General features: G+C 37.2%; 1 protein-coding gene, 1 long non-coding RNA gene and 1 pseudogene across 2 annotated transcripts; 1 reads left to right on the plus strand and 2 right to left on the minus strand.

Moving 5' to 3' along the window:
- Positions 1-7,697: 7,697 nt before the first annotated feature.
- LOC113317650 lies at positions 7,698-10,628 on the minus strand. The gene is made up of 2 exons (XR_003343811.1): positions 8,825-10,628; positions 7,698-8,721 (listed from the first exon to the last, which is right to left on the minus strand). It is a non-coding gene; the product is annotated as an uncharacterized LOC113317650 (long non-coding RNA).
- A 21,095-nt stretch (positions 10,629-31,723) lies between these two features.
- LOC113317872 lies at positions 31,724-35,222 on the plus strand (annotated as a pseudogene).
- Positions 35,223-49,985: 14,763 nt separating this feature from the next.
- Positions 49,986-54,522, minus strand: LOC113318061 (pentatricopeptide repeat-containing protein At1g74850, chloroplastic-like). Its single transcript, XM_026566189.1, has 4 exons — positions 52,396-54,522; positions 51,169-51,483; positions 50,968-51,075; positions 49,986-50,756 (listed from the first exon to the last, which is right to left on the minus strand). The coding sequence occupies exons 1-4, from the start codon at positions 54,240-54,242 to the stop codon at positions 50,417-50,419; spliced, it is 2,610 nt and encodes an 869-aa protein (XP_026421974.1). The 5' UTR covers positions 54,243-54,522; the 3' UTR covers positions 49,986-50,416.
- Between the last annotated feature and the right edge of the window lie 17,567 nt (positions 54,523-72,089).

A 72,089-nucleotide genomic window follows, 5' to 3' on the forward strand; every position in this document is an offset into this window, starting at 1 on the left:
TTTGATGTCGATCCGCTTGTTGATGATGATAAGTTTCTACTGAGAGAGAGTCGTAATCCAGTAACTAAGACTACATTGTGAGGTTGCTTTGTCTTTCTGGCATTTCCTTCTGGCCTACTTGTATTTCTATCATGGATGGTTAGGTCCATCACGGTTACCCTCTAAAAGAAACAAGTTCTCTCCTGAATTTTCAAAGATCTCAATGTCTTTTTCTCTAATGTCTCAATAGGTTGCTATCCCTAGCATTCCAGTTTCTATCTTTTCGGTGAGAACCAGTATGTAAACTTAACTAACCGGATACTATGTGACGCTAGAAGTTTCAAAGTGCAACTAAAAAGTTATTCCCCACCCCCAAACTTAAATCTAACATTGTCCTCAATGTTTCTAATGAAAGAACAATACCAAAAATAAAATAACACGAGGAGAAGTTGGAAGGATAGTACCTAGGTGAAGAGAGAGAAAATCAAAAACTAATATACAACATAAAAATTCCTCAATGGTCAATCAAGGGTAAACAGGGTCCTCCAGAGGGACCTCCTCAATATCACCTGTAGGAAAGGGCTCTAAAAAGGGTTTCAATCTCTGACCGTTAACCTTCGAAGAACTACTACCATCCGGTGTCTCGATCTCAACATCTCCATGAGGAAAGACAGTGCGAACAATAAAAGGACCCGTCCGCCGAGAACGTAACTTCCCAGGGAAAAGATGCAAGCGGATATCATACAGAATAACTTTTTGACCTGGACAAAATGACTTCCTTAAAATATTTCTATCATGCACAAGTTTCATTTTGTTCTTATACTCCTTAGCACTATCGTAAGCATCTATACGAATATCGTCCAACTCATTGAGCTGGAGTTTCCTATGGGCTTCTGCCTTGTCAAGTGAAAAGTTTAGCTGCTTAACAGACCAATAAGCTCTATGTTCTAACTCAACAGGTAAATGACATGCATTTCCATACACAAGCCGATAAGGCGACATTCCAATGGGAGTTTTAAACGCAGTACGGTAAGCCCATAAGGCATCAGTAAGCCCAGACGACCAGTCTTTCCGATTAGGATTAACTGTTTTTTCTAATATGTGTTTTATCTACCTATTGGAAGCCTCTACCTGACCACTAGTCTGCGGATGATACGGGATAGCTACCTTATGTGTAATACCATATTTCTTCATCAAAAGCCTAAAAGGTCCATTACAAAAGTGCGACCCTCCATCACTAATTATAGCTCGCGGTGTACCAAAACGTGTAAGTATATTATTTTTCAAAAACTCAATCACAACCCTATGGTCATTGGTTCTACACGCAACCGCCTCAATCCACTTAGAGACATAGTCTACAGCGACAAGGATGTATAGGTTACCAAAAGAATTAGGAAACGGGCCCATAAAGTCAATACCCCACACATCAAAGACCTCAACAACTAAAATAGGGTTCAAGGGCATCATGTTCCTACGGAAAATGGTTCATAATTTCTGGAAACGTTCACAAGTAACACAGTAACTATGGGAGTCTTTAAACAACGAAGGACAATAGAATCCACACTGCAATATCTTAGCAGCAGTTTTCTTAGCACTAAAGTGACCCCCACAAGCATGATCATGACAAAAGGAAATAATACTGGACTGGTCACTCTCAGGTATACATCTCCTAATAATCTGGTCTGGACAATACTTAAATAAATAAGGATCATCCCAAAAGAAGTCCTCAGCTAAAAACCTAGAACGATCTTGTTTACCCCAATGTTGGGGCATTCGACCAATAACAAGATAGTTCATTATATTCGCATACCAAGGTAATTGGGTAACAAAGAATAGTTGTTCATCAGGAAAGTTATCCCTTATAGGAAGGGAATCATCATGGGAATCAACAACTAGCCTAGACAAGTGGTCTGCTGCTACATTTTCGGCACCCTTTTTGTCTCTAATGTCTGGAGAAAATTCTTGCAACAAAAGGATCCACCTAATCAATCTAGGTTTCGTATCCTTCTTAGACAGAAGATATTTCAAAGCAGCATGATCAGTATATATGACGATCTTAGAACCTAAGAGATAGGGTCTAAACTTGTCTAAGGCAAACACAATGGATAACAGTTCCTTCTCGGTAATGGTATAGTTCAACTGGGCATCATTAAGAGTTTTTCTAGCATAGTAAATTACATTAAGTAATTTGTTTTATCGATGACCTAGCACAACACCAATAGCATAATCTGAAGCATCACACATGATCTCAAAGGGTAGGCTCCAGTTGGGTGCCTGGACTATGGGGACGGTAGTGAGTAAAGTCTTAATCTTCTCAAAAGCCTCTAAACAAGTATCATCAAAGACAAACTTAACATCTTTTGCAAGCAAATTGCAAAGAGGTCTAGAAATCAAGCTAAAATCCTTAATGAATCGACGATAAAAACCAGCATGCCCTAAGAATGACCTAATATCTCTTACAGTTTTTGGGACCGGTAAAGTTCTAATAAGGTCAACTTTGGATCTGTATACCTCTATACCCTTCGAAGATACGATATGCCCTAGGATAATTCCTGAACGAACCATGAAGTGACATTTCTCCCAATTAAGCACTAAATTCTTTTCCTTACACCTAGTCAAAACTAATGACAAATGATGCAAGCACTCGTCGAAAGACGAACCAAACTCTGAAAAATCATCCATAAAGACCTCTAAAAACTTTTCTACCATATCTGAAAATATGTTCATCATGCAACGCTGAAAAAGTCACAGGGCCGTTGCATAGCCCGAAAGACATGCCTCTATACGTAAAGGTACCAAAGGGACAGGTAAAAGTAGTTTTTTCTTGGTCTTCTGGGGAAATAACGATCTGATTATAGCCAGAGTATCCATCTAAGAAGCAATAATGACTATGTCCATCTAATCTCTCTAGCATTTGGTCTATAAAGGGAAGGGGAAAGTGGTCCTTCCTAGTGACCTTGTTCAATTTTCTATAGTCAATACAGACACGCTAACCCGTGGTCACCCGGGTTCGGATTAATTCATTGTTATCATTCTGGACTACAGTGATACCGGATTTCTTGGGAACAACCTGAACGGGGCTGACCCACTTACTGTCTGAAATAGGTAGATAATGCCTGCATCTAACAACTTAAGGACCTCGGTTCGAACTACTTCTTTCATATTAGGGTTTAGTCGACGTTGCATCTCCCTAGAAGGTTTGGTATCTTCCTCTAAATAAATATGATGCATACAAACAGTAGGACTTATACCCTTAATGTCTGCTATGGTCCACCCTAAAGCTTCCTTGTTGTTTTGAAGGACAGTTACTAGCCTACTTTCCTGATCACTATCCAAGTCGGAAGCAACAATCACAGGTAAAGTCTCAGACGGGCCTAAAAACACATACTTCAGGGTATCTGGAAATGGTTTTAGGTCCAACTTAGAAGGCTCTTCTAAAGAAGGAACTAGGGTAGACTTAGAAACTGGTAGTGGTTCGAAATTAGGTTTCCATCCATTACTAGTGTCTAACAAAGGGGTTGAATCTAACAAAGCATTCACCTCATTAATCACATTATCATCATAAAAATCAATCCCAAAGTGATCTAGGCATTTCTCTAATGGATATTCTAACAAAGTATTTGGTAATGACTCCTCGACTAATGTTCCTATCATGTTCACCTCTTCTATGCTCGAGTCATCTAGTTCAGAGGGTAGCTTACTAATATTAAAGATGTTCAGCTCAATAGTCATATTACCAAAAGAAAAATTCATAATACCATTTCGATAATTAATGATCGCATTGGATGTAGCTAAAAACGGGCGACCTAAAATTACTGGTATTTGGTTTTTTGGGTCAGGGACAGGTTGGGTATCTAGGATAACAAAATCCACTGGATAAATAAACTTGTCGACCTCAATAAGAACGTCCTCGATCACACCACGAGGAATTGTAACGAACCTATCAGCTAACTGAAGTGTCATCTAGGTAGGTTTCATCCAACCAAGTCATAGCTTCAAGTACACATGGTATGGAAGTAAGTTCACACTGGATCCTAAGACAAGCAATGCTTTCTCAACACGGTATTTACCTATTGTGCAAGAAATAGTAGGGAACCCTGGGTCTTTATACTTAGGAGTAGTGGTATTCTGAATAGTGGAACTCACTTGACTAGCTAGGAAGGCTTTCTTCTGAACACTAAGTTTTCTCTTTTGCGTACACAAATCCTTCAGAAACTTAGCATAAGCGGGAATCTTCTTAATCGCATCCAACAATGGTAGGTTGATAGTGACCTGCTTAAAAACCTCTAATATATCATTAAACTTCGACTCGCTCTTAGTTGGAACTAACAGCTGGGGAAACGGGGCTCTGGGAACAAAGCCGGGCTCAACAAGACCCTCAATGGTCTCTTTAGAGACTCTATCAGCCTCCTCATTTTCTGGCTCAGAAGGGTGAACTACAGCATGTTCACTTTCAGGCATGGCGACCTTATTGTCAACTTTCTTTCCACTCCTAAGGGTTATAACAGAATTCACATGATTGTACGATTTTTCTCCTTTAGGGTTAGGATCAGTATGACTAGGGAACCTTCCATCTTCTCTCTCACTAAGAAACTTAGCTATTTGGACGACTTGAAGTTCTAAATTAACAAGAGACTGGGAATTATTCTTAAAATTCTGCCTGGTTTCTTCTTGAAAACTATAGTGGTTCTTTGATATATATCATGGTTCTTTGCTAACATAGTAAGAGTTTCTTCTAAGGTAGAGATCTTTTTATCATTCTGAAACTGTGGTTGACCTGAAGAGTTCTTAGTATAACCAAAACCTGTGGGAGGCTGATAATTACTAGATTGGCCTTGATTCTGGCCCTTAGACCAAGAAAAATTAAGGTGGTTTCTCCAACCAAGGTTGTAGGTCTCTGAGTATGGGTCAAAATTCTGACGGTTCTCAAACCTAGAGTTGTTATAGACAGCATGGGCTTGCTCTTCACTAACCTGTCCTTCCCAAAATGAGATATTAGGTTCTACTCCACAACTAGAGACTTGAGAGGCTCTAATCCTATCATCGGATTCAACAAGAGACCTATGTTTAGGCTGATTCAATTCCAAAGCTTCTAACCTTCTAGACAAATAAGCAAACTTAGTATCTGAACCAAAATTTGTATCTACCACATTGGTGCTACTTCTATTGACCAAGAGTCTTTTAGGGGGTTCAACACAAGACTCCCACTGTTGGGATTTTTCAGAGACAACTCCTAAGAAGGTAAAGGCATCCTCAACACTTTTGCTAGTGAACTCACCAGCGCACATAGACTCGACCATGGATTTGGTCGAATAGTCTAAACCATCATAAATAATCTCTACTAGTTTCATCTTATCAAATCCATGGTGAGGACACTGGGATAGGAGATCATTGAATCTCTTTAAAAACCTATAAAGAGACTCTCCCTCTTATTGCACACTAGCACTAATTTTCTCCCTGACAGCTGCAGTTTTATGCTTAGGGTAGAATTTCATATAGAAAACAGCAATAAGTTCCTGCCATGTTTCAACGGATTCAGATGGTAGGTTGTTCAGCCAAGTCTTGGATTTATCTCTCATTGAAAAGAGAAACATCTTAAGTTTCAAGACTTCATCAGGAAGGTCTTTTATTCTAATTGTCCCACAAATTTCCTCAAAGTCCCTAATATGGAAATAAGGGTTCTCATCATCTTTTCCTAAGAATATAGGGATCATCTGAAGAATACTAGGTTTTATCTCGAAATTAGCCGTAGCGGCTGGCAATTTAATACATGAGGCTCGGGTGGACCTAGTTGGGAACATGTAATCTTTCAAAGTTGCCATTGTTGGCACTACAGAAGTACTAGGGGTACTTTCGTCACGAAGAGACAGATTATCAAAACTGAAGTTTCCAAAAACAAGGCTCTCAAAAGAAGAGTCTTCGAGCTCCCTGCTTCCACAAAAGGAACTACTAGGTTTGTCACTAATCAGACGCCCTAGATTGTTTCTTTTCCAAGCTCGTTCTCTAACGACCTCGGGCATACACTAAAAAAAAATAAAAAAAAAAAAAAAAAAAATTCTAAAGGAAAGGAGGTTCTAAGCAAACACACAGCAGGCCGACTCCACCAAAGAAAACCTAAATATTTCTAGCAAACAAAAAGCATGATGGCTCCACTTAGATTGTTTCTAGACCATCTTCTATTCTTTCAAAAAGGAATTCGTTACAATCTGAGCAAACCTCTCTGGAATCAATCCGAGTTAAAGTAAGTTGAACAGAGACGAGGGAAGCTGCGTGGATCTTGGGTTCCCAAGGCCTCACCGGCGTTACAAGACGGCGTATTCAAATCATAGAAACCATCATGAACTTCAAAGCATGCTCAAAAGAGTAACCAATATTCTTTGAATGACTTTCCTATTAAGCTCGTTACCCTATCGGTCTCGTTCTATTCCAAATTTTAAGCTTAGGTTCGCGTTTGGTATCGTTTTCCTAAAGCGGGCAAGAAGAGAAAGGTGATGAAATCCGAACCCTTATCTTGTATGGCAAGTCCTTGCCCTTTACTAGGAAATTAAAGCAGGCGTTTTCAGTTCCTCAGCATATATGCAAACGAAGGAATACAGTAACTCGCTAGCAGGAGATTCGCGAGTGTTTCGACAATCTTACCTCCCGTTCCAGACGGGGGATGAACCGTTGTAGTCGACTCGGGCCACGCCTCCTATGTCATGTACGAACCCGAGGGGCCGAGACGATATCGTAATCGTCGTCCTTCTCTGCACACAGTTTATACTTAAACTACCCTTCCGTAGGGTTTAAAAATAATGTCCCAAAGTTTAAAGTCCAAAGTCCAAAAATAAAGTGCAAAAGAAAAGGAAAGTATAAAAAAATAAAATTAAAAATAAAATAAAAATGTCACTCTTTTTTTTCTCCTCTCTTTTTTTCTTATAAAATAAAAAAAAATCTTCTTCTTTCGCTCCTTTCGCTTTGCCTTTTATTCCAAGTCTTTAAGTATTCACCAAAAGCTTTGGCAAATTTTTCTTTCGCTCCAAATTCCAAAATCTGTAAGGAAAAGACAAAAACCCAAAAACGTAAAGAAGAACAAATAAAATAAAAACAAAACCTAAAAAAATAAATCTAAAAACTCTAGCCTAAAGAAAAATCCGCGTCGGCGGCGCCAAAAATTGATGTGATTTCTCAATTGAGTTGTAGTAAAAGTTCGTTCAAGACTTGTAGAGACTTTGATTTTAGACTTGATTTTTATGGCAAAGAAAATAAAGCAAATAAATGTTGTGAAAATTATGGAGAGGATGGAGCTAGGATTTCACCACTCATCAATACTTATGTGGTTCTAAATTAATTTATATCATGCAACTTAAACAATTGATTCGATTCTAAAGTATTTCCAAAATCATATTTCCAAAATATCAAATGTTAGTGGCAAGTATAACGCATCAAGAGTCTAAAACTAAGCATGCATCATCAAGAGGAAACACATTTGATTAATAAAAATCATTTAATTCATTTTTTATCAGTGCAATTAATCGTATAAACATATTGCATAAATTTATAAAATAAATATTACCACATAATTCTTGAAAGAATGGCTTCCTCGGTCTCCCTAGAGGATGGGTTTAGCTCATCATGTTGGAAACACGCTCAAAAGTGGATTTCATTTCTCAAAGTGTTTACAAATGATGAAAATTGGGAGAAAATGATTAAAATCGGGTTTGTAACAGTTATATTTGTTACAAACCGAGCTGTTACAAAGAACGATAAAAGCAAACTGCCGTTGTTACTATAGCTTCTACGACCAACGTATCTGTGTCGTTATCGCTGTTGATAAACGACTGTCATGGTTGGTCTATTCTTCGTGTTCTTCAGGTATGCAGCAGCAGAAAATGGCAGCTCTGCAACTTAATTTTTCTCGACTCTCTAATGTTCTAAACTCTCCCAAACTCTCCTTCCCTGGTCTATTACTCCACCACACCTTATATACTCCTTCATGCACCGAAATCATGCGTCATAACTCCATATATTCTTTCATTGCTCGATAGTATTCTTCGCAGCCAGTCAAGGATTTTATTCCCTGATTTATCAACCCACGCGTTACTCCTTAGCTGTCATGATACAAACACGTTCCAAAAGTCACCAAAAACCTAGTTTCCACACGCAAGCCTCCAGTTAAAGCACACACTTCCCAGAAATAAACCCGAGAAGATATATCCTCCCTGTTTTGCTCAAATATGATTCTGCAACCCCATTTATTCGAATTTGATGTAATTACCTGTCATGTTTAGTTGCAACAGGCCCAGTCCAACTGATTTTAGCGCTTTAATCTCACTAGAAGTCGTCCAAATCCAAAACAACAATATCGGGTTTATCAAAACACGTAACTCCCTGATTTATTCCATCTGATGCTCCAGCCAATTCTAACCTAAACCATTGATCATACCATGCCTGCTAATCTTAATCAAGTCGTCCCGTGAAATTTCAGCCATTGAGTCACACTATAACCCCTCCAAATCACGAACTGAAAATCTGTGAATATTTTCCCGCCATTTTCTTAATTCAAACGAAGAAGGAGGAGGTTAGCCCTTATCCAGCATCTTGGGTACCAAATAACCAGTAGGTGCTATAGACAAATGGGCTGCATGTAGTCGTGGGTGCCCCTTAGCAAAAGTGGGGGTCCGTATAGCAATTGTCCTCCCGGGATACTCCGAGCAACTTTTCGAGCCAAATTTTCCAACAATATTTATTTTCCAAAAATACCTGAAAATACATAAAAAACACAATATTAGTACAAAAATCGAGTTCCAACAATACAGACATTGAGGGCAATTTAGACACAAAAATGTGTATATCATTTCTTCACCATCATTGTGCATTACTTCCCCTGCAACCTGAAGTTCATTGCAGCACACTACTCCTGAAATGCAATTCTGAGCCAGCTCTTTGCATCTTCTTACTCTCTTGACCACAACCACCATTCATTACCACCTGTAACTTAATTCCGAGCCATTGCTTCACTGGCTCACGCCAACAACTCACAGTACCACCATTCAGTCCCGAGCATTTCAACTCCATAATCTCAAAGCAAGAGCACCAGCCATGGCTAGCTAACTAACATCATCACCTGCTGCTCAGTCCCTTGTTCTTCTGTAACTTCACACAATCCATTTCAGCCTTACAAACTTCCTTGGTTTCACCGCAACAAAATTCCACCAGTCTCGAACCATTCTGCAACCGCAACTCCATTGCCTGCTCAGCTTAAGCCATTCAATCCACTTTGTAGTAGCAATTAACTCCGCCAGAACCTTTGCCATCTCAGCTCAAATTCAACCAATTTCAGTCCAATTCTGCAGCTTTAACTCAAGTTCAAGATGTCCATCTAATCCAGGCATCAGATCCACATTCTGTTTTTCTAACTCAGCTATCGGGCTCCATCTTCCCTGTAATTCATACACACTGCTTGCTTTGAGTTTCTAGCTGCAACTCCATATCCAGCAGCACCAGTTCTTAAATCCACTTGCACCACCAAATACTTGCAGACCAGCCATCAGTCACCAAATACAGCATTAAAGGTAGCTCCCCTGCACAGCAACCACTTCATCTGAGCTACAGATTCCATAGCTCCACAACCAACACCATCTTCCACCTATTCCATTTTTTCCTGCAATCTCATCTCTATGGCAATCATCAAAACCACCTGCTCAAATTCACCACCAACTTCACCATCAGTTCCATTTCAATACTACCTTCAGCTCAGTTACACAACCAGACCCATCTCATGTTACTTCTCTTATTGAAATTCATCATTCCCTTCACTTCATTGCAGCTTCAATTACCAGTTCCAAAACCTGCACCTAACATTCATCTACCAAATCACTCCGCTGATGCACCAAGCTACCATCATCATCTCTATCTCAATCTCAAGGACACCAACACAACCAGCACAATTCAAGTACCCATTTCTGAGATTCATCACCACTAACTCCATTCCAGCTGAGTTTTCTCTTCACTGTCTCATAATCATCTCCCTGAAACCAATGCCATCAACTACCTCAAGCACCAACATTACCATTGCAGAAGCACCATTTCAGAAGCTCAAGCCTGCTCCTTCCATCTCAACAGAGCCTCAATCACAAGTATAAACATGTCTAACATATTCTTCTTCTCATCTTCTGGAAACCCATCTCTAAAATCCCCTCAGCTTTAGTTAACTCCATGTCAGATCTTCAAATCACTAGGTACCCCATGATCTTCTCTGCTTTTCCATTTCGATCTCAAATTCCCATTCAATGAAACCCTAATTCATCGCAGATGCACATCAACAGACTCAAAATTCCCATATTCTAATTCATAACCAACCCATCTGATCTTGACTGAACCCTCGACTGGAAAACCCATCTCCCAGATTTACTTTCTTAAAACCCCAATTTCTGCTTCAAACCCTCAATTCGTCACCAACATCTTGAGATACTTCTTGATTCAGTAAAACCCATTTGTTCTTCTCATTCCTTGTAAATCTTCTGTGCTACCAATTCTTCCATTAGAACTATAAACTTTTCCTTGTTCTTCTCAGCATCAGCAAACCCTAACTTCTTCATTTCTCGATCTCTCTGAATCTCCATCAATTTCTCACAGAAGCTGCGCCTATGTTTCCTCACATGTCTAACTTTCAGACAAACACCATAATGATAAGAGAAGATATTTCTCTAGGTTTTAGATTCGTGTAGGAAATGAAGTGGATACAACCACCTAGGTGAGGAAGATAAGGGGTACCCTGAATAACAAATAAGGGCCAACAAAGATGTCCGCTCCTCGCTTCTCTAGACTAAGCTACAGTAGTTGTCTCCTATCACTGGCTTGGCTTGGATCCGCTCCGCTCCCCATAGCAATTGCACATGATAATTGACGCTTTAGCTCTTTTTTGAATCCTTCCACCAACATCAGCTGCCTCTTACATCTCATACCCACTTCTTCTCTACAATTTCTCTTCATCACTAAAGTAGTCGTGCTTTTCATACATATATTTGCATCACTAAAGACGACATGGTTTTTAGACAGAAATTAAGAAATAGAAGCAAATAATGAGAAATAATTCGCCTCCAACAACATTTGCACCTTTTTTACTTTTAAGTGACGTTTCTTCTTCTTTTGTTCCACATGACTCCAAAGTACCTAACACTCAAAAGCAAACATAAGATACATATTTTACTAGAAAACTCGCAAAGAAAGTATAAATACTGATATAAAATTAGGTGTTTTAGACACCTATCAATCATTCAATTATGTGGCTTTTTCAGCATGCACTGCTGCGGTCATCCAATATTTAATAGCTTTGCAGAAAGTCACCCATATATTTTAGGATTATTCCCACCCAAATATGCAACCGCAAGTTAATTACAAAAATCAGGAACTAATTTTGCCAGAAAACCTAGTTGTGAATTTAATATATATTATTAGTTATATCTGATTTGACCAACACCTGTGAACTAGGTGTGTTAGAGTAAACGTAATGTGATGATGAGAATATAATTATGGGATATCTTGGCATTGGGTCCAAACTTTGTGACCAGGGATGCATTTGGATACTAGAAAGTTAAAAAATAAAGTTTGGGGTCCCAAGGCCATATTTGACCGTTACCAAAATAATTTTGATTTTTAAATGATTTTATTTATTTAACCCCTGAGTTGCCATTAAGCCCTCGCGTGCGAGATAACTCTGACTTTTAATTGACCACGAAAATCCATAAATTTGACCTGTTTATATCATCTTCTTACTCGCCGGTAGCACTACTTTTTCATCTTTGTCTTGCACCAAAATATTTATCGAGATCGAATTGATTAAATTCTACACTCGAACAATTAAAATTTTTCCTTCAGTTTAAATTGAAGAGTTGGAAGGCGTACTTCTCAGATTGTGTCAATTTTATGGATATATATAGAAAACTGATTTATTTTTACTTTTTCTAGTGTTTTGATTTTTAACACAATTAATGTGATTTCATAATGAATGTGAGTCTTTCCTGAAAGTGATTCGATTATTTCGAAAGAGATTTTTAAAGATATACGACGTCTAATTCTTAGAAAATGATGATGCAATAAGAAATGAGAAAATTGATGATCATGAAGAGTATACTAGTTCACAGAAATATAATAAGGTGATGATTTGATTATTGATAGTAATAATTTTATTCTTCTAGATAATTGGTATGCCGAGAGATCTATTGAATCCGAGAGCGAGAAATGATACCAAGTTTTCCTTTTAATCAAAGTCAATCAAATCAGTAAAAACTGAACTCATCAAACAACTGTTTTCTTGAATCTATAACTCGTGACCACAATGATCCGTAACACATGCCATTTTCATTTTTTTCTTTCAATCTCTGATACTAATTATACTCGGATTTTAATTTAAAACAAGAATTATTGTCATCTTCACCTGAATCTCAGTCGTTCTTTCATGGACCACAATTTTTTTTTGGTGAATCAACAATTTAAATTTATTCAAATCAAAATGTGATTACATGATCGCTTACAAGAATAACAAAAACATCAAAATACAAGATAATAAGAACCTAATACAAATGAAGATATCAATTACAGGTAAATCGCGAAGAGAAAGAGCCATACACCGTAAAGATACCCAATTTTTGTAAATGTAATAGGGAAGGATGGTGGCATAATCCGGAATCGATTCCGACCATTTAATCTGATTTTCTTCTTCTTCAATAAGAGATACTCCTATAAGAAAGGAGTTATTTTCCAAAAATCTTGTAAATCCAAACGAACCCGGATGCCCTAAATCCCTTGGATTGAATAAGGATTCTAAGCAATACCATGTTGGATTGTCGATGTTCTTGAATCGAGAATAACAAATCACGAACCAACGATCAAGGTTTGAATAAATCGTTCTCAAAGAGAAAAGAAACTCGCCCCAAATGGCGAAGAAAAATCGCTCCAAATAGCGAAGAAACATGTCAAATGACATCAAAAACAAAACAAAAATAATTTTATTCAATTAAAACTTAAAAAAGAAATGAAATCTTGCTCAGATCTGATCCAAAAAGGATCACATCTGAGCAAGAGATTAATGGAGGCTAAAGTTTTTTTTTTCAAAAAGAAAAGGAAAGGAGAAGAGAGAGAAAGAAAGAATTTTATTCGAAAATGATATATGGCGCCCAAGTTTCTGCACCCAATGCACCCAGTGTTACGTGGCATGCCAACTGTTAGTATTTCTTTTTTTTCCCGATCGACTAGATCTTGTTTACGAGTTATTCTTCTTTGTTCATCTTCGATCTACTGTTTTACTATTATTTTTGCTCAGTTATTCTAGTCTCTTCATTGATCTTTTGTGCTATGAAGACGATGCGGAAATTGATGTTGATAGTCACGCTGACCTATTCAGACGACAACAATTGATTAACACGATTGGAAAAGCTGTGATCAAAACTCAAATGATAAAAATGGGAATTAAAACTAAGAGCTGAACTTTAATTATGTGGTGGTTTGGCGGACACTTCACGTGTAAAGTATGAACTCCGGCTTCAAACCCTCTCTCAAACCAAAACTAATAGACAATTACTTTGATAATTATCACCAATTCAGAAAATTCAATTGGGTACTTTATTCAATTAAGAAATAACGAGTCCCTGTTTCTACAAATCTTTAATGTGAATTGATGGTGACAAATTATTTTCACAGGTAGTACTTTGTATAGTTCTTCTTTCTAAGATTTACTATACCAGTAATACTATCCGTAAAATGCAAAATCAAATCCAGTTTTTTCTTTTAGGGTTTTCGATGAATTAACAGGAAGAGGTTAGAACTTAGAAATTAATGGAGACTTCCCTTCCAATCAGAAAAAAAAAAAAAAAAAATCCAAGTGAACGCCATGTAGGATTGGGTGCATTGGGTGCACTGAAATTGGGTGCCATATATCATGGTTGAATTTTATTAGCTATAGAACCTACATGGGTACAGTGAGTAAATAAGTAGAAAACTTAATTTTAGTTGGTTTTTTCCTTATTTAACTAGTTTTCTTACTGTCAAGACGGTGAACATGAGTCTCCAAACCAAACTCTAATTTCAAATTTTCTGCGATCCAAATAAAATTTTGGTCACAAAATTGGGACCAAAAATCAAAATATCCCTATAATTATAAGCTGTAATTATATTTTCTTGCTTGTACTTTAGAGCATGGGCTATGAAGACTACCGCTTTCATATGAAGGACTACTAGTTCATATGAAAGAGTGAAACTGCTGTGGGCAAAATGAAACGGAACACAAGACGTGTAATCATCCCCGTTTATAGATTGTTTTTCAAAATCTAATGATAAAATAATAAATGGAGGGAAAAGTTATTGTTTAAAAAATAGAACTTAAGCATATACGGGGACAGTCCCCCGTGAGATAGTAAAAATCAGTATAGACGGGGAATCGTCCCCCGCCCAACGCAAGTTTTCTTTAATATACGGGGGACTGTCCCCTATAGCTTTATTTTCTCAAACGGGGAACAATCCCCCATCTAGTATTACACTACCAACCACTCGTTCACATGAACGAGTATATGAACGCATTGAGGGTGGAAATGGGATAAAAACTAACCACAATAGCCTCTAATTAAAGAAAATTGGTAGTTGACTCCTTCAAACAAAAGAGTGACACCATCCATAACCCTTGCTCTTACATGATTTTTATGGTTGTTTAAACTACTTTCATGTAACGCACGATATAATGAAGTTAGTAGAAACCAAGTTGACCAAAACAAATAGGTCCCTCCAATTTGTATTGGTCAAACCCATAAATATGAAGTAGATACAGGAATTATTCGTATTTCATCATCAAAAATACTAACTAATCCAAAAAAGAAAATAAATCAAAATACTAACTAGCATCATAGGAAACAAAAGTCCTTCTTTAATTAATCGGTCCGCGAGTTATAACCCCAAAGGTGTCACTATCCATCTATAAAAAACTCATCAAAACAAAAGTAACACAAAAACCCCATCAAAACAAAAATAACACAAAAACCTCAAAGAATTTTGATGAAACCAATTTTGAAATTTGGGGTTTTTGTATCACTTTTTACAAATTTGGGAGTTTTTGTATCAATTTTGTTTAATATGGAGTTTTAATTGATCCCAACATTTGAATGAGGTTTTTGTACCACAAGTTTGGTCACCGTTTTTATGACTAGTTCTGTTAATTAATTCATCTAATAACTAAGCTTAATTTTAAAATCACATTAACGTGTTTTAGCTGGATAAAGTCAACATGAACTTATTTAACTAACATCATCATCTACTTGTACATTATATCGACAAAGAAAAAGAGGGAATCATTTCGATTCTCAGAAGATTTTTCTACTTCTTGTCCAATTAAGAGTCAATATGTCTTGAGTTTAGGAGCTGCTATTTATAAATACAAAAATGTCACAATTATTGCTGTTTGTCAACTAATTTCAATTATTAACCCTCTATTTTGTATTTTTGTCTTAATTTATTTCATCTCGTTTTTCTTTATTCAAAATTTTAAACTCATTCTTATCAACATCTACTTCAATCTCCTCCTAATCCAGAGTTGGTAGTTTCTGTATCTCTTAATAGACCCCCCCTGATTAATTGGGTCAGAAATTTTAATAAGCGTTTTTAGGGGCCACCCGAAAGGATTTAGGGGCCATCAATTTATACCCAGCCAAAGACTCTAGTTAAGGAGTACCCTATATGATATTGAAGTTACATAAATGCTCTTCTGGTAAAACTGTATAAAAACCAAATCAAAAAAAAATCTACTCATTTCAACTCTTCTTCTTCCAGTTTCATATCATCTTCCGATTGTGGAAGAAAAAAAACTTTCCCTCGTTCTTGTGTTCAAACGAAACATCGCCGCGAATCGTAAAATCAAAACATCTTCGATTCGTTTATAAAACAATGGATAAGGGAAATGAAACCCACAGACCTAGAACCAAAAATGTTGCTCGGGGTATCGATCCAAAGATTGGGATTTTAGCAAGAAATAAAGAAATTGTTGCTGCAAATGAAGAAGAGCGCGAAGAACGCGAAGAAGAAGTACCCGGCGATGTAGTCGGTGGTGGCGATTCCGATAGTCAAACACTTCGTCAACTTCAAATGGCCTCAATTAGGTAAGAATCTATCATTTTTGGGGTTTATTTTGCTTTAATTCGACGAATCGAGAAAAAAAAATTCTAGGGTTTTCGGTTATTTATCCAGATTCGGGCGATATTCATGCTTATTTACTTCCGAATGTAGTCGTGTTCTTCATTTCTCAAGAACATTGACAGTATTCGGGAGAAATATTTGTTGGTTATCTGCCGAATATTGTTGGCCATATCTTCCTGGATACAAACTGGTAATAATCGGTAGTTTATTGAAATTTTTGGCTTCCGAATATATTTAAGTAGACACACAGTATTCGGAAGTACACTCACTACCGAATATATATATATATATATATATTCAAAAAATCTCAATATTTCTGATATAGGAAAAATCCCATTTTGGGGCAAGTATTTATTCGGACGACAATATAATGTTTTATACCTCCGATTGTGTAGGATAAAATTTTAGAGTTTGTGAACTCCAGTTGATGAATATTCGGTTGTAAACATGTTTAGTTATATTCCGATTGTTCTGCATTCGGAAAAAATATGTGTCTTCATACTTCCGAATTTGTTCATTCGGGTTATAGTTTTGTAATTTTTCTTCCGATTGTGTAGGATGAAAAATTTAGAGCTTCTGAACTCCAATTGATGCATATTCGGTTGTAAATATGTTTAGTTAGCTTTCGATTGTTTTGTGTTCGGGAACAATATGTGTCTTCTTACGTCCGAATGTGTACATTCAGGTTATATTTCCATACTTTGTCTTCCGATTGTATAGTTTTTAAATATTGTTCCTTTATTTGTTATTTAGACAAAGTCGAGAAAGGAGGAAGAAAGTGACAACTAGTGCTAGGAGGGAAAGGAGTGCCAAAGAAAGCAGTCAACAAGGAGTGCAACCAAGTGCTGAACAAAGTGTAGAACAACAAGGTAGTGAACAACGGGTGCAACCAAGTGTTGAACAAGCCGCTCAACAAAGTGCAGAACCAAGTGTTGAACCAGTTGATCCAGTGCCAAGAGTAGAAGAAGAAGGACAACCAAGTGGTACCCAAAAAGCCAAAAAAGGAAAAGATGGTGTAAGTAAGGATATTGCTAAGAAAGCATCACATCTTGTCCCTCAGCACTTGAAGAAGAAGGGTATTCCAGCAGGCACAATCCTTGGGCTACCGGCGGATGGAGGAAAATTGCTATTTGGATACAAAGACTCATGGGACAGAGAAATATACGAAACCGAGGTAATAAAATTACTATTTTTTATTAATGTATTGTCTATGTGTTATATCGTAATATTTGTATTAAGGATTTTTTTTATGTACTTTAATAGGATCATCAAGATGCGGTCCGTCTACTCAAACCTACCGCCGCACCAACAAAAATGCTTGCGTGGCCTTTATCCGGTGAATGTGAAAGGTTCAAGTCAATTGTTTCCAACTCGGGGTTAGCTAATTCCGCCGAGAATTCATTGTTGGAACATGATCGTGTGGCCATATCGGCGTTCGTGGAGAGAATGTATCCTGAGACCGATACTTTCCATATGCCGTTTGAGGAGATGACGATTACTCCGGATGATGTTGTGCAGATTCTTAACCTTCCCGACCAAGGCACAGCTGTGAAGTTTAACTACACAAAGCAGTTAAGTTGGGCACAACTTTATGCTCTAACTAAAAAGTGCTTAGGTTGGGATGAAGAGACAACAACAGCAGAGTTTAGGAGGCATGCAAGTTACAGAACAAGACAGATCAACATTACAGCTTTGATGAATATGTTCCGAGGCACCTTGGAGAAGGAAAAGAATGGAACGTTAACTGATGAGCAAGTGAACCACGCTGCCACCGCATATCTCCTTTGTGTATTGGGATGTGTCATATTCCCCAATACTTCTGGCAACCGAATCGACGCCAACCTTATACAACTTTTGGATCCTCTCCATGAAGTCGGTGACTATTCTTGGGGCACGGCATGCCTAGCATTCTTGATGGAAGAGTTGAGAAAGGCTTCGAGGCTAGGAACCTTCCAAGTTGCCGGGAACGTGGCTCTATTGCAGGTTTTTTCTTTAACTCTATAAATCACTCTATAGTTATTCAGTAGAAAATACATATGATGCATATTCATAACTCCAAATGACGCATATTCGGCAGAAAATGATCCATCTCTTTTTCCGAATGTTGGTTATTCGGTGGCTAGGTACTTATTTTGTTTTCCGATTATATATAATCAGAAATATTCTTTTGATATTAGAACCGAATATACAGGTCAAAGAAACTATAGGTTACTGAACTCCAAATGACACATATTCGATAGGAAATGATCCATCTCTTTTTCCGAATGTTGGTTATTCGGTGGCTAGGTACTCAATTTTATTTCCGATTATATATAATCAGAAATATTCTTTTGATATTAGAACCGAATATACAGACCAGAAAAACTATAGGTTACTGAACTCCAAATGACGCATATTCGGTAGGAAATGATCCATCTCTTTTTCCGAATGTTGGTTATTCGGTGGCTAGGTACTCAGTTTTTTTCCGATTATATATAATCGGAAATATTCTTTTGATATTACTACCGAATATACAGGCCAGAAAAACTATAGGTTACTGAACTCCAAATGACGCATATTCGTTAGGAAATGATCCATATCTATTTTCGAATGTTTGGTATTCGGTGGATAGGTACTCAGTTTTATTTCCGATTATATATAATCGGAAATAATGTTTGGAAATTACTACCGAATATACACAATCTATTTACTAAAACTTGGTGTCTTATGTATATAGGCATGGATCTATGACCACTTCCCTATCCTGAATTTGGCCGGAGAGAACCCGGGGTGGTGCAAAGGTACTCCTAGAGGAACAAATTATATATTTGAAGACAACCGTTCTAGGACAAAAGAGCAGCAGTTGATTCGCATGAGGGAGATTTTGGACCAATTGAAGGCCTCGGACGTATGCTTTGATCCATACAAGGAAAATCGAGCCAGTGGGTATATAAATGTTCGGTCGTACTTGTCCCTTTATTTTGGACCATTGTGGCACCCCACAGGATATGTGATGTATTACCCCTCTAGGGTGATGCGACAACACGGGTATATACAACATCAACCTGTGGAGAAAATGGGGGATTACTACAAATCGGAGTTGGAGTTGTGCTCTTCTAGTGGTGATAATCTCACGATTTTTCACACAGGCCCACCTACTGTTCTTGATAACTAGGATAAGAGGAATGACTTCATTATCGACACTGGTAGACGAACCACCCGAGGTGATGAAAATTCTCCAGACTATATGAGTTGGTATAACAAGGTATCACATCCTTTGGTTATCCGTGAAATCAAATCCAACACTACTGCGGCGGGTTCAAGTTATAATTGTATCATCAAAGACAAACCAGCTGGTTATGATAGACTGGTGCGTGTTCTTATATTTTTGTTCATTTTATATTATTCCTATAAATCTTAGGTAATTACCGTTTGATGTTATGTCATTACGTATAAAAAACAGGTGAATAGGTTCAAGCGTGTTTCCAAAATGTTAACTGCATGCCTGAAGAGCGGAGATCCCATGCCAGCTGAGAAGATCAAAGAGGCTAGAGTTCTAGTTGATAATATGGATAACGAAGATTATGCTTCCCAGTTTGGGGAGAAAGTCACGAAGAGGCATCCACCCAAGGTGTCAGTATCAAAGACGGGTAAAAGAGCTCGAGCTTCATCGAGCGCTGAAGGTGCTCCAACTGAAGATGCTCCAACTGAAGGTGCTCAAACCCGTGGTCGTGCAGGACTGGGAGGTAGTCACGGTCGTAAAGTAAAGAAGAGCAGATAAATGAAAATGATTTGTGTTGTACAATCGGAAGTTTGGGTAACTAAGTTAGAAAAGTTCAAATGACAATGATTTGTGTTGTTAGACAACCCATATTCGGATGTTTGGGTAACTAAGTTAATTTCCGATTATTTTGAAAAGTATCAGTTTTTCCCAAATTCTGATTTTTGGGCCATCGTACATTCGGGACTTTAAAAAAAATTATCCTCCGAATATTACAAGTTCAAAACAAACCATGCCATGGCTCTAGGTGGTTCCAAGGGACAATACAGAAGGATAGACAACCCATATTCGGAAGTTTGGGTAACTAAGTTAACATCCGATTATTTCAAGTTCAAAATTTGAAAAGTATCAGTTTATCCCAAATTCTGATTTTTGGGCCATCGTACATTCAGGACTTTAAAAAAAAATTATCCTCCGAATATTACAAGTTCAAAACAAACCATGCCATGGCTCTAGGTGGTTTCAAGGGCCAATACAGAAGGTTAGACAACCCATATTCGGAAGTTTGGGTAACTAAGTTAGCTTCCGATTATTTCAAGTTCAAAATTTGAAAAGTATCAGTTTTTCCCAAATTCTGATTTTTGGGCCATCGTACATTCGGGACTTTAAAAAAAAATTATCCTCTGAATATTACAAGTTCAAAACAAACCATGCCATGGCTCTAGGTGGTTCCAAGGGCCAATACAGAAGGTTAGAAAACTCATATTCGGAAGTTTGGGTAACTAACTTAACTTACGATTATTTCAAGTTCAAAATTTGAAAAGTATCAGTTTTTCCCAAATTCTGATTTTTGGGCCACCGTACATTCGGGACTTTAAAAAAAAATTATCCTCTGAATATTACAAGTTCAAAACAAACCATGCCATGGCTCTAGGTGGTTCCAAGGGCCAATACAGAAGGTTAGACAACCCATATTCGAAAGTTTGGGTAACTAAGTTAACTTCCGATTATTTCAAGTTCAAAACTTGAAAAGTATCAGTTTTTCCCAAATTCTGATTTTTTGGGCCATCGTACATTCAGGACTTTAAAAAAAAATTATCCTCCGAATATTACAAGTTCAAAACAACCCATGCCATGGCTATAGGTGGTTCCAAGGGACAATACAGAAGGTTAGAAAACCCATATTCGGAAGTTTGGGTAACTAAGTTAACTTCCGATTATTTGAAGTTCAAAATTTGAAAAGTATCAGTTTTTCCCAAATTCTGATTTTTGGACCATCGTACATTCGGGACTTTAAAAAAAAATTATCCTCCGAATAATACAAGTTCAAAACAAACCATGCCATGGCTCTAGGTGGTTCCAAGGGACAATACAGAAGGTTAGACAACCCATATTCGGAAGTTTGGGTAACTAAGTTAACATCCGATTATTTCAAGTTCAAAATTTGAAAAGTATCAGTTTATCCCAAATTCTGATTTTTGGGCCATCGTACATTCAGGACTTTAAAAAAAAATTATCCTCCGAATATTACAAGTTCAAAACAACCCATGCCATGGCTATAGGTGGTTCCAAGGGACAATACAGAAGGTTAGAAAACCCATATTCGGAAGTTTGGGTAACTAAGTTAACTTCCGATTATTTGAAGTTCAAAATTTGAAAAGTATCAGTTTTTCCCAAATTCTGATTTTTGGACCATCGTACATTCGGGACTTTAAAAAAAAATTATCCTCCGAATAATACAAGTTCAAAACAAACCATGCCATGGCTCTAGGTGGTTCCAAGCCAATACAGAAGGTTAGACAACCCATATTCGGAAGTTTGGGTAACTAAGTTAACTTCCGATTATTTCAAGTTCAAAATTTGAAAAGTATCAGTTTTTCCCAAATTCTGATTTTTGGGCCATCGTACATTCGGGACTTTAAAAAAAATTATCCTCCGAATATTACAAGTTCAAAACAAACCATGCCATGGCTCTAGGTGGTTCCAAGGGCCAATATAGAAGGTTAGAAACCCATATTCGGAAGTTTGGGTAACTAAGTTTACTTCCGATTATTTGCAAGTTCAAAATTTGAAAAGTATCAGTTTTTCCCAAATTCTGATTTTTGGGCCATCGTACATTCGGGACTTTAAAAAAAAATTATCCTCCGAATATTACAAGTTCAAAACAAACCATGCCATGGCTCTAGGTGGTTCCAAGGGCCAATATAGAAGGTTAGACAACCCATATTCGGAAGTTTGGGTAACTAAGTTACTTCCGATTATTTCAAGTTCAAAATTTGAAAAAGTATCAGTTTTTCCCAAATTCTGATTTTTGGGCCATCGTACATTCGGGACTTTAAAAAAAAATTATCCTCCGAATATTACAAGTTCAAAACAAACCATGCCATGGCTAGGTGGTTCCAAGGGACAATATAGAAGGTTAGACAACCCATATTCGGAAGTTTGGTTGGTAACTAAGTTAACTTCCGATTATTCAAGTTCAAAATTTGAAAAGTATCAGTTTTTCCCAAATTCTGATTTTTGGGCCATCGTACATTCGGGACTTTAAAAAAAAAATTATCCTCCGAATATTACAAGTTCAAAACAAACCATGCCATGGCTCTAGGTGGTTCCAAGGGCCAATATAGAAGGTTAGACAACCCATATTCGGAAGTTTGGGTAACTAAGTTAACTTCCGATTATTTCAAGTTCAAAATTTGAAAAGTATCAGTTTTTCCCAAATTCTGATTTTTGGGCCATCGTACATTCGGGACTTTAAAAAAAATTATCCTCCGAATATTACAAGTTCAAAACAAACCATGCCATGGCTCTAGGTGGTTCCAAGGGCCAATATAGAAGGTTAGACAACCCATATTCGGAAGTTTGGGTAACTAAGTTACTTCCGATTATTTCAAGTTCAAAATTTGAAAAGTATCAGTTTTTCCCAAATTCTGATTTTTGGGCCATCGTACATTCGGGACTTTAAAAAAAAATTATCCTCCGAATATTACAAGTTCAAAACAAACCATGCCATGGCTCTAGGTGGTTCCAAGGGCCAATATAGAAGGTTAGACAACCCATATTCGGAAGTTTGGGTAACTAAGTTAACTTCCGATTATTTCAAGTTCAAAATTTGAAAAGTATCAGTTTTTCCCAAATTCTGATTTTTGGGCCATCGTACATTCGGGACTTTAAAAAAAATTATCCTCCGAATATTACAAGTTCAAAACAAACCATGCCATGGCTCTAGGTGGTTCCAAGGGCCAATATAGAAGGTTAGACAACCCATATTCGGAAGTTTGGGTAACTAAGTTAACTTCCGATTATTCAAGTTCAAAATTTGAAAAGTATCAGTTTTTCCCAAATTCTGATTTTTGGGCCATCGTACATTCGGGACTTTAAAAAAAAATTATCCTCCGAATATTACAAGTTCAAAACAAACCATGCCATGGCTCTAGGTGGTTCCAAGGGCCAATATAGAAGGTTAGACAACCCATATTCGGAAGTTTGGGTAACTAAGTTAACTTCCGATTATTTCAAGTTCAAAATTTGAAAAGTATCAGTTTTTCCCAAATTCTGATTTTTGGGCCATCGTACATTCGGGACTTTAAAAAAAAATTATCCTCCGAATATTACAAGTTCAAAACAAACCATGCCATGGCTCTAGGTGGTTCCAAGGGCCAATATAGAAGGTTAGACAACCCATATTCGGAAGTTTGGGTAACTAAGTTAACTTCCGATTATTTCAAGTTCAAAATTTGAAAAGTATCAGTTTTTCCCAAATTCTGATTTTTGGGCCATCGTACATTCGGGACTTTAAAAAAAAATTATCCTCCGAATATTACAAGTTCAAAACAAACCATGCCATGGCTCTAGGTGGTTCCAAGGGCCAATATAGAAGGTTAGACAACCCATATTCGGAAGTTTGGGTAACTAAGTTAACTTCCGATTATTCAAGTTCAAAATTTGAAAAGTATCAGTTTTTCCCAAATTCTGATTTTTGGGCCATCGTACATTCGGGACTTTAAAAAAAAATTATCCTCCGAATATTACAAGTTCAAAACAAACCATGCCATGGCTCTAGGTGGTTCCAAGGGCCAATATAGAAGGTTAGACAACCCATATTCGGAAGTTTGGGTAACTAAGTTAACTTCCGATTATTTCAAGTTCAAAATTTGAAAAGTATCAGTTTTTCCCAAATTCTGATTTTTGGGCCATCGTACATTCGGGACTTTAAAAAAAATTATCCTCCGAATATTACAAGTTCAAAACAAACCATGCCATGGCTCTAGGTGGTTCCAAGGGCCAATATAGAAGGTTAGACAACCCATATTCGGAAGTTTGGGTAACTAAGTTAACTTCCGATTATTTCAAGTTCAAAATTTGAAAAGTATCAGTTTTTCCCAAATTCTGATTTTTGGGCCATCGTACATTCGGGACTTTAAAAAAAATTATCCTCCGAATAATATAGTCGTGTTTAGAAATACCAACCTAATCGGTAGATAAAAATTTAAGTTCGCTACCGAATGTCTTATTCGGAGGGAATACGTGTATCGTTAGCAACCGATTGTAGTGCATCATTGATACGAAACCTCAACGGCCATATTTTCAGAAACCTCAACGGCCATATTTTCAAAAATTAGAGCCGTTGGAACTCTAATCTATATAAGGAGGGTAACCCCTCTCAGTTATTATTGAGTAAAAAATCAGAATGAAAAACCTTTTCAATGGCAAGTCCATCATCAATCGACAACATACTTCGAAGATGCAAGCGAACAACTACATCAATTGCAGCAATGGAAGAAGAAATACAAAAAAGGAACAAACAACCCAAAAAAATTAAACCATCGTTAGTGGCAACGAAGGAGGAGGAAGAGGAAATCAAGGCTAAGAAGCGAGGTGAAGAACAATTCCATCATAGAGAAAGATTAAAACAAGTTGAGGAAGAGACCGAATGGATAAAAAATTATTACATTGTGAAAGATCTACCCAAAGAACAGCAGGACGATCGTATATTTTGGATTAACGTTTCATTGGGTCCTTTTGTTGGTAAGTACAAGAAGCCACGCCACAATTATGAACCATCCCATGTTTCTTCAAGGGTGCACCATGTTATAAAATTGTGCACCGAGTACAACCGTATTCTTGCTAGGCACAGAGACGACAGGTTTGCGGCACAAGATGCTTATTCCAAGTGGAGAGGAGAGTCGTTTCTACATTTCGAAGCCGCGTTGATTGTTGCATCTCGGACTGGGAAAAAAGAATAACATGTGATGTTTGAGTGCTGTAAATTCAAATTTTTAATATTAATCGGCGGTTTGATAAAATATGGAATTCCCGAATATGATTAATCGGATTGAAGTGTTATAATACTGTTGTTCCGATTACATAGTTTCAAAAAAAATTATAGCCGTGCCTCGAAATACCCACCAAATCGGTAGATAGATATTTAAGAGTTCTACCGATTATAATATTCAGAATCAAAACGTGTATCATTACCAACCGATTATAATATTCGGAATCAAAACGTGTATCAAAGAGCCCGATTCCTACATTCGGGAGACAACATTGTATTTTTTGCGACCGATTAAATCATATATCTTCACAAAAAAGTTTCCAAAAAACTTGTACAAATTACATGTTCGAAAAAAAAACGATCAAACATCGTCATCATCCGAGGGGATCAATTCGAGTAACTCAGCGGGAAAGTTGTTGTCCATAACGCGATCCCAATCAACCATGTTGGACTCATATTGTTTCACCCAATCCTTGCAATGGTTCATCGGGAAGTAATCGTGCCACTTACTCAACGGAGGTAACGGACAATCTTTCTTTACTCTTAAACCGATAAAATGCATTTCATTCACAAATGCCATTACGATTCTTCTATCTTTAACCGACTCGTCGCAAGCCGTTCTTGTGGGTGCAAACGTCATGCTAAGTCCATACATAGGAGGAACAAAGAAATGTACCACGCAATTCAAAACGTCCGCTAGGAGATATCCAAATTTAGGCATTGTCATCCAATACTTGGATCCGATTGTCTTCAATCCCTTTCGGCACTTCACACGCGCAACTAAGTCTTTGAACTCTTGTTCTTTGTCGTATCTATCTCCTCGCCTCATCATCCATATAAAAACCCTTGTCCTTCACTAGTTGTACCGCCATCTTATTTCTTAAATATTGGCATTGGGTGACATCTTCGATATCCGCCTCTCTAAAGTAACCCATTTGTTCCGTAGCAACGTGAAACCCACAATTTCCATCCCCATCAACCTCGTCAGTCGACAAAACAAATGGAATGATAAGTGGAGGGAGTTGTTCCAAATACTCTTTGTATATTGTATATGTGGATCGATTTGGTCTTCCATTAAGATCTCTAGGGCAACGAAGAGTACCTTTGTCCTCTTTTATAGTAAGAATTTCCATTGGTTGGGTTTGTTGCGAGGCGTTCATTTGCTCAACAACTCTTCGACAACATTGGGTTGACTTACTTGAGAAGGCTCTGTAGAGATCTTTGGCCTTACTTGTCGGGTGGTTGGTCCACTTTGATCATTTCTTGGACGACCTCTTTTCTTAGGTTCCGGCTCATCTTCAAATTCGCTTCCGAACGCTCGTGCCTAGACAATATTCTTTTATTAGACAAATACTCCTTCAACTCTTTTCTTTGGATGGTCCTCGACACTTCGGTGTTCGGCCTACCGGTGTTCTTTTGCTTAATAGGTTCATCAACCTCCCTTAAACAAGGGTGAAGGGCTTCCTCCAAATTATGCATCAATATTTGCTTTTTGGTGCCGTTTGATGTAGCGTAACGCTCGGCTATTCGTGCACACAATTCCGACTCAAGAAAGACGGACCATCAACTACCGGGGTGTTCGGAGTGAAATTTAATTGCTTCCAAAATGGATGAATATCATTGATGTCAATCACTTCAACATACCTACCCAACTTATGACGACACGGGAGTCCAATACCTATCATATCCTTGCAAACACAAACCGTATTCTCGTCATCATAAGTTTTATATAACTTCAATTGTTTCATCATGCGATTTATTGCCCATCTTGAAACTTTATGAACAACTCCCCTTAGAAGCAATTTTTCCTTAATATGTTCCATCGGGAATTGGTGTACACTAAATTGCATACATTTCCTAATCTTTACGAGATCACGATTGGTGAATTCATGGATTGCTTCTTGGATCGACACAACTCCATTTTGACTACATATTAGTATTTTCTTTAGTCGACCATGAGACCCCTCCCAATGCTTGTCGCCTCGTTCTTGAAGTTACGATATTCATATGTCCATGCAAACACAAACCTCTCCTTAATCGTTAACCATTGTTTTTTACAATACTCAATCGGTTTTGGGTAGTCCTGCGGTATTCATCCTCAAATTTCTTCAAGTTACATTCGTAAATTTCCTCGGTAATCGACCAAACGATTTTGTCTCATGCTTTCATGAACATTTTCCAAATAATTCCATCCTCCTTCCACTTTTCTTCAAATAACCTATCCTCTTCCTTACGTTCTTCCACGGTTAATTTACTAATGCGCTCATCCTCTTCCTTTGACCTCTTGGTACCCTTCCTTGGTATTTTAGCTTGGAAATGATGATGGCAATTGGTTTTGAGATTGCATTGAATGTGCCACGTACATTACAAGTTTTGGGCTTCCAGAAACACTACCGTTATTGCATGCATTAAGGCTTGATCGTTATCCGTTACAATAACCCTTCGAAAATTATCACCGTTATAAATGGACCTCAACGTCTGCAACACCCAAATGAAACTCACATTGTTCTCATGATCCATTAAACCCCATGCAATCGTAAACGTGTTTTTGTCCGAAGTATGGCAAGCAATGTTCAACAAGGGCATGTTATACTTGTTTGTCTTATAAGTAGCATCTATCAACAAAAGTTGATGAAAGCATTGAGCCAATTGGATCATTTCGGGATGTGCCAAGAAAATACGAACCACTATACCATCTTTTTCTTCCCTTCTCAAGGTGTAGCCGTGTAACCACGCTAACCACTCCGATTGTTGCATGACCGTTCTACCATCCCATTCATTCCTTTTGATCGTAGCTAGGGCCGACTTAATTGTAGACAAAGAAGACAAGTTGTCGGGGTCGTCCGCCTTTATTTTACTTAAGATCGCACTCGCTTTTTGGATCCGCATAGACCTCACCGTCTGCATTTAATGTGGTTTTAACTTGGCAACCATTACATGTCTAATTAAATCCAACGGATCATCATGGTTGTGACAACCGTTATCAACTTTATACATTTTATACTCTTTACCTTTAATACCATCGGGCTTATAGAAGACAATCTTAAATGGGCATCCTATCTTCTTGGTATTGCTTCGGTATTTCCTATTCATCTTCCGTACGTACTTACTATTCTTTCCCTCGTGACTCTTTCGCGTCCCACCTCGATCACAAATCATTTCAAATCGAGTGTCACTAACATGATTATTTTGAACTACCACGCACATGTTATCTTTTTCCTTGTTCATAAGCCATTCCATTGCCTCCTTCTTACTTCCAAATGTCTAAACGTGCATAAAACAAAACAAATCTAATTAGCATAACCATTTAGCATATAAATTTTGAAAAAAAAGAAAAGTAGTAATGAGTATACCAAATCGTTCGCATAGTATAGGGAAGTGTCGGGTCTCAAATAGAAATCATCAACAAACTCTTCAACGGCCTGCATATGAAAGCAACAAATTATTATACAATAATCGGGGGTTATTAAATAAGTCAAACTGCCGAATATACTATATTCAAAACACTATCGGTTACCCAAAACACCCGATTTATGCAAATGAATGTACACAGTTTACTGAGTGCAAAAAATGATATAATCGGAAGCTAAAATATATAGTAAAACAGCCGAATATAAATAACCGGGAGATAACTTTAGTCGATAAACATCCGATTTTCAAGTTTTCGGAAATTTTGTTTTGAGGCCACTGTTATATTCGGCAGTCAAATAATGTTAAACTATTACCGATCGTAAAGGATAAGAATATTGAGTTTTGAAATTTTTTGAGGAATTCGTTTTTGGGGCCATTCGAGGGTAAATAACTCTACATAGCTACCGAATGTAGATTTTTTTGGAAAACCAGTTTGGGGTTTTTCTCATATTCGGCAGTAAACTACTATCTTGGAACTACCGAATATACATATTTGGTACTCAGTGTGTTATATTCGTAAGTTTATTCGAGAAATTATCTACCGAATCTGGGTAGTTCATGGCATTCAATGCATGCAATAATCGGTTTTTCTTGTTTACAAAAGCACACAAACGCATGCAAATCGAGTATTTGAGTTTCTTAACACAATACCTGTGTTTTACATGCATCGTTAGCTTCAATATCAGGCGATTCTCCATTTTCTTCCATGAAAGGGTCGTCTAGGTTTTCCTCTCCACAAAAGTTTGGATCATTCAACATATACCCCAAATCGTCTTCGCCATGATTCTCACCTTCTTCTTCATATCCATCCATTTTTGTAGTGATAAAATGAGTTTTCCCTTTTTTCCTTCACCTTCTTCTCTATAACTCTAACAACGCAAAAATGAAAAAGAAATGGAAAAAATGAAACAGAAATCATTCTAATACTGCACCGACTACAATCGGAAGTCTGGGTAATATTTTGGCTTCCGATTGCAATCGGAGGATAAAAATGTTATCATATCCTCCGAATATATAAGGGTAATTTTGCCACTACGAGTTACGCGAGATAATGGCTGGCTACATTTTCCCTTTGGGTGACCTTTTTTGTTTTATTGTTGACCCCTAAATCCTTTTGAGTGACCCCTAAAAACGCTAGTAATTTTTTTTTTTTTCCACCTTGCTAATTAATGTAACAGTGACTAGGTACATCTTCAATCGCATACATGTGCGTCCATTTTCCTTTTGAATGGTTGGTAAAAATAACGAGTGGTATGCGCATAAGTAACTGACATGATGTACATTCTGTTATATATAAGAGAAAGAGAGATGAGTGGGATTGGGAGTACAAGTTAAAAGGAAAGAAAGCAAAACAGCTCTCTCCAGTCCAGTACCATGTTACCATTTTGATCCAAGCAACAAGTGATTTTCGTATCAGGAATCAGATAAAGGAAGGAAAAGAGATTTCTCTATTTGTTTAAAGATTTTGGTGGGAGGAGAGATTTTATGTTTAGATTGCGTGCTATTAGTGGTACTCATGCTTCTGTTTGAAGCCCCACAAAAAGCCAGAAACATGGGAAATCGAGGTGGAAAAAAATCTAACTAACCTTGTGAGATTGGGTATAGGCAGATTAATTGGGATATGACTAATGAGACAAAATTCGGATCACTATGAAGTAAAAGAGGACATCCCTTAACCATGTATTTTCAGAATGGTTAAATTGTCTCTACTTAATTAACATTAGTAACATGTTTAAGTTTATTAATTTAGTTAGTTAATTAGTTGAATTAAAATTCTAAAATTAGGTATTATTTGGATTGAACTCATGGATTATGTGTCATGGTTTTTGAGGATTTCTTTTTTTAGATTTTTTTTTTGTAATGAAAATGAAACTACACTAGCCAAACACTTCTACAAAGGGGATTGCAAAGCTGCTAAGTGATTTTATACTCAAAATTATAGAAGAAACCAACACTTTCAATTCTGAAAGTATGAAAAGTCGGTAAGGTCGACAAAAATATACCCTGCCGACTATAGGATTTTTGAAATACAGAGAAACGTGTTACAAATGCTTAATTAGTCGGAAAGGTTTTAATTTCATAACCTTGCCGAGTAAACTATAGTCGGCAAGGTTCAAATTTTCAAGTTCTTAGTCGGCAAGGTATAAGGATGAATATCGTGACGACCTGTAAATATTACTTTCAGAAACAAAACTCTTTGAAAAGTCGGCATGCTATTCATTTTATAACCTTGCCGACTAAAAATAAATATGAAAAGTCGGCATGCTTTTCATCCTATAACCTTGCCGACAACACGCCGACTAAACTATAGTCGGCAAGGTTCAAGTTCTTGGTCGACAAGGTTAAAATTTTCAAAAAAATGCTGACCTTAATTACTGCAACACTAGTCGGCAAGGTATCAGGATGAATACCGTGACGACACTGTAAATATTACTTTCAAAAACAAAACTCTTTGAAAAGTCGGCATGCTATTCATCCTATAATCTTGCCGACTAAAAATAAATATTAAAGTCGGCATGCTCGACAAAAAAATACCATGACGACCATGTAACTACAATTCAACAATTTCAAATTTTCTGATCTAATTTGTCATTCAAATAACAAAACAAAGTACTAGAACGAGTTTGAAAGGATTAATCGACAATAAAAAAGAAGAAGCATAATCGACGGTATTTTGTCATTTGAAAACGATGAAATATAGAAAAGGAGAAAAGAATTGATCATTAGATTGACGATGAAGGATAAGGAAAGAAATTAATAAGGTTTTCATCTAAAACCAAAAATGGGTAGTTTTGATTATTATTAGGAGAAGAGTAATTAGGTAACTTTACACATATTAGACACCTCTTAACCCACTATTATGATTGGGAACAAAATAGATATACCCCAATTAATCCGGGTATACCCCAATTTGACCAGGCTAAATAATTTAAGTATTTTTGATGTGAAAAAGAAAAACAGATCTCTTGTACATCCCCAGACACACTTGTGAAATGAAACCCACTTTTGTCTTTACATGTTTTGTTTCTTTGCATTCACAGAGAATCCTAGCTAGCTTCTGGAGGATATAAGTAGATAACGAGATAGAGAGTAGAGACAATATATTGATGCCAATGCCAACCTCTCTGGCTCTTAATTTTCAAACCCATAACTTAAGCTGCTCTCCACTGTTATTATTAGTATTTGATTAAATGTGGGTTGTTTTGAATTCTTTGTTTTCTTCTTGTTTTTAATCCAGTAGTATTAGGTGAGGTTTAGGTTAGGTTTGAGAAGAAAAAATTTCATCAAGTTTCTTCTTAAAACCAGAAACATTAACTAAGACAAGGTTAAAAAACAAATTGCCAGAAACATGTCAGTGAGTTAGATGGATTCTAAATCGGACAGTGGACTCCACGTGTTGTCTTCTTCAACAAAACTATATAAACTCCAAGCTTCCATCACCTTAACAGTTTAAAACCTGATCGTCTTCTTCAATTGAATTCCTTGTGGATATCTGCTTATTGTCTCTTCCGAGTCTGCATCATGTCCAAAATCTCACCTCTTCTTTCTTCTTCTTCTTGTTATCTGCATTTAACTCCGCCTTGAGTTAATTAGTTCAAATATTTTTAAGTTGAACATAAACTTTAGGAAAATGGGTTTGATACAGAGATACAATATGTTGTTGTTTCTATTGTTACTTGTTACTGTTATTCATGGAGATACTTCGAAGGATTCTCAGTGGCTTTTAAGTATTAAAACAAAGTTGATTGATCCTCAAGGAGTTCTTGACAACTGGTCTTCTAAAGTTAATATATGTAGTTGGAATGGAGTCAAATGTGCAGTGAGTTTAAACCAAGTTGTGGGTCTAAATTTATCTAACTCAGGACTATCTGGTTCAATATCATCTGAATTCTCGAACCTCGTTTCGCTTCAAATTCTTGATCTGTCCTTGAATTTTCTCACTGGTACCATTCGTTTCTGGTGAGATTCCTATAGAGATTCCTTTCACCAAGTTGCAGAACTTCAAAATCTAATGGAGCTTCATCTGTATACAAATTCTCTTTCTGGTGAGATTCCTAGAGAGATTGGTCTTTTGAGAAAACTGCAAGTTCTTCGGATTGGTGATAACATGTTAAGCGGAGTCCACTATCGGAAATTTAAGTGATTTGAGAGTACTGGGTCTTGGTTACTGTCAACTCAACGGGAGCATTCCAGTTGAAATAGGCGATTTAATGAATTTGAAATCTTTGAATTTGCAAAAGAATAGTCTCAGTGGATACATACCACAAGAGATTGGTAATTGCAAACAACTTCAACTCTTCTCAGTGGAAAACAATAATCTCCAAGGAAGAATTCCTGCGTCGATTGGAAAGATTGAAGCTTTAGAGATACTGAACCTGTCGAATAACACTGTCTGGGTCGATCCCGGTCGAGCTTGGTGACTTATCCAATTTGAAGTACTTGAGTTTGCTCGGAAACAGATTAAATGGTGAAATCCCTTTGGAGTTGAATCAATTGAATCAGCTTCGTACACTTGATTTGTCGAGAAACAATCTTTCAGGAAGTATCAGAATCTTCAGTACACCATAAGTCATGAATATTGAGTCACTGGTTCTAGCTGATAACTTTCTCACAGGTGAAGTTCCAAGGCATCTCTGCATGGGTAACTCCCCAAACTTGCGGAAACTGTTTCTTGCAAGAAACAAACTAAGCGGCGGAATACCTAACGAATTGCTAAACTGCTCTTCACTTCGACAACTAGACCTTTCTGATAACGACTTAACCGGGGAATTACCTTCGAATATCGACAGTTTAGAGAATCTTACTGATCTTCTACTCAACAACAACAGCTTTACAGGAACACTTCCCGCTCAAATTGGCAGCTTGAGTGATTTAGAATCTCTGTTTCTGTTCCACAACAGTCTTACAGGAAGCATTCCCGCCGAAATTGGAAAACTTCAGAGGTTGAGTCTTCTTTATCTTTATGAAAACCAAATGTCAGGTACTATTCCATTGAAGCTGATGAACTGTTCGAGTTTAACGGAGATAGATTTCTTCGGAAATCATTTTAGTGGATCAATTCCATCCACTATTGGGAAGCTTAAAAATCTGGTTTTACTTCAACTGAGACAGAATGACTTATCTGGTCCAATACCGCCAAGTTTGGGTTACTGTAAGAATCTCCGGTCTTTGGCGTTAGCCGATAACAATCTCTCTGGAACACTGCCGGTGACTTTGAAATTTCTCACAGACCTTACTCTCGTTACACTATACAACAATTCGCTTCAAGGTCCTCTTCCTGAAGCTCTCTTTCTACTGAAGAATCTCACAGTTATCAATATTTCTCACAACAAGTTTACTGGAAGTATGTATCCGCTTTCGGGTTCCAATAATTTGATCGTAATGGACCTGACAAACAACAGCTTTTCTGGTCCAATTCCGACCAGACTGGCAGAATCAAAAGGCTTGATTCGGCTCCGTCTCAGGGAAAACTTCTTGAATGGTAATATTCCTCCTGAATTTGGTGCACTTACCGAACTAAGCTTTCTTGATTTATCATCAAACAATCTCACAGGAGAAATTCCCATGCAGTTATCAAAATGTAAGAAATTAGAGCATTTCACACTTCAAAATAACAACTTCATGGGAATTATTCCTTCATGGCTAGGAAGTTTACAATCCCTTGGGGAGCTAGATTTATCATCGAACAAGTTTCACGGACAGGTACCGTCCGATCTTGGAAACTGTTCGAGACTACTTAAGCTTTCTCTCAGTGACAACAACCTCTCAGGCGACATCCCATTAGAGATTGGAAACCTTAGTTCATTAAATGTTCTCAACTTGCAAAGAAACAGCTTTTCTGGATCGATTCCTGCGACAATTCAGCAATGCACAAAGCTCTACACGTTGAAACTCTCCGAGAATTCCTTAGTGGGCGAAATCCCATCTGAGCTTGGAGAACTGAATGATCTACAAGAGATGTTGGATCTTAGCAGCAATTCATTGCCAGGTGAAATTCCGTCTTCTCTTGGAAATCTTATCAAGTTAGAGAGATTAAACTTATCCTTCAATCAACTCCAAGGAGACGTACCTTCATCACTAGGAACTTTAACTAGCCTTCATGTCCTAAACTTAACAAATAACCGCCTCCAAGGTGAACTTCCTTCAGGTTTCTCACAGTTTCCACCGGATTCCTTCTTGGGTAATGACAAACTGTGCGGTGCACCGTTAAGTCCATGTTCAAGATCAATGGGCTCAGTCAGAAAATCACTATCAGATACGGCGGTTGCGGGAATAGTAGTAGCTATTGTTTTTACATCAACAATGATTTGCTTGACAATGTTGTATATTATGTTACGGATTTGGTGTAACTGGCGGAGAGTTTCAATTTCAAATTCAGATGGTAGTACTGGAGATGAGTTTAAGAAAGGAGAAGACAAATGGGTTTGCGGAAATGATCATCAAAAGAAGATTCACGGGGAGTATTGGAAGGTTTTGAACTGTATGAATGTACTTGCTTCACCAGAGCAAGTTTCTTCTAATACGTGTATTTTTCAACTCAAAGCAAACAACAACGTGGTATAGGAAGCCTCTCTTTTTTCTTAATTTTCTCTTTGATTATTATTTGGATTTCTTTTGTACATTGCCATAATTCTTCAGTTAGTTTCTTCATTTTTCTAGAATCGATATGCAAGTTTCATGGCAACAACATTCAAAAACTATATTCATGAGATTCTGATCTGGCTGAGATTGACTGTATGTCCAAACAAGTTAAGACCGAGACTGAGAGAGTCTAATGTGATGTCTCATCATCACTGGTGACTAGTGACCAACATCCACGTCTTGTAAGAATAACAAAACTTGTTATGATGGTCCTCACTCACTCCTCAGGCCATATAACCAAGTTGATTGAATGCAGTAATGGGTCTGAGAGAAAAAGATATTTGGACGTACAATACTAGTAAAAGAATCCATGTATCTTGTGTTGGGAAATTGGCACCCCGACCGTAACGGAACACATGATCGTAAAGGTCAATTGGTGATATGAAATAAACATGGAAGAAATAATAAGAGAGGCAGAAGATAAACAAGCAAACAACCACACAACATCAGATATATATGGTTCACCTTGACAGGCTAAATTCACGGCCAACACCGGAAAAACTTCCATTATAATCAAACATCATTACATGCTCTTTCCGCAACCCACACAAGAAAACTAAACAAAAGACTTAACAAGACATACCCGAGAATACCATTGAAGAAACCATAGAAATCAACTCTCTAAACCATTTTTCAAACCAGCCTCATGTCTTTTCTTCTTATACACCTTCTTCACAGCTGCTAGCAACAGAGGAAAAACATGGAGACACTTGAATTTGATTTTTATCGAGTGAATTTAAGGGGAGAAACATCATACAGCCAAAACTCGTAGATAAAATCGGTAAGATCTCTTAAGAACATTTTTGCATAATATATGTACCTTGGATTGCAAACAAAATAAGAGAAATAAATTGACCTTATAGTCGAATCCTCAAAAAAAAAAAAAAAAAAACTTGAGTAGTCTTATATCAGAAGAGAAAGACCATAAACTAAACAAGTTTAATCAATCAAGGATAACTATATCGTTCGTTCTTAATCAAACAAATACTCAATTGAAAAACTAAACTAATAATACAATTTAGTTTCCCACCGACTGTACTACTAAAAACTTTTTGATCTCAATGAAGCCTTTAAACGAAGATAACATAAGATGTTTCACCCGGGCTTGTTTAGAAAAAAAATATATCACCTATTTAGAAAACCATTAAAATATTCGATTTATGGACATTTACGAAATTAGCAAACACCAATTACATTCCAATATTAAACAGGTATCTCATATATGACAAATAATATTATCATGCATACATCCATGTACTTTACTAATATGGTAACTAGAGATACGCAAACCTCTATGATAGGGTAAGCATTTATTTTCGATACCTGAAAATACATTGGAAAATCGGTTTCACGATCTTTCCTTGAGTATTAAAGAAATATACTTAAATATTAAGCTATTAGAGTTTAGCACGTATTCAAAGTATTATGTCGACACTTATGAACATTCCCAGTCTAACTCATGTACATCTCGATCTCTGCAAAAACTCGAAAATAACGTACATATTGAAAGCTTAGAGTTCGTTCAGACTTCGTCAGGATTGGTCCCATATCGGATCATGACTTAGGATTGGTCCAGATTAGATCGGTTCATTCTGGTACTTTAATATCTTTCTGGCATGATAAGTGGATTGGTGCTGCAGCTCTGTATCTCTTTTCCCGATATTTACAAGCTGGACAGAGGTAAATTCACTACTCCTGCTGAGCATATTTCTGCACATGGAAATTGGTGTTTTAATTTCAAAAGGAGACTGTCAGATTTTGAGGCAAACCAATTTGCGCATCTTTTAGGAGATAACCCTCCTCCACTGGATAGTTTGGCAGACACAAGGCGATGGAACTTTAATCTTTCTTCGCCTACTGGTAACCATTAATGGTCACTAATTTCTAGCTGCAATAATTTCGACTCTCTGGAAGGAAAAGAATGCACGTACCTTTGAAAAAAAAAACATGCTTTCAAAACTGATACAGACTTGGGAATTGAAGCAAAATCGTTAGTGATTACTTGGGCTTCTGCATTTGGTTTTATTGCACATCTCAACCTCGCTTTAACAGTCCAACATTGGGATAACTTATTCATGTAATTTTACTCTCTGTTTTTCTTGTTATCTCTGGTAGCATCCTATGTCCATTCTTGTTCTTTATTATCTCTCTTTCAATCAATAAAATAAAATAAAAATTAGCACCGCTAATAAGGAAAATAATTAGCGTGGAATATCCAGGGCTTGGCCAACTAGTCCCCCTGAGATTATTGAGTCTTATTTATTATCAGACATATCATATGCTTCTAATTAATAAAATTCTTATTTAACATCAAAAAAAATAAAAAACATTCTAATCAATTATATATGTAGATTTGTAATATGCAACTAGTAGGGATCCATGATAAAATGTTGGAGAAAATGAGTTTTTAATGTTTTGATTTTATGGTTTTGGTAGGAACTGAACTTAGGACTTTTGGGTCTCTAAGAGCTCTTACTCATTTTCTATGAGTGAATGAAATAGGTCCTTTAGTCTCACATTGGGCATAACTAAAGAGGAGTTCCACTATATAGCTATTCCTTTATGGATAGTTAGTAAAACAATGTCGACATCATTGCAGCATTATTTCACATGCAGTATTGATTCGCACATTAATGTGCATTGATTTTACCCTTTCTGTTTGCTTATAAAGAGAATTCGAAACTTTCATTTTCATTTTTGTCCAGAAAAGTTACTATCCTCTTCTTTTCGTCTCTCTCCCTCTGTGTGGTCTTTTTCTTTTCTTCCGTGCTTTGCTGTTGAGTTCGTATGAGTGGGCAAGTATTGTAGTGCTAACAATACCTGCAACGGGCAGTTTTATCCTGGATACAACTTGACCACAGGGTATAGGCATCACTCATTCTTGATGCGTACCGGTCAACTATTGTGTTAAAGACAGCGTGTTGAACACGTGACTCTGTCCTCTGTTTGCTGTCCATTTGAGTATTTATTTAGCTTTCAGAAAATTTACTTCTAACGTCTTTCTTTGACTGTTTTATTGTTACGGTTGCAACATAAAAAACAATCACCACAAACATTTAAGATTGGGTCCGTCCTTCGGTTTTTAGTAGCAAAATAGTATGGATACGTGAAACTTTTCATAAACAAATACGGATTTGTTATTTTTTTGAAGCATAACAAATTAGGATATAGGCTCGTAAGAGCTTCTCCAATGGAATGTGTGTGAGGATAAATATCTAAATTCACATGGGATACACATCAATTTTCTCTAAAACCCTTCTCCAACCCTAACATCTTAAATGAATGTGGAGTGACGTGACTTAATTTTGGGAATACATTGTCAAGATGAATGTCTAGTTTTAGACATTCGCCTTGACAATGTCTTCCTATCTTCGTCATTTTTATGTTAGTGAAATAAGTTATAAAATAAAAATAGAATAATTGTTAACCAATTATTAAATGATACTTAAGAAATAAAAGATTAAGATTGATTTGGGTTGGAAATGAATTTTTTTAGTTCCCAATATTTAGGAATTTATATCTATGTAAGGAAATTTTTATCAAGAGAAAGTCAAGACAATGTTGACACATACAGTAAAACTTTTCAAAAATAATACTCGATAATATAATAGTCTCGCTAAAATAATAAAAATTTTCAGTCCCAAAACGGGCCCTTAGTGCTAAAATAATAAATTCGATAAAATTATAATATAATACATTTCAAAAATTCCCCTTAAATATTAATAGGTCCCAAATATTATATAAATAATAATTCTATTAGACAATAAAAAATAATTCTCATACACACTAAATTTTCTCAAAATAGAATCAATGTTAGTTTGTTTTTCTCTGAAGTTCAAATCAAGTTGTATTTCATCCTTAATTTTGAACGCGCAATTTGGGGATATGGAAACTAATTGGGGGATATGAATTACTTCCCCCAACCAAAGGTGTCTGCGAAGGGGTGTTTTTTGAGGCGAAAATATTAAAACACCCTTAGGTTAATTAAAAAATATTATGAAAAGACTGTTATACCCTTTCTCCTAAAACTTCAAATATAAAAACCAAATCAAATATCCCCCATTCTACACCATCAGTTCCGGCACACTCGGTTAGGGTTAGGTTTTGAATTTTTTTTCTTTCATCTTTCTCTCCTCTTCTTCATCGTTCTTCATACTCTACGATTAATCGTTTAATCAAAAATTTCTTCGTCGATTAAACCAACCCATAAGAATGCCTCCACGAAAGAAATCAGATGCCCAATCGAAATCAAAATCGATTGCTCAACATAAATTAGAGAAAAGGATTGCTTTGATTGCTCAAGAGCAAGAACACGAAGAACAAGAGTTATCGGACGATCAACTACTCAGAAATATGGCTTCTATGAGAAGGTAAGTTATTTAAAACTGTTTAATTAGTGTTTCAATCGATTTGTAGCTATGGGTTTAGGTCAAAATCGCGAAAACCTAACTGAAAAAGTTGATTTTCAGTAGTCCCGGCACTCAATTTCGTACGAATACCACACCGGAAATTAGTACCGGCATTCAATCTAGGATGAAGACCACACCGGTAGTTCCGATATCTAATTTAGGTTAAAGACCGCACCGAACTTAGTTTCAGCATTGTATTTAAGATGAACACCACTTTTGAACCTAATACCGGCATTTATTTGAACTTCTACGAGTACGCCGGTAGTAAGCTTCTAATAAACAGAAAACCCTAGGATTTTGTTATTTGTACCGGCGTACATTTTAGGTTAGATTCCATGCCGGTACTTGAGGGTATCTAGAAACTTTAGAACTACTACCGGGATCCTCGACAATTTTTTCTCAATGCCGGTACTGTGTTCCGGCATTTGTTTTTGTTTTACGTAGCTGCCGGTACTGGTGTTTTCTTATCTAGGAATTTCCTATAGCGTACCGACATCCTAGAAATTTATTTTTCAATGCCGGTAGTTACTCCCGGCATGTAACCGTTTGAATTTACCATGCCAGTATTATCTCCCGGCATGTTCGATACTTTTTTTCAGTATGCCGGTAGTGATGATTCTATGCTGTAATGTGGTGTATCTATGCCGGTATTAGAAACGAAAGTTAGTTTTCTTATATTTATTTCGTGCTTCTTTTGAAATAGATCTAAAGCAAAGGAAGCTAAAGCAAAGGAGGATAACAAAGGAAAAGATAAAAATGTTGTCACTAAGAAAAGAAGGAAGGATGGTCTTGATACTCCTTAGTCTCTGCCTCCTCGATGGAAAAACAAAAAGAGTTTGGGTGATAATACAAGGGGAAATTTGGGAGAGTGGTCGTGATCATAGTAAAATCGTAATCCGTGAATCTAACGGAGTTGTTGAGGAGGAAGATGAGCAAGATGAAGAGAAAAGTGATGAGGAAGATAATGAGATTGATCCAAATCAATTAGCAAACCAAATCCAAGGAGTAGTGGAACAAGGTGGTCCAAGTCAACAACCCACACAAAGAAAGGGGAAAGGCGACGGCAAAGTAAAAGTTAAAGGTTCACAACTTCCTCATGTTCATGACATGATACCCGACCTTGATCGTGGTAGAATTTTGGGCGCATCTTCTTATGATCCGGGGTATCTATTTGGCTACAAGCACTCGTGGGATCGTACTATATATCAAACCTATGTAAGAATTTCTATCTCGTGCATATGTATTGTTTTGTATTTATGCATAATCTCTTAATCATATTATCTCGTAATTGTAGGATCATACGAAGGCTGTGCATGTTTGCCGAAACCAAGACGCGGCTCATTGGGATTTGTCTAAGGAGCATGAAGATGTTCAAGCAATAGTTAAGGATTCTGGTCTATATCCTTTGGTTGAAAATTATGTGAAGCCAGATATTGTGACAGTCAATTGCTTCGTCGAAAGGTATCATGGTGAATCAGATATCATGCACTTCCCGTTTGGCGAGATGACCTTGATCCCAGATGATGCTCAGAACATTCTAGGCTTGAGTGTTACCGGAAAATCAATTGCAGAAGGAGATAATCATTCTTTTGAGCTAGAATGGACGAAGTTGCACGAGCTTACTAAAAGGTTGTTTGGTTGGGACTACAAAACTTCTGTTGAAAGCTTCTATATATCTAAGCTTAGTAGGACAAAGACCATCAAGCTGACCCTGTTTAAGGAGAAGTTTCAAAACTCGAAGGAAATAAGTTTGAAGGGTGGATGGGACCCCGCATAGATTCGTTATACAGCTGCTGCGTACATGTTATTCATCTTGGACACTAGGGTATTCCCTGACACTAGTGGCGACAAGGTTAGTGCAAACTACCTTCAATACTTGGATCCATTGGAAGAGGTCTTTAGATATTCTTGGGGCACCGTGGTAATGGCACATTTGATGACGGAGATGAGAAGGGCCTCTTTGGCGGTTACAAACCAATTTGTCGGGAATTTCACTCTACTCCAGGTAATTTTGTTTAAACTTATGTTCTTATTTATATTTTTCACATGTACCCTTTTCATGAACTTAGAATAAAATTTACTGATTTTTATATGTATAATTTCACATTGGTATAGGTGTGGGGTTATGAACATTTCCCAACATTGTTCAAGGACAACCCCTTCTTGAAGATTATTCCCGTTGATGACCCCGAGGAGCCTAGAGCTAATAGATACCAGTTCAACATCCATCCGAAGCCAGGTAACGATCATCGACTGACAGATACGAGATTGGCTCTGGACGCGATGACTACCAAAGCCGTTATTGTTGATGTGTGTCTGCGATGGCCTTCCAACATGAAATACCAAAGGGAGGAGCTATTTTATATGGTATCCAGTTTGAATGAGCATTCCCGTGCTTTTCAGAAATGAATTGAAACGACATATGTTATTTTTTCAATATCGTATCTCTAACATTACATATGTGTTTTTTTGTTGTATAAAAAAAATTGTATTACGGAACCACAAATTATTTTTTTCGATTGAGGTCACCAAAAATCCAGGACCAGGCCTGATGGGTAGGATGTGTCTTGCGTAAACTACATTGAACTATTTCTTTATTTTTACAAATTTTCCGGGAAAAGGCAGATATGATTTATCAATCCACTAACAATCCCAAAATGCAATAGCTTATTAATACATAAAAAGAAAAAAATATATACACAAATGATAAATTAATATTTTTGTTTCTTATGGGTAGGCTGCACTGCCACCGTTGTTACATATTCCATTTGGCTTTAGTTTATGGAACCACAAGAATGTAACGCACGTTCTTTGCACGTGCCCAATGGGGTGATGCTTCCATATGGCCGGTGCCAACTTAAGTTAAAGGTGAAAGCTTTGGATTAATGCAAGTGGATCCCACATGGTCTACTTCTTCATCTTACACCATGTTTGTTTACTCCTGACTCATCTGACTCGTCTGAATCTGAATCATATGGATCTGAGTGAAATCACCTGACTCATCTGGATCTGAGTCGATATGTTTGTTTTGAGTCAGATCTGACTCATCTGACTCGGAAATAAGTGAATCAGTGGTTTGGTCCCATGAGTCAGGGGTATTTTGTTACCTGACTCAAATGAGTCCGAGTCAGGGGTTATGTCTGAGTCAGAGGTCGAGTCAGATCTGACTCAAAATGGAAAACAAACGGTCTGACTGCTGACTCGGTCCGAATCAGGGGTTGACTCAGATTCAGACGCCGAGTCAGCTACAAACAAACAAGTTCTTACTTTTTATTATTTCCGCATCACGTGTAAATACAAAATTTATATATTCATATTTTAATTACCATAATATCCTTAAATAATTTTTCTGTGAAAATCAAATACGGTATGAAAACTGGGGCAATTTCGATCTTCAATTTGTGCAGCTTCAGTTACTGACGGATAACAATGACCAAGGGGAGTTGGCTTTATAATAGTATAATAGATGAGTCTTCTGATAAGTAGAAGTCAATTTTTGTGGAAGCAGAAGCGATTTTATGTATCACTCAGAAATTTTACTACTGTATTACACCGATATGAGGCCAATTGTTTTTCGCTTTTAGAATTTGGAAAATTACTTTTTAATATACCCTCTTACTTTTACCCAAACCTTGTTAGATTACTCATGCAAGTCACTTTAGGTGGTTGGTAGACCATACGTTACCTATATGACATAAATTTTCTTATAATGACGTTTTTGTTCTTTTTTTGGAGCATCATATCTATATATATCTATATATAAAGCCTCTGGCGGATGACGATCTTTAGCCTATTTCCAGCAAAAAAAAAACCGAGACCAAAATGAGCCACACAAGTCTAAAAATGCATTTAGGTGGGCTCAATTGAAAATGTAATGGGTAATGCCGAACATGTCAAGAGATGAGAAACATAGTTAATCGACTATTCTCCCCCAGAATTCCATTACAGTATTGTCTCGTTTCTTCTCTTGCGCAGAACCTACAGATTACAAAAGAAAGTTTTGAGGTTTTTAATATGGCTTCTTCGAAAATCCACCCCTTCAAGAAATTGAGGTACATTCTTCGGAAATAATTAGTTGACCGTGGGAATCATCGGGAAAAAAACACGTGGTACTAATAGGGGTGCGACCCACTGGTGATGGTGGATCCTACCCATATTAGTGCCACGGGATTTCTCCCGGTGATTCCCACGGTTATTGTAGGACTGCCAAAATTTTAAATCTCTTCTGCTTCATCTTTTTCTTTGTTTATTTGTGGTTTTGAATTTTTAATATAGATATTTTTATACTTACTGCTGAAAAAATATGTGCAGCGTCATGGATTGAATTTCCACTTGGAATTAGAATGCCTGCCAGTTAGGTAGCTAGCAATCAAAAGTTGGGTGCTCTGAACACACTTTAGCTAGACGAGTGTTGATAGAAAATTGAGTGCAAAACGTAAGGGCTGTTGAATGTGTTACAATTGCGTCGAGGATCAAGAAGAAGGCCATTTTCAAGTCGACCAAGTATACTCACACACATGCTTCAACAGCCAGCTGGAGGATGTACATGTACTCCATTCGAAAACAACTTCGGCTTTGCTGATAGATAGAGTAATGAATTTGGACTTGCTAAAATACCTTACTGAACCGGTCCCTCAGTGAGTCAGTCAACTGGTGGTCCAATTCCGAGTCTCGAATTTTTAAGAGCAAACATTACAGACTCGGGAACAACAGCCAATGTTTGGCATTGAGAGTGGATGGTGAGATTTTCTGTAAGGTGCTGTTGTTTAGATTTGTTGCTAGCATTGAGAGTGGAGTACTAATTATGAGGGAATATGAGATTATGTCTACTAAAATTGCTTACCACTTTGAAAGCACCACTATAGAGGACTTTAATGCTTCCATCGGGATCTTTACATTTCCCTCCAAAAGCATTGTTTTTCTTTAGCATCACACACTCCAAAAGATAGCATAAACTGTATTTAACCAAATCTCTTTTGATCTCCTCTAAAGCGACAGACCAGGCCATAATCATTTGAATTGTATTTGAAGGTTCAGGGCTTTCAGGCCATTAAATCTTAGAAAACAAATTGCAGATTTTTTGGGTTTCCGCACGACCACCATTTCTATTTCATTGCAGAAAAAACATTAGGGCCATACCCGTTCTATTCAGCATTTCTGTTGTTGGGAGAAACCCAACACACTTTTTACGCTGACTTATTTCTCCCAACAAAACACTTCCTCATAATTTGCCTTATCTTCTTTCTATGAAAGCAGGGAGAGGGTATAAGGAGCCTCAACTTCTGAGCAAATTCTTGATTCCCTTGAGAACTAGCTAATTTATGTTGCTCCGACTGGCCATCTGGTAGGACTCCCCTGCGAACAGACCCAAACCCATATTCCGCTAAAAGATTTTCCGCCTGTCACAAGTTCCAACTTAGCACAGCTGAAACACCTTGGTGGTTTCAGGTCCCTAGTGTTCGCATATTGAACTAAGATGTGGTGGACCATGCACCCTTGCCAAAGAAAATGCTTCTTTTTCATTTCCATTGTAGTCAATATTTGACCTATAGCTCATCGCCTCCATTCCAGCTTCACGGCCCAGTTTAGAGAAAGGCTTTGGATGTCAAAGTTTGAATTTTAGCATGGATGCTGTGATGTTTGACGAACTGAACTAACCATTTTTGTCACTCTCTGAGCTTCACTGCACCATGTCGTGTTCTTGTGAAATGATTCCTTTTTCTTCAGGTCACCACTAACTTCCAAAATGAAAAATGGACAAGTTCCTGGATCTGAACTTCATACTGAAAGCGTTCCAACTTCAGTTATAGTGAATGGTGTACGGTGTCACAGCTGGACCTTGAATGTATTGTCCTTGTTTTCGAGATCTCCTTCAGGTGAATCCTCTAGCTCAATAGGTAAAACAGGAACAAGAGAAAAGTACGAATTACAGATAATTTGTGAAACTCTTAGAGCAAAAAATGGCGCCAAGAAACAAGAAAAAAAAAGGCTGCAGTTATAAGCTCATATGCCGACATGGTACACACCAAACACTTGCGTTAATGCCAAAAGCTAGGTCAAGGTGAATCATTGTTACCTATCCAGTATGACCCAGTTAGCTTCAGTTCGTTCAATTAGCTTCTGCAGCAACCGCTCCACAGGGTGATCCAGCAACAATCTCTATCTTGACATTGATCTATAACGCACATAGTCAATGCAAGGTCAATATTGAGCTACTAAAGCAAGGGCCTGGAGAATATGAAGCACTGCGCAGAAATACAGATAAAGAACGGCATATGCCAACCTTGTTTGGAACATACACATCATGCAGCTGGAGCATCATCCGGGAGCATGTATCTGAAATATCACACTTGTGCTCTATACTGGTCCCTGCAGAAGACTTTCAATGTCCACTGGCACAGTCAACAGCAAATCTTGGGAAGCCCCATTTTCTTCTACCTAAACATGAAAATATGAATTCATCATTAGCAACCATCATTATTAGCCACCAAAGCACAAAGAAAGTTAAAACAAGAACTTTAACTTGGCAAACAAACTTCTTTCAATCAATTTGAAGGACCTAATAGAATACCTTGTAGCTAACTCGACAATGAAAATTGGAACCCTCTAAGATATTAGATTACATTTTTAAGCAAATTAAAAAAAAAAAAAAAAAAGTAAGAAAGAGAAGATGGATACCTGAAGTATGAGCAGGAAGAACAACCAAAAGTAGGGCTGCACATGGGTCGGTTTGGGTCGGTTTTGGCCTCACCCACCACCCAACCCACTGATGGCGGGTAACAGAAGTTGTCACCCGCAACCGACCCAACATCACAATGGGTCGGTTTTCACTCGACCCACATTATGGCGGGTTTGGTCGGGTGGGTGGTGGGTTACCCACCATAAAATAAAATGACATTACAGATTTAGAAAAAGGAAAAAAGTTCAATTGTTCAAAGCTAACAATAAAACGGAACAGAGTTCAATTGCTCAAAGCTCAAAAGATAAAAGAGTACATTTTTATTGAGTATTGCCTACTATACTAAAGCCTAGTATGTAAATTAGTTACAGTAACAAAGATGAACTCAGAAAGATCAAGCTACTGACAATGACCCTTGGCGTCATTACCTTGTCTAAGCCAATAGGAATCAATCATCTATGACGATGGAAGAAGCAGCAAGGTCACCGAATAGCTCTGCAAGCGAAATGAACAATTAGAATGAATGAATGAATGAAAGGGTAAATGAATTTCTTGAAACAAGTAAAATAGCTCTGCAAGCGAATGATGAAAATATGGAGTTAAAGAAGCAAAAGGCTAATCTTGGTGAAGATTACGTTTGGACTGATTACATGTCATTGCCATTTTACTCAAAATGTGAGTTCTAAATTGGAAAACAGATATGGTTTTAAATTAGTTTAACTCTTAATGATGCTTATAGTTTATGTTGGATCTAAGGGATGGTGTGTGTTAGCTTCTTTTAGTTCAGTTCACATGGATGAAGAGAATTATGACAACCCTTATGAATTTGATCCTTGGAGGTGGCAGCAACAAGTATGTTAATTCACATATGTTTAGATGATTATGTTTGGTTAATTAAATTCAAAAGAAGTCCACTAATCAATATTCCAACGTGCTCAGTACTTTTTGAACATGTATGCTAATCATTTACGCAGAGCTAAAGTACCATAAATGTTGAATCAAATTATATTGGCTTAGTCAAATAAAAACAATAGAGCCAAGGAAAATTTAGACATACCAGACTCAGCAATATCAACCTCCTCCTCCTCGACTCCAAGGGTAGATGAATCCATGCCTATTGGTGTTCGTAACCAATTTTGTAACAAAATTAAGGCCTCAAGTGTCTTGGGCTTTAAGGAGCTTCGAAAAGGATCCAAAATTCTTTTTCCGGTACTAAATGTTGATTCTGAAGCAACGGAAGAAACGGAAATAACAAATATATCTTTAGCCATAAGTGGCAAAATGTCAAACCTCGCAGCATTTACCTTCCACCATTGTAATATATCAAAAGTAGCATTTTCATTGGTGGGTGTGTAGATCGGTTCAGCCAAGTACCTTTCTACCTCAGATCTCCCATTGTCCTCCACATTACTCAGTTGATGCTTTCGTTTATTCCTTCCCGCCATATACTTGGCCTTGCTAGAAATAGTACTTCCAAAACTCGAAGAACTTTGAGTAGAAGTAGAATTAGTCTCGCCCACAGATTCTGATGAAGATACTGCACATCTAACATTTTCTGCTTTATAAGCTGCAAACAGCTCCACAAAATTTTTCAGAACTTCTTCAACCCATTTTTCTACAAGTTTTTTCTTCATTGTTGGGTCATAATGCACAATTAAATCTTCAACAGTCACAAATAATCCATGTTCTTTCTCTCTTGGATCAAGAAGTACATCCATAAACATCAACGAATTCATCTTTCGGTATGTTCCCCAATATTTGTTGTACTTGAGCAACATTACAGCACCCATGTGGCTTAAGAAAGGGTCCTCATGTGTATTTTTCCATTCTTCTAATTCTTGACGAACAGTACCAAGTTCCGATAAGAAAGAATGAGAAGTAACATAAGTAGAAGCTGAAAATGCAACAGTTGCTTCATAAAATACGTGTAGAAACTTAACAAAAGTTGTCACCGCAACCATACTCATGACTTAGTTCAAATACCAAATAAATTAACTAGGTTCTGAACATAAATGAGAACTGAGATTGATTTAAAATTTAAAATCAAACTACTGGTTCTGAACATAAATGAGTAATTCCAAATACTCATTGTTGCAGCTTAGAAGAATAATAACACCTCTAAAAACACATAAACATTAACAACGAGGTTTACAGTAAGACTTCTCCCTGATATTATCATTTATACAAACAAGTTGTATTCGTATCATCTAACTATCTCAATGAATCAGTAAAATAAGCAAAACCAATTTGGGTTTCTCAATAACTATCCCAAAGAATTCTTAGAATCTACTGATTAAACTCTTCATTACTGAGTTCTAACATCATACCAATTCATTCCAAACTGAAATTAAAAAACAACACCCTAAACAGATAAACCCTAAATTGAAAATTACAAGAAATCACATCATCAAAAAATTACAAGTTTACAGCGGTTCCTAATCTTACCTTCCGTTATTGGTTTGCTTCTGGTGATGCCGACGATCCACAAAGCGAATCTGAGAGTCTGAGACTAAGCGAAGAAAAAAGAATGGAGTCTGTCTGAGACTCTGAGAAGGAGAGAAGAGGCCGCGGAAGAGAAGGGTTCATGAAAAATGCGATTAGGTTAGGTCTTTTATTCATCAATTCAACGGCTGTGATAATTCATTCTAAGTTAAGATTAGATAATCTAAGGGTCAGGAATCCTATGTTAGTTTTGGGCGGGTGGGTGGGTCGGTTCGGGTGACGGAAGTTTCTACCCGCAACCGACCCAAAATAGGTGGTTCTGGCGTGCCTCACCCATAGTCGACCCATGCCTAGGTGAGTTGAATCGGGTGCGGGTATTTTTGGTCGGGTACGGGTAGGGTCGGCGGGTTGGGTCGGGTATGTGCATCCCTAACCAAAAGAGTTACACAACCCCCAGGTTGAACAAAATGAGTTAAAGAAGGCCAAACAAGTCCAGTTCTTGGTACTTCTTTAGATTCCTTAACTGCAACTACTACAACTTCCTCAGTTCTTGGTCTATTATTTCCCTCTCTGCTGTTGAATATTATTCATCCCTTAAAAGGTGTTACTTGATTCAAATCCCTGTTGAACATTTGTTCATTGAGAAGTTGCTAAATTCACTACTGCTAAAATGTTCAACGATTTGTAAAATGTGTGTTCTCTACAGAAGTAATTTCAAGCATTGGCTAGAGCATCCACATTATGATACTCCATTTCTCAGACTGATGAAATGAAAAAAATAAGCAACCAGACACAAAGTTGTATTTGAACCGTGGTTCTCAATTTAATCAGCTAACTAGATTTTAGTATAAACAAAACACATAAACGGATCAAAGTAGAAGCTTATAAGGGTAAGAGATCTGCCCGACAATATTAGGGTTGAGTTACAATCGTTGGTTTCATTGATCTAACGACTGTAACATACCCTCTGCTGACCGTACTTTGCGGAATCACATGCCCCTTATAGACGGCTTTGATATGTGATTGATATACGGATTTTGTGTTGTTGCCTGAACTCTGAAGGCTGTTGTCCAAACTTGGTGCTAGCATTCCAAAAACAAAAAACTTTAGACTACAGAATTACTGTAATCCAAATTTCTTATACGCCATCTAGTAATGATATTTTCCTACCCATTTGTAGTGTTATGTGAGCATATATTCTCTAGGATGCTTCATTTTCATGTAAATGCCTCCATGGTACTAAAAGGTGCCAAGAAGAGTAATTACGAGGCGTATTCCTAGAATGATGAGTTTTTGGATGCAAATCATGTGACTAAAAATTAACTCAATACAACATTCAGGAAACATGGTGAACTATCAACTGTACAAGATTACAAACATGATACATCTTGACAACAAAATTGCTTCCTGCTGAGAACATAAAAACCTAATTAAAGTCTACTGGTTCTTTCTTCCCTTGTTTCTAGTTTCTTAAACTAATCTTCCCATTTCTGTCTAATCTAGTAATGGCTCATCAACTACGGAACGAAGAACACCTTGTTGAGATGCCCAACTGCTATATCAGTGTGGCAATTACATGAACCTGTATCGAAACTTAACGCTAAGCTAGCTACACTGTCTTTACTTCCACAAAATTTACCACAATGGAGAAGAGAGGACCCGTCTGCGAAGGAGACAAACTAAACTGTTCTTGTTGATTCGTGATTTAGCTTCATCTTCTTCTACACTGTGGCTGTCATAACCTTTGACTTTCTAATTCCTCTATCGATATCTGGCTCAACATTTTGGCCGTCGCTGAAATTATTTGCGGGTGATCCTGGATCTGGAAATGTGGAGTCATTTAAAGTAATGAAGTTCTCTGTTGTGGTGGTGGACTCATCTGTGGATGACTGTGCAAACCCTGACAGAATACGTTTTAGCTGAGCCCTGTGGCATATCACACGGCCTTTGTTCCACCCAGGAAAACAGAACAATGTTGAGACACTATCATTCAGAAACGAATATACTGCTTTTGCAATGGAGAATTCCTTTGTTATAGAGCTCTTCTCCATCTCTCCTCGCCTGATAAAAAATAATTGAATTAGCTCAAACCATTCAAACCTGGTACAACCACCAAGTATCTGACCAAATCAACTGTTGGACACTTACACATTTCTAGTAGATTGTTTCAAACTATAATCAAATGTTCTTAATTTCTAATCTCTAAGCCACAGTGAGATTTTAACATTGAAACCAAAAACTTAAGCATTCAGTGAGAAAGGGAGAGGCTTACACTACTACAACAGATGCCAGATGAGGGAGATCCTCCTTATTTTTTAACATGTCAAGCACATCAATGAGCCAGATTGAAGTGGCAGTAAGAGCACCACCTACTGACATCCTAACAATCCCAAAAAAAAAAATCAAAACGGTAAGAAGCACTTAAAATGAACAAAAGTAAGGGAAAGAAAGAATAATTCAAAAGATCAAATACCTATGGACATCGGCTGACCACACGAGATTGCTCTTACGGTACAACTCCGGGAACAGACCTCGTGTTGTAGCTTCATGGAGAACTCTAGAAGCTCGTTTTTTTTGGCCCAACCACCACAATGCTTCTAAAAGCGAATTGTAAAATCTTAACCCCAAACCACAACCTTCGGATGTAAATTTATCGAACACATACTCTACCATCTGCCAGTTAGAGTCATCATCGTACTCCCCTTTTATCATCCGCCCTATTACTTGATGAGCATTGGAAACACGATTAGTAATCATCTCTTCCAGCAACTCATGGACGTCATCCCACCTGATATTACATGAGACAAGAGTGAGTCGGTATAAATAAAATATAAGTGAACAAAGGGAAGAAAATCGGACAAAGATCTAATCACATGGGACGGAATTGTACGCAGCCAGACATATCAGTGCATTACTAGGATGCTCTATCAACCAATATATTTAGATATAACAAAGGGCTCTTGCTTTATAAGCAAAACTATTCGAAAGAAATTGGGCAATATTTGACCATCTAGAGTCTTTACAAACAAGAAAATCAACAATAAGGAAATCTTCAAAAACACCATTGTAACCAATTCAGCACAAGAATGATGCATAGGTAAAGGTTCCAAAAGATTATTAAACAAGAGTACATTGAACTATATCTATGCATCAATTTGCTAAGAAATCACTAGCAGGCACGAGTTTGGGCGGGTCCATGGACAGAATCGAAAGCTAGGTGAGAAACTTGAGTAACCATCAACTCTGCCTAATTCAAGTTTGCAAGCGAGTGAAAACACATAAGACAGAATCGTGTGCAGCTGCTACTGTCTGAAGTACAAAGAGTCGAAGTACATTACGAACTAGCCAGGAGAGAAAAACTAGAGACACATGTACAGTTGTGAAAGATTTCTACCGGCGGCTAGATAAGGGTTAGAGACTTAAAATCCATAATTTCTCTGCTCTCTAGACAATCAATGTCTATATCTTTTCCACCTTTCATTTTTTCGTCGATTGCAGAAAAGATTTTATTGCATGCTTTAACAAGGAGTTTCAATTTTTCTTGATTTATAGGCTTGTGAGCAGATTGGAAGAAGCATAGAAACTCTAATAAATACTACGTAGATTATTCTTATAACGAGTAAGGACATACACAGTTATCAGCAGATACTTTAACTCTGTATACTGACCAGTAGTGAATAAGAGAATATTGAATACACACCTGTCACCTTTTGCGTACACAGACAGCAACATACAGTAGCACATGACGCTTGGCACAATCCCTGAAGATACAATTTCCTGAAATTGCTCCTTGCTCTCATCAACAAGACCAGCAGAGCAATAAACACTTAAAACTGCCTCAAGGGTCCATTCATTTGGAACACATCTTGCCTTTTCCATCTCTACATAAGCCTTCAGCGCATCCTCAAACTGACCTCCTTGTCTAAAAGCCTCAATCAATCCATTATATGTGTAAGTATTCTTACCGACACCAGTCTCACCCATCCTATAGAGTAACGCTTCACATTCCCTGTATAGCCCACCCCTACCAAATGTATGTATCAGCGAATTGTATGTTTCAACAGTTGCGCTGCTCCCAACTTCATGCATCGTATTGAATGCTACGAGAGCCTCCTCATACAATGCAGCCTGTCCATAAGCTTCAATAACTCCTGTATAAGCTTTAGAGCTTGGCACAACTCCTTTCTCAGTCATGTGCAAGAGAATTCGTTTAGTATCTTCATGAAGCCCACCTTTCCCACAAGCAAATATCAAACCCTCATAAGTTTCCATATCTGGTTCAACATTTTCTTCCACCATATCATGAAACAAAGTAACCACCTCCTTAAAATAACCCCCTTTACCAAAAACCTGTATAAGAATGTTATAAGTTGTGGCATCTGGTTCTGTATTACTCACTTTCATCTCCAGAAAAAGGTCACGTACGTCATCATACCGCCCGTTTCTCCCATACAAATTTAATAAAATACTGTAAGTCACAGCATTCGGCGTACACCCTGCCGACTGCATCTGTCGAAATACACCCATGGCTTCATTTATAGACCCAGCATCAGCATAAGCCTCCAATAACACATTATAGGAGGTAATCTCAGGCAAATTCCCTTCTGACTCCATCTCCTTTAAAAGCTCAGAAACCTTCTCAAGTTTCTCTAATTTCCCAAATGTTTCGACAAGATAAGCATGTGTAGTAATATCTGGAACAATTCCAGCTTCATTCATACCCCTAAAAACCATTTCTGCCTCATCACCCAATGCTCTACTAGCACAAGCACCAAGTAAAGTATTATAAGTTACAAGATCCGGTTGAATTCCATCATGCCTCATTTGTGCAAATAATCCTAATAAACCCTCCCAATCCAATCCACCTCTAACACAAGCATGGATTATAGTATTATAAGTTAAAATACTAGGCGAAATCCTTTCTGATTTCATTCTATCAAGAAGCTCAAGTGAAACCTTATACTGACCGTTCCGACCGTAAGCGTTAATCAAAGCAGTAAATGAAAACACACTCCTCGAAACTCCATGAGCTGGCATTTCATCAAATACCTCTGCGCATTTATCCAATAATCCTTCTCTACCAAGTAGACCAATCATAATTGTATAAATATGTTCATTAGGCTTGCACCAAATTTGTCTCTGCATATATTTGAATAACCTAAGTGATCTTTGCCAATCTCCTCTCTGAGCAAATTCTTTAAAAACCAATACAAAATCATTCAAAGAAAGTTTGTTCTTGAAAACATCTAAACAACGAGCAATACTACCTCTTGGTGGTAAACTACTAAGTTTATTGATTAGTGTTTCTACATCATAACTGTACTTACCTTTCTCTACTGTAACTGATGGATTTCCCAAGATTAATTCTTTGGGTTTTGCTCTGGGTGGTTTGATTGAATTCGAAATTAGTCTTCTTTGAGTGATACGAAGAAAAGATGGTCTTTTTAATTGAAAGAAAGAGAAATATGGGGTTTCCCCATTAGAGGGTCTGAGGAATGTTGAAGTTATGGCTGGGTTAGAGATAGAAGGAGAAAATGTTAAGGTCATTTGAAAAATATTTGGATGAGCATCAGCTTTTTTCTTTTTCTCTCTAACTGTTCCCTTCTCTCTCTAATTCAGTGCTGTTGATGATTGTTTTGAGAATTTGAAGATGAAGCTGGAGCTGAAACGAGATTGATTGATGTGCTAATGGAGATGAAGAGGGGGAAAACCTTTTGAGTTTGAAGATGAAGAGTTGAGGAAGGATGGGTTTTTGACACGCGATTAGAAGGGGCTGTGGATAAAGTTTGGTCTGAAGGAAGACTTGGGGAGACTGAGAAATTATTGGTTTTATGAAACTTTTATTCATGTGATCCTGTCTAGATCGAGTCCTACTTAACTAAACGAGCCTACCATATTTAATCAGTTTAATATACTCCGTATTAGTAAATTAGTTGTTAGATTAGTTTCGTTATTAATTAGATTAAGTAGAAATTGACGTTTAGTCCCAAAGTTACTAGGTTTGGGACGCTTTAGTTCTCTCATCTCAGGCCTAGTACTCTCTAGTCCAAAAAAGCCCCGTCTCAAACAATTTAATCCAAATATGGACGAGTTAGTCCAAAATTGTGACCGATCCCGATTTTTCTGTATTTCCAATATCCCGTAACTACCCTTGAGACGATTCCATACATAAAACGAGGATTTGAAATCGAAAATTTCAGATCTCAAACATGAGTTCAAAACAGGGAGCCGGACAGAGAAGAAATTCGTAGGCGATTTAACAGTTTCAGAGAGAAATTTGGTTGCGATTCAACTTCAGGTTACTGGTAAAGTGTAGTTACGGGATTATTTTTGATCTCATAATTGAATTCACGACAGATTTCAGAGATAGATCGATCCAGAATTCAACTTCAGTTTCAGCGATTTAACAGTTTCAGACAGATTCATAAAGGTTAGGTTGGATTTCATCGTTTCTGATATTTAACGGAATTCAACTTCAGGTTAGTTCTGTTTTTGCTTCATCGTTGAATCTCTTTTCTGATATTTAGTTTTTTTGATTTTATCAGTTGATGATATGAATTCAATTTGTTACATCTTATTGTTTGTATGTTATTGATTTGATTTTTGTTATATTTTAGCTTTTGATTGTCGTTAAATGATTTTGATTACTGTTTTTTGGTGTTTGGTGTTATGATGCATGATATGAAATCGAACTGATATTAGATCATATGCTTTTGGTTTATTCAATTATGTGTTCTAGTAAGATTCTGAAGCTTATATCTTCGATTAATCGATGGAGTAGTTTTGATTTTAAGTTTACTGTTATTTGATTTTTACCTTCGATTAAATGTGTACTTTCCTGTACACTCTTCAAGTTTTAGGTTATGCGAATATGAAACTATTATTATATCTTTTGTTATATGTAGGTGTATCAAATATGTCTGAGAAGTTTGTTCATGTTGTTTTGAATCATGGTGAGCATTCTGCTGCATTTCGTGTTAATACTATTATCACCGTTGATGAATTGAAGCATTTTTCCTGTAAGAAGTGGAGGTCTTTGTCCCCTTTAAGTATCGTTTTTCCTATATGGATACTAATCAAGTAGTTTTAATACAAGGTGATATACAACTTCAAGGTTTAGTTGCTCTTGTTATTCAGATGAACAATGAAGATTTCTATTTGAAAGTTGATGTGATTCTGAAGCATACTGGTTGTAGCACTAGTTCAAGGTCTTTGTCTCGTTCTAATTTTGGTTGTAGCAGTGGTTCTGGTGCTAGTACTTCAAACTCTTGTGTAAGTGAAAGTCTTAAGCTTGTAAGGGTGGTCGATCATGACGCGGACAATGCCAAGCCTCTCATTATCGATGAATGGCGTTATGTTTTTGACAATATTGGTAGAGAATTTGTGGGTGGTGTTAAAGCTGTAAGGATTGCTGTTGATCAGTACAAGATGTGTACTGGTTATAAGATTCTTATTCTTAAAAACGACAAGACTGGTTTTACTGCGAAGTGCGAAGAAGATGGTTGTGCTTGGAGGATTCACTTTGGGCCTGTGAATGGTGACATTTCTCGGTTTGTGCTGAAAGATTCTAACGTTATTCACAGGTTAGTGGTGTTCACTTGTTTTTTTGATCCATGTTATTCATTTTTAGGTTTTAATATGTAGACTTGTTTTAGGTGTACATTGTGGTGCACATTACTTGTTGTAGGATTTTTAGGTGGCACTTGTGGTGTAAATTTCATATTCTTGCTTGGTCTGTGCTTTCTTTTTGCATGTGTGTTGTTGTTTTTGATATTTTATTAGGTGTACAATGTGGTGCACATTACTTATTCCAGATTTATTTATTTTTTGTAGCTGTGGTGTTGGTTTGAGGTTGAAGAGTCCTGTGGTGACAACCAAGTTAGTTAAGCATTTGATCGCTGGTAGTATACAGGGTGATCCCACTTTAAAACCCAAACAGATCATGTCACTCTTTAAGAAGACTTATGGGTCCAATATTAAGTATCACCATGCCCGTAGAGGGAAAGAATCTGTATTTGAATATCAATATGGTGACGACGAGAAGTCGTATAGCGATTTAAATTGGTATGTGAAAGCCATTGAGCAAACTAATCCTGATAGCTTTGTGAAACTTGAAGTTGATGAAGAAACTGGAAGATTTAAGCGGATTTTCATCTGTTTCGGTGCTTGCAAGCATAGCTATAGGTATCTCAGGCCCATGATTTACTTGGACGCTACTTTCCTCATTGGTAGATTCAGGGGTACTTTGATGGCTGCAACATGTGTCAATGGAAATGATGGTTTTTACCCATATGCCTTTGCTATTGTTTTATCTGAAAACAAAGACAATTGGTTTTGGTTTCTGGATAATCTTCAACAAGTGGTCGATGATCGTCCGATTGTTTTCCTTAGTGATCGTCACGAAGGACTTCTGCAGGGCATTCCAAGAGCATTTCCTGGTTCATATCACAGCTATTGCTTTTACCACATCAAGTGCAATCTCCCTATTGGAAAAGGTGATGTGAATTACAATGCCGTTATTGATTTGTTTTACAAAGCTGCTTACTCTTACACAGCACGAACTTTGAAGAAGCTTTGCGGGGCATGCATGCAATTGGTTGTGGACATGTTGCTAATTATCTCAGGACCATTCCAAAGGAGAAATGGGCAAATGCATTTTTCCCTGTATGCAGATATGCTGCTCACTCTTCATCTATTGCCGAGTCATTCAATAACTGGATTCTTGAGTTCAAAAAGCTGCCTGCTTTTGCTCTTCTCGATGCGATACGGTGAGTTTTATGTTTAGTGTTTCATTCATTTATTTTTTACTGTCGCACACATGGATTTGCTTGATGTGTACATACTTGTACACATGTTATATCTGTGATTCTGCAACTGTGTGTACATTGTTGTACACATGGATTTCCTTAATGTGTATATTGTTGTGCACATGTTTTATCTGTATTTATTCTATATCATGTTTTGATTTTATGTTTTGTGTTTTTATTATCTTAGTTTGAAGGTTATGCAGATGAATTCTAAGAGAAGGGTAGAAGGTCTTGAAAATTTTAACACTAGGCTCACTCCCGTATACGAGGATTTACTAAACGAGAACATCAACATTGGTCGTACTTGGACTGTTGTTGAGTCTATGGAAAGATTGTATGAAGTCAGGTCTCCCCGCACTCATTCTGTAGATCTGTTGGAGAGAACTTGTACGTGTCACAGGTGGCAAGTAAATGGTTTTCCCTGCGCACATGCTTGTGCTGCCATTCAATCTACAAGGGAGGACATCTATTCATTTGTTGAGCCATACTTCACCACTGAATGGTACAACAGGACCTACCAAGAGATCATCTTGCCAATCCCCAATTATGACAAGCCGCAGTCTTATGATCCTAGTGATAGGATTATTGTTCCTATTCCTGTGCCTCCACCCGGTAGACGAAGAGAACAGCGTTTCAAGAAGGCTTGGGAGAAGCAAAAGAGGCCTATGATGTGCACAAAGTGCTTCACTCTTGGTCACCACAACAGAGCTACCTGCCCCCATGCTTTTTTTATTATGTTTGATTTGTTTGAAAGATTCTATGTTTTTTGGTTTTTACTTTTGGTAATGTCTTTTCATTTTTCTATTCATGGATAATTAGTGTCAGGATCTGTGTACCATTATGTACACCTTCCTGTGCACTTCACTTTTCTTACCTGTCTTTTTACATGTGTAGCATTATGTACACCTTGTTGTACAATGGATGCTACTAGTTTATTTTGTTTAGTAATATTCTATTTTTCAGTTCTAATGCCAGTAATTAGTTTTTATTTTTTGTTTAATGATTGATACTAGGTTATTACTTTTTCTATTTTATGTTTCTGTTAGTACATGTGTACCATTATGTACACCTTCCTGTACCATTGCCTGTCAGATTTTCTACTCTGTCAGAAACTGTGCACAATCATGTACACCTTAATATTTCCTAACCTGTAATACATACTTTAGTACTGACACAAGTCTATTTTCAAAACATCAATATTGAAACTAATAAAAAACATTAATTCAAGGTCTTTATAATAGTGATAAGTCTTAAACAGAAAGTTGAAAACTTAAATTTGTCTGAAGATTAAAAATGTTTAGAAGAAATTCAGAAAGTGATCTTGAATGAAGATTAAAAACTCTTCTTCCTCTTCAATGGTTGCTTTCCTGTAGTCTTGCGCCACTGATTATGCTCCTCGTCCTTCGCTATATCCCACACCTTTTCATACCATCCGACTTTTGTCAACATCTTGGCCACCAATTTTGATCTCATTTGCTGACAAATGTCTTCGGCCCTCTGCTGACCTTTTTCCATACCTTTTGTTGTCTTCATACTTCGTTTCATAAAGTAACAAGTATATATTAGACAGTCCGGGTTGATTCCTTGTGAAGGGCATGTCATGATGTTTAATTCGTGCTCTTCTATAGGTGGGTGACCCTTCAATGCTCTCTTCTTATTGAGTTCCACTTGTACCACATCTGCTAGTTTCTTTGCATCGTCTTATATGACTGCTCATTTTCTGAGTGTAACGAGTTATACCATTTCCATTCCTTAGCTTCGAAATCAAAATTCAAAAGCGACCAGTGCAATCCCATCCTCGTTTGATCTGTAGAGTGATTGATAGGGATTACAAGAACTTCCAGATTCTCAGGCATGTCCCGTATGAAATCAACCACAAGCTTTTGCACCTCGCTGGTGACATTATACTTGACATAGTACTGCAATTAATAATTTGTTAGAAAACAAAATTAATTAGGCTCACCTTAATCAGAAAACTAACAAGCATGTACACTACTACAGAAAACTAACAAATCAAACATTGTAGGCCTGAAAACAGACCGTATATCCATGTATGATATACAGGTGTACACCTATGTACACACCTATATAAATCTAACAATCAAGAATTAGCAGACCATGTGTCAATCATAGATGCATATTGGTGTACATCTATGTAGATAATAAATCTAACAATCAACACTTAACAGACCATGTGTCAATCATATATGCATATTGGTGTATATCAATGTACACGCTAAAGAAATCTAAAAACACATAGAACACGCCATGTCAATTAGGTGTACAACTATGTACACAATATTAAAGTAACTATATATGACATTTCTTATTTTTTTGAGAAACTTACACATGCAGTAGGACTCATAATTTCACAGCTCAGGTACTTTTTGTCATCTGGATGACGAATGCTATCTCTGACAAGTGCTCTTCTACGTCGATGGATGTAGAACTGGAGTACCTCTTGGTCCAGATATTTGTTGAACATCAGTTCACGAAGTACTCTTCCAACAATCAAAATATCTTCCTTGACTGTTGGATCATCCAGTCTTGTTAGTTGCCAAGCTACAGAGCTGCGGAAACATAAAGGAAATGTTAACATGGTGTACAAAGTTGTGCACATAATTTTTTTATAAGATTCAATCATGGTGTTTTGTGAACTTACTCCATGCTTGCATAGTCGAAGAATTTTTGTACCCTTTTTTTGTCCTGTCCTGGTTGCATAGCATGGTATAGTGGTGATAGACGAACATCTGGCAATGGATTGTGAGGACGATATACATCTCCCTTTCTCTTTATTGGGGCAGGATAGCCTGGTTCTTGTCCCTCTTTGATCCCCTTGCCTTTTGGATCTTTTATCACAACTCGTTTGGTTTTACCCTCGGCAGTGAATTCAGGATCTAGCTTTCTTTTTGCATTTCTCTTTTGTGGTGTCTTGGACAACTTGCCAGCGGCTTGTGTCTTCAACATCTCTGCTTCCTTCATCCTCCCTGCTCTTGTCCTCACTGGAGTCGTCTTCTCTTCTTCTACCTCTTGGCTGCTAAAAAATTCACTAGGATTTTGTTTAATGAACTGCACTGCTTCTTCAATGATCCTTTCTCGTACATCTTCATTGGATAATGATTTTTGCGACGACTCTTCTTTTGGATCTTCTTGGCTCAATAATGCAAAGCTTGGACAATCGTGGCGGATCAGGGTTGCCATCTTTTCCTTCACTTCAGATGGTTCGTTCTGTAACAACCTTTTTCAAGCTTTACGAATACAGTTTCAGACAAGTTATCTAGAAGGTCCTCAATTGATGTATAAGTCTCATTCTGTGATTCTTCTCCTTGTGTGAGTAAAAGGACTTCTTTAGGATCCAACTGACATATGGCTTCAGCTGCAATTATAGTAGCTTCATCAATTTCATGTTCGAGTGCCATCCATCACATTCTGGTCATCAAGGTTCACTTGGTCTTGTTTATCTTCATTGATTACACTTGTCTTTGGCATAGAAGTACTGAAAAATGAAATTTTTATGAGAATTTTCAATGGTGTACAGAGTTTTACACCAATGTACAGGTATGTACACAAATTCAGAAGAAGTCATAAAGGTGTACATCCTTGTACACACATACTGAAACAAAAAAAAAAATATATAAGCTGAGATCATTTTCTTTATACCTTTGCTTGTTAGCAGCTTCACACCCAGCTACTTTGTCAATTTCATCAGTTTGAGCAGTATCCTGGTCATTAAGGTTCATATGCTCTTCTTGACCTTCAGGGATTTCAACTTCCTTTGGCAGAAGAGTGCTGAAAAAAATGCAATTTTTTTAGAAAATGAGAAATCACTAAGGTGTACATCTTGATACACACACAGAAGAAATCACTAAGGTGTACATATTGGTACACATATATAGAAAATGAGAAGAAATGCGAGCTACACATATACCTCGGCTTGTTACCAGTTTCAGACTCAACTCCTTGGCTTGTTCCATCCTTGCCATCCTCTTCTTCATTTGCCTCATTGGTCTTTGGTGAAGGAGTGCTAAAAAGATTCAAGTTTTGAGAAAAGGTATTAGCTTTCACACACTGGTGTACGACTATGTACACACATAAAAAAGAAATGACTTGAAAATTTAAAAAAAAAGTGATGGTGTACCTTTGATTTTCAGGAGTTTCATAAGGAACTTCATTCCTTTCAGATTCAGTTCCATGCTCGTCATCAGCACCTTCGCTACCCTCTTTGTAATTGTCATGATCATGCATATCACCACCCTTGCTACCCTCCTTGTCATTGTCATGGCATATCACCATCTTCATTGTGCTCCTCCTTGTCATTGTGATCACCATCATCATGATCTTCCTTGTGCTCCTACTCAACCTTGTCATCCTCCTCCCCCTCCTCATCCTCATCCTCCTCAATATCATCATCTTACTTGTGCTCCTCCCTATCCTCCTCATCCTCCTCCTCCTCCTCAATCTCCTCCTCCTCCTCAGTTTCAAGCCGTATTTCCTTTGCACATTTAAAGATTTCATCCAAAGTGTAATTACGGAAATCATTAACTTCTCTTTCTGTCAAGCTCATTATACCAACTCATTAACCTTTAGTCTTCTCTCTTCAATGAAACTAATAAAGCCTTTCTTGCCTATCCAGAACTTCAGTAAGCTCCTCATCCAACTCCTTTCTTCGCATATCTGAAATGCACAGCTTTTCCTTCACAACATCTATGTTATTTTCTTGTTTCTTCCTCCGGTACTCATCCAAAAGCAATCGCTCTTCATCAGTATAAGCCTTCACCCATCCTGGTTGCATCTGAAAACATGCCAAAGTATCAACATTGATCACAGGTGTACAATGTTTTACACATGTTGTGAGAGTGTACATTGTTGTACACAAGACAAATTTCTTAAAATCTATCAACAATGTACAATCCTGTACACCTTATTAAAGGTGTATATCAATGTACACATACTATTCTAAGAAAGTTTTTTGAGATACGTTTTTCATGGCATCATTCAGGTCTTTCTCGATTGTATTACTGACGTCGCTGATGATCCACCTAAGAAGCCTTGGCACACCTTCCTCATTGCTTGGCTTCATGATTTTGTTGTGTTTATCAAACCAATGCTGCATTAACAAATAGGTGAATAGCTAGAAATGTAAGAGAAAGCAACAAACACAATGAACAGAATTATTTAAAATGGTGAATGGATATATCAGGTGTATAACTGTGAACTCACCAACAGATAAAGCACACAACCATTAACTTTAAGTGGTGAATCCTGATGTTTCTTAATGCTCGCCATGAGATACTCATGTATATGAACTGGCCAGCAAGTTCTCTTCATCCTATCCAAACACTCAAAAAAGTGTGCAAACTGGTTCTTGCTAATCATACTTCCGTTTGCCTGGGTAAAAAAGACCGTGATACACAAGTACATAGTAAACATTACCACTAAGTCTTCAGCATTTCTTTCAATATCCATTTTCGACTTTGGTTTTAGCTTCAAGATACGTACGATTTCCTCCTCCACATCTTTTTTTCCTAGCTCATTTCGTTTCTTAAGAGTCAATCTGTTTATTAGCGGACCGTATTTTTTTCAGCTACAATTTTTACATCTTCCCCTTTTTCAACTTCCATTGGCACCATCTTAATCCCATAAAATAGAAACAAATCCTCAGGTTCACTCTTTACTGCCACTTGCTTGTTCTTCTTGGTAGTATTAAACATGAAATAATGTCCCCCTGAGTCACAAATTTCATGACGGTACTGTCTCACAATTTTCAGAATTGAGTTTGGGTTCTTAGTCCATATATCATCTCTCTTTTTACTTGTATCTTTCTCATCTTTCCGGTCTGCTTTTCTGTGGACAAAGATATCTACAACAGGCCAGAATGGTCCTTCTTTTTGCTTCTCTAGTTGATAATTGGTGAACCATACTTTTTCTCCTCTTTTTGTTTCATCTTCCTCAAGGATTCTATTCACAAAGCCACTGAAGGCATGGAAAATTGACCTATATGGTTTGTTGGTATCTACGAAAATGAACCAAGAAGAATAATACATTCATTATACTCATATAAGTACAAATCATATCACTGTACGCATAAATAAGACCATATCATACAGGTGTATATCTGTGTACACTCCTACAGAAAACTAACTAAAGAAACATTTGGACATACCAACAACAAATCTCATGGAAATCACAAAAAAATAGATAGAACTGTAAAAGAAGGCCTGCAACAGCATGGTGGTGTACACATCTCTACACACCAACAACAAATCTCATGAAAATCACAAAAAAAAAATAGATAGAACTGTAAAAGAAGGCCTACAACAGCATGGCAGTGTACACATCTCTACACAGCTATAACAAATATCATGAAAATTGCAAGAAAATAGATAGAACTGTAAAAGAAGGCCAGCAACAGCATGGAAGTGTACACATCTCTACACAGCAACAACAAATCTCATGAAAATCGCAAGAAAATAGATAGAACTGTAAAAGAAGGCCTGCAACATCATGGCAGTGTACACATCTCTACACACAAACAACAAATCTCATGAAAATCACAAGAAAATAGATAAAACTGTAAAAGAAGGCCTGCAACAGCATGGCAGTGTACACATCTCTACACACCAACAACAAATCTCATGACAATCACAAGAAAATAGATAGAACTGTAAAAGAAGGCCTGCAACAGCATGGTGGTGTACACATCTCTACACAACAACAACAAGAGATGGACAACAGTCTGAAAACACACACATCAGAACATACAAACATGATATAGCATGCCGGTGTACAGATCTGTATACTGGTAAAAAACAATATATGGATAAGAGTTTGAAGTAGCATTACCCTTTTTTGAAACTGCTGTAGATTTTGATTTCTTCTTAGGTGGTGGTGATTTTGAAGTATCTTCTTGTACAGTTGATGTTGAAATTGTTGTGGATTTTTATTTCTTCTTAAGTGGTGGTGATTTTGAAGTATCTTCTTGTAAAGTTGATGTTGAAATTGTTGTGGATTTTTATTTCTTCTTAGGTGGTGGTGAATTTGAAGTATCTTCTTGTACAGTTGATGTTGAAATTGCTATAGATTTTGATCTCGTCTTAGGTCCTTGTGATTTTGAAGTATCTTCTTCAACTATTGTTGGTGCTCATAAGATTCTTCTGTTGATTTTCGCTTTGCAACATGTTTTTTAGCAGTCACCATTATGTTACTGCTACTGTATTCATCTATTCTGCGAAGATTTAAGGTTTGATTTGAAGCTTTAGGTTTCGATTTTCGATTTTGGATTTTAGGTTAAAGTTCTCTCTTGGTGTTCTTTTCTCTGAGTTTATTTATCTTCTCTCTTCTGCTAAATGAATTACTAACATTTTCGTTTCTTTTTTCAGTTTTTAATTTCAATTTTCTTTTTCGAACCAACGTGTCTCTTCCACATTAACTTTGTAAGTTACAAAAAAGTTCCAATTCGTTGCACGTGCGCTTTATGAGACGCGTGAGAAGGATAACAGCGTCTTTACACATTTTCAAATTAACTTTGGACTAATTTGTTCCTAGTCGGATCGGGGTGGACTAATCCGCACTTTTGAGGGAGATTTTGGACTGAACCGTTTTTTTCCCTTAGATTAAATTATAAATTAGAGTTAGTGATAAACTACAAAGAAAAAATGCAAACCTGTTATACGTATCATGCTTTCAAAGTATGGCTGACCATATTTAGTGGAACCCACTTATATTAAGAGATAAGTTAATCTCTTTTAGATTAATACAAAGTACATTAGTGCCTCAACTAAAGCCACGTATGTGGACTCGTGGCAACTCATGTTGTAGCCACCTTGTATGCATTAGCGGTTAATTTGGGCTATAAATATCCTTGTATACTAGTGTAACAAGATGAATAGAAATGTCCAGCAATAAAACGCTCCATTCTTTCTCATACACCTTGTATATACTTGTATGGTACTGTATACTACAAGCAATAGTAGTCGGACTAAATAATTAGTAGCCGTTTGGTACAAAATATCTCCATTCGTATCATTGTGTTTACCATCCGCTTCTTAAATCACCTCTAATAGTTGGCGATTACATAACACGTTATCAACACGAATTGCTCTACAGCAACCGGCATGGGATGGCGATACGGAAAAGGATAATTTTCCTCAACCCTTGCACATTTTATTCAACTATTGTTGAGTAGTTTTATGCTTAAATATTTACAGCGTCTAACTTGTTTCCTATTTTGATTAGGACTTGTTAAAGAAAAAGTTGGACATCTTACCGTGTTTTGTATGTGCTATTCGGGGCACATAAAATTATATGGTATATGAAGAGATATCCAAAATAGGTACGTAATGGAAATAACTCATATTTGTGATGTTGTTCGATTTCCGAATTTAGCCAAATATTTGAGTTTTGTGGCGTTTTGCTATTATCCGCTTTAACCAGCCAACGGAAGGTTTCTCCGCGTCCTTTTGGATAGCGTAGAGAGTAAAATTAATTTTGTTGGTACACCAATGATTTTTGTGGTGTTATTGGTTTTAGTACCGGCAGAGCGAGGAATTATTGCATCCTGAGGGATAGCAAAATTTTAATATTCCTTTGCTATGATAATCTCTGGAATTCAAAGTCGTTCCATCTGAGGTCGGAATGGAATGAAAAATGGACAACGGGTTAACACGGTTAGCCAGTCTCTATCAATGGTCCTTGAAATGACATATAATTGATATCGAGACATTTTCTTTAACCAAAGGAATGTGTCCATATTTCAACTTTGATAAATTAATGTTTCGTCGACCCTGATAGAAAAAATTGGAGATTTGCCGGTATTACATTAGAACCATATATATTACATTTTGAAGGTTTTCTTCCTTGTTTTCACCATTGATTTTTGTGGTAAATAGTTCGGCTTAATTTTCTGGAGAAAATATATGCACCGCATAAAATATTGTGGTGAGCAATAAGAAGAGCGGCATATTTTGCGCCCTTATGTGTTCTCGCTAGCTTTAAGGCGTGCATTATATGCGCCAATTATATGCATCGACGATATTTAAAGAGCTAGTGCTTAATTTGCACTTTGTATATGTTGTGTCAACAACACCGGGTGCTGCAAATGCTAATTGCGCCTCGTAGACGTACAAACGTCGAGCGATAATGAGTGTTGCATTTTTGTAAATGATATTTAGATTTAATATCATGTCTTCTCGTCGTCTGAGCTATTACCTAAAATACTGAATTTGGTGAATTAAATTTGCAGTAGTACCTATGCAAATAAGTCTATCTTTGGAAAAGAAGGAAAATACAATTTTGGTAGACATATTTGAATATAGGAACCACAATATTTCTCGGGTTTAAGAACCTAATGAGCACCGTACCACTAGAAGTGGAATAATACGGGACGGTAGCATAGCGATTGGTTTGAATAATCCATCTTTGAGCCTGGAAGAGATCTTATATCGATGTGACATAAAAGACACGATACGTGCATTAGAAATGATGTTCATTGTTGTTGATCTCTATCAGTCGTCTTGGCAGGACTGGTACTGATATTGAGATAGTGTATGTGGTCACAAAATTCGTTTACATTTTACTGTTAATTTTACATACCAATGTAAATTCTTAAATTTATTCCAGCTGGACAGTAAACGAGAGAGAAAACTTGATCAGTTATCTCTCCTGGGATGCGAGTTATTGTTGTTTTCTGCACCCAGTTGCTCCCTTAATGGGAACAATAATGCAGAACTGGATGTTCTGTTGATGAGACATCCCTCCTAAGGATCAGGGGGAGAATCGTCGACGACATTGGTTAAATCCAATTGTGTCTCATCCAAATTCTCACACTGAGAAATGCCTGAGGTGTTGGAGATTACTCTGTTGCTAGATTTAGCAAGAGTACGCTTGCTTGATTCGTGATATATTAAAGTCCTTGCAAGGCTTGCCACGTAATCGCAGCGATTGTTTCGTCTGGAAATATGCTTAGAAGCATAGACGAAAACCTCTTGTATGAGGTATTCCAATCTAATCAGATGACGTACATATTATCTTTGAGTGATGAGTTGATATATCTCCTGACGAGGAGCACATCCATTTAATTTGCGTTGATATCTTGTAGTGAAGAATATCCGCATACTGAAATCTGGTACCAATGGATTAAAATATCATCATGCTCTTGAGAATGATGTAAGATCGTTAACTAGCTGATTATGAACCGGTTGTCGATAATATTCAGAGTAGCTACTGAAATTGTTGTGGATAGATATTCCCTTTTGCAAAGGAATTATCAACAACGTTTATATGATTGGCAGATATAGACCTCAGTTCATATTGGGGTGTTTTCTCCCTTTTGTACGCTTTTGAGACTTTACTGTTAGCATCAGTGGAAAATGTGATTCTTATATGAAAGCGTAGTGAGAAAACTAATTTAGGTTGCTTGCAGCGCCACCCTCTGAAAGTGAGTTTCCACAGCCACTAACCAGGTTGACAGAAATATGTTCTGGTAGTCATACGTGACTCGACTTATCAACTAGGTGGTAATTGTATATCTATACTCATATAGATATTAAATGAAACTCTTGTTTGTTAGTTATTGATGTTGTATCATCCTAGTGATGCCTTGGGCATTGATGGTGAGTATACCTGTTGTTCTTGTGCATTCATTGAATGGTCTAGTTACTTCATTCACAAAGCATTTTGAACTTATTACTCATGAAACCATTGTCATGTTTTCTGTTTGAGACGTGCTACATTCTACTGTTGTTAGTACTCTACTACAAGATTTGCAAAATTTGATGAGAAAGTCTTTCCACCGTTTGGGGGAGGAAAGGCTGTCGCCTGAAAAACGGCGTGAAGTATTCTGGTTTGCACAAGATACATCGTGATGTATCTCATTTTGATGTTTTCAGAAATGAAATACATGCAGAAGATTTGATATCTTCAGAAATTGCAAATCAATTTGCTTCCTTGAGAAGTTGTGAATGTAGTAGCAAGTGTGTCACATAAAACATACTTTCAGCGTGGATGACTACTTGACTTAAAATGTTCTGCGCCTCCTAAAAGGAAGAACCAGTCACAATCATTGAAAGATAGTGCTCTCAAAGAGACTATCAGTGTAAGGTCTAATTTCTATAGTATAGTTCTCCTAATAAGAGAATGTCACTGCAAAAGCTGTGAAACCTCAAAATGAGAGGATTTCCTTAAGGCAACCATGCAATAGAGAAATTTTCCATCGTAATTAAATGATTGTTGATGACATAGTCAAATTATCCACAGATACTGCCATAAGTGTTATTGGTTTTAAACCAATATCTATGGGAATGTCATCAAAGGTACGATTGGTTAAACCAGGAGAGATCGAAGCAGAATAACATCTTTCTTACAAAATGCATAATATTGTTACTGCAACCCGAACACTCCATAATGTGCGTCACTCTTAGCAGCAGGTGGGTGTTTGAAGTTCCGACATCTGATAATGTAACCCCTAGTGGCTACAGGTGGATGTCTGTAGTGAGAAAAGTAAAGTCAACTAATGGAACAAAGTCTTTTACAGGAACCTGAGATGGATTGCTTTGTAACATATTCCCTGTTATGGATGCAACTACCTTTTTGTTATTTGTCTGGCAGTCTTTTAACGACTCGATGTGCATCTAGTGGATGTGGTTACCGCGGATCCGTATGAAAGACTAGATACAGAAAACTGCATAAAATTCCTGAAGTTTTTAACTATCAGTTGAATCACCATGTCATTTACATTTACTCAACAAGGACGAAAGTAATCAATCGTCTAAGTGAATGTTTATGTTATCCAGGGATATGTAAACCATCTTGTATGCTCATAAATTGTGCATTTACTAGATTTGTTTATGCAACGTCTACTTTAATGGAACTCCTGAAGAGTTCTCCAAAGCACAAAAATGCTTAAAGAAAGAGTTCGAGATGAATTTTCGGTAAAACAAGGTCTTAATATGTTGGTTGAGCGTTGTAGCTGGAAGTCCATTAATCAACCTTAAAAGGTTTAGACATGTTTAAATGGACAAGTTGCCACAATTGCAGCTATGCGATCTCTTAGTTTTAAGATTGATCGGTTTACATCTCAACAAAGGAGATGTATCACTCTGTGGTTGACATTACACAATGGATGTGTAAATTAAGGGTACATTAACTAAGATATGTTATAGGTACCTGATATTAAGTTTGTAGTAACATGTAAGACTGGTTTTACCCAACACCAGTATCGAGGCATAGGTCCGAAGAAAACTCCTCCATCTTCGTGGTACCATTAAGCTGGATCTTTTGCATGAAAGATCGCTGAATGTCTCCCACAGAGAAAAGCTAATCAGACTCTTTAAGTTTTGATTTTTGGCGGGTTTGTTAAAGCAGCTAAACATTTTCCTAACTAATAGTCTGGTAGTAGCGGATACTTGTTCATCCTCCGATCGATTATGATTGTTCAGAAAAAGCTAGTGGAGAATAAAAAGGATGGCACAATCAGATGATCATTAGAAACTGTACAGAGGAAGATCAGACCAAGTTTGTCAAGAAAAGGAAGTCGTTGAAGACATGGTTCGTGGTCTTTATGCAATATAATCAGGCCCAATGATCAGCTGAGAAGGCTTCTCATCAGGGGGAGTAAATACACAGAAGAATATGGATATTGGGAACATTGAACATTACGTCTTGTACTCTTTTTCCTTAGTCAAGGTTTTGTTCCACTGAGTTTTCCTTGTCAAGGTTTTAATGAGGCATGCGAGTCCACTGCCATCCGCAGTTTAAAATGTTGTACTCTTTTTCCTTCGTTTTGGTTTTTGTCCCTTTTGATTTTTCCAGACCAGGTTTTAACGAGGCAACATCTGCGGATCTATCATTGTTCTGAATGCTCATGTTTTCCTACGATCAGGTTTTGTCCCTTTGAGGTTTCCTGACAAGGTTTTTAATGAGATAACAATCTTAGAACAATGATCATCATATAAAGAGATGTATATCCATAGGTTTCACCTGCGGATCGGCGACCGGATGGTCACACTATTCTTTTGAGGTTTTGCAAGTGATTTCCCTAACGCAACTTCAACGAAAGAGAAATTCACAGCTGACCAACTTTGTTTCTAACCTTCAAGTGTTCGTGTTTTATCCCAAACGGTTTTCCCGAAAAACTTTGACGAAGGAAGAAAATCATTGGCGACCATTACTGTTTTAAAGCTACCAAAGTTTTACTGGCAAAGCTCTAACAAGACAATAATCTTAAAATAGTGGTCATCCAAGGGGGAGTGTTATACGTATCAGGCTTTCAAAGTATGGCTGACCACATTTAGTGGAACCCACTTATATTAAGAGATAAGTTAATCTCTTTTAGATTAACACAAAGTACATTAGTCCCTCAACTAAAGCCACGCATTTGGACTCGTGGCAACTCATGTTGTATCCACCTTGTATACATTGGCGGTTAAGTTGGTCTATAAATAGCCTTGTATACTAGTGTAACAAGATGAATAGAAATGTCCAGTAATAAAACGCTTTATTCTTTCTCGTATACTCTGTATATATTTGTGTGGTACTGTACACTACAAGCAATAGTATTCGGACTAAATAATTAGTAGCCGTTTGGTACAAAATATCTCCATTGGTACAAAATATCTCCATTCGTATCATTGTGTTTACCATGCCTTTCTTAAATCACCTCTGAAGTTGGCGATTACATAACAAAAAAGCCTTAAACGCAAGTACTGCCACCACATCCATGATGCAAAACACAACTCCGACGAATAATGCACCAGGAAATGGCTACATGGCCGAGAAGTTTTTTTTTCTTTTTTTTAATGGAAAAGTTATATATATTAATAACAATTTCATTTTTTATCAAACTAGTGGATTTCCCGTGCCATAATGGCATGGGGGCAGAAGGGGGTGCTGGTGCTATGGCTAAAGCCTTCGTCTATGTATCGGGTCAATATTCACCAATTTGTAATGAATATCGCCAGAATATTTTCTTACCAACAAAATAATTAAAAAATCAAGTTCTATTATGCAGCAGGTCGCAACAACTTCTTTGATAGCAATTCAATGATCATCAATACTAATTTTTCGACCTACAAATGATGTCCTAACTTCTTAAGATTTAAGAGTAAGACGACTCATTTTCTACTTGTCAGTTACATTTCATAATTACTGCACTAAAAGGCTCAAAACATCATGACTGCCGAGTTAAGACTACAGGTAGATGATGGCTTCGCGAAGCAAGAACTTCATAGACGTGATTAGGTGTACAGTAGCGCCACAGAGCTTCATTACAAAAAATATCAGGTTTCCTGGCCATTCCACTATCTCTCTGGATCATGCCTTTGCGCCATAGAGCTTCATTACAAAAAAATATCAGGTTTCCTGGGCATTCCACCATCTCTCTGGATCATGCCTTTGCGATCCATCTCTAGTATAAACTAAAAGAGAGGTATTCACATATAAAAGTACACATTTTGCAAGAGAGTAAACATAAACATTACCGACATAATTAGCATCTTTGTCCATGACAACATGACTATTGAAATAATAAAAGGTGCAAAATAAATAAATTTCATCAATCATCATCTGGTACATAGTTAACAAACACACATAA

This window comes from Papaver somniferum, chromosome 10 (genome assembly GCF_003573695.1).
Source record: "Papaver somniferum cultivar HN1 chromosome 10, ASM357369v1, whole genome shotgun sequence".
Taxonomy (NCBI): domain Eukaryota; kingdom Viridiplantae; phylum Streptophyta; class Magnoliopsida; order Ranunculales; family Papaveraceae; genus Papaver; species Papaver somniferum.

Coding starts and splice junctions, on each gene's coding strand:
- LOC113318061 (XM_026566189.1), bottom strand. CDS start 54,242: ATGACCTTAACATTTTCTCCTTCTATCTCTAACCCAGCCATAACTTCA. Junction 51,484..52,395: donor GTGTACGCAAAAGGTGACAG/GTGTGTATTCAA, acceptor ATGTAATATCAG/GTGGGATGACGTCCATGAGT. Junction 51,076..51,168: donor TGGTCAGCCGATGTCCATAG/GTATTTGATCTT, acceptor TGGGATTGTTAG/GATGTCAGTAGGTGGTGCTC.